Here is a 72,089-nt window from a genome sequence, read left to right on the forward strand (position 1 = left end):
TAATAGATTCTAGTCCTGTACCTTATAGGGTCGGATTTTATGGATATCTAGTAATATTTGGAAACTTGCATTTAAGCAATCAAAACAGGAAAATGTGATCAAGTTGGAGTTGCTGACCCCTCTATAATGAATAACTTTCATGATATATTTTGAATTGTGTTTAATTTATACTCTGTAAATTAACCTTAATCTTTCCGTTTTTATATACTCATTTTGGATTCAAATTGTTGTTCTCTTTAGATCTTAATATTCTTCATTAAGATACACTCTTGAGTTTTCTATATTTTTCTATATTAACTCATTATTATAAATTTTTCTCTTTCATCTGCCTGTGAATCTTCACAGTGGTATTAGTAACTTGTGAGTTTGCTTTGATTTGTTTCTAAAAATTCTTAAATATAGTCCCTGATGTCAGTAACTATCTACTAATAGCTCAGAAGTCTATTCTTCAATTAACATTTATTTCTATAATTTTTCCTTCTATTACATTTTTATTTTATTATGATTTGTACAGATTGTTGGGAAACTAGTTTTAATAAGTCACACTATAAAAGTCAAATTGCTACTCTAGTAAAATACACAAAATTAAATGTTGACTCAAATTAAGTTATGCTTGTGAGATCATGACCTTTAATTACATCTAGTAAAAGAAAGGTCAGTTGTGAAATTTATGAAAGTCTGAGAAAAAATCAAAGATGTTCTGTCTTTCTCCGAGTCTTTCTGTCTCTGTCTGTCTGTCTCTGTCTCTGTCTCTGTCTCAAATACACACACACACACACACACACACACACACACACAAACACACAATTTGTGGCCTTAGGATATGGCTCAAATGGTTGCATTCTTACTTGCCTAGTAAGAACCGAGGTTAAATTCCAAATACTTCAACAAAGAAAACTGGAAAATGTTAAAAACCTTTAACTTCTCCAACTTTTATGTTTTCTTCTCAGCTACGGGAAGCCAAATAACTAATATAATATTCCCATTTCTCTTTAACTGGCATCATACCAATAGCATCTGATTACACCATATGCAAAACTTTATTTTTTCCACTAAAATAATTTCTCACGCCCCTTCTAACCTTTGTATATTTGTCAAAATGCATACAAAAGTTTCTGGTTCTTTATCTATGTCAAGTTCCAAATGATCTCAGCTCTCATTTGCAGGTGCCTTGTTTTATTATTAATCTTTTTATTCTTAGTAAACCTCTCTTAAGTATCTACTTTCTGATAGTGAATGTTACTGATGAACTTTAAAATACTTATATAATCAAACATTACTCAAAATGTTTCTGCAAGAGTTTTTTTTTTTCTTTTAATGAGACCTAAACATTACATCAGTGAACTGTGAACACAGCTCACTGCCCTCCATAAAGTGAGTGCATTCCATCCTATCTGTAAAAGGTTTATATGAACAAAGATGGTTCTTCTTTTTTTTTTTTTTTTTTGGCCAGTCCTGGGCCTTGGACTCAGGGCCTAAGCACTGTCCCTGGCTTCTTTTTGCTCAAGGCTAGCACTCTGCCACTTGAGCCACAGCGCCGCTTCTGGCCGTTTTCTGTATATGTGGTGCTGGGGAATCGAACCTAGGGCCTCGGGTATACCGAGGCAGGCACTCTTGCCACTAGGCTATATCCCCAGCCCCAAGATGGTTCTTCTTAAACAAGGTGTTTTTTTTAATCAGTAAACATCATTGAGATGTGACTTATAATATTTTGTTTGGCCTTGGGCTCCTACCGTGCACACTTCACACATTTTTACTTGTCATTTTCCATAAATATGTGGGCCAATTCAGTTAAATTTTGTTCACTCTTGGCTACTCTTCCTCCCTCCCTCTCTGTCTTTCTGTCTCCATGTAAGTAGACATACACCTCTTACTAATGCAGAAACAATCATCCTGCAATGAAAACACTTTTTTTAATTGTAAGGCCCACATCTGCCCTGCATTGAAACATTATCTTTTTATTGATTGTCATATCATATGCAGGTTGATATTATATGATAGTGCAAACTGAATAGCGACTGACAGAATTTTATCTCTTGCAAATTTTGGATGCTAGAAAGTTCAGATTAAGGCACTGGCAGGATTGGTGTCCGGTGAGTATCTGCCTCCTGATAAATGGCTTGATTCTGCTTTGCTTTCAGATGGTTAAAGGGGCAAACATGTAATTTCTTTTCTCATTTAAAAAGATACATGGTAGGTTACATTAGCACAGATTTTAATAGTAGCATCTTGGGTGTTAGAATCTCAAAATATGGAATTTGAAGGAACATAATCATTTTTGTCATATCTCCACTGCACACTATTTTGGAAATATATTAGGTAAACCATGTATAATCGCTGAGTAAATTAATAACATCTATTCTGGAGTAGACAATTTGGTGTTTGAGGTTTTAGTTGAGGAATAATCAGAGGGAGATAATTAAATATATAATTTCTACTTTTCTCTTTTTTCAGAAGCTAGGTCTCATGAGTCCAAAAACAAACAAACAAACAAACAACAACAAAAAAAACCAGTGAAGGTCCTCCATTTTACCAATACCGTCTGTTAAATGAGAAACAAAATGCAAAGGGAACCAACACCGTGCCTCTTATGATGGGAACTTTGCGAGCATATTTTATCTCAATTTATTTTTCATGGCATCCTAGTGCTGAGTGCAGTTTCAAGCACTCTCTACCCTCCCACAAATTATATAGCAAATCATCACTTAGTAATGGGCACTCTAGTTTTCATGCTGATTTCCTTAAGTGCTCCACTCAGGTTTCTCATTCATTGCCTTATGCTTTTCCTACCCTTTGCATATTGAATACAGAGCCATGATGATAGTTCCAATATCTTTCTTTTTTTTTATTTTTAACCTTTTTGTGAATGTAGGCTTACTTAACATTTTTATTTCATATCAAGAACAGAGTAAATACAAGAAACCAACAAAAAACACCTTTTGGCTTTTTTTTAAATCACATTTGAAAGGATTCATTTAAAAAAAAATTTCACAGAAAAGGCAGAAATATCATCATTTTTGAATTTAAAAAATCTCACTTCACTTAGTATGAATTTTGCAAGTCTTTCTATTTCCTTCTGAATGGGGCAATGTCATTCTTTCTAATGGAAACATAGAATTGTATCTTGTATATGTACCATATTTTCTTGATTCGTTCATCTACTAAGTGAGCTAGACCCAAAGAAACAAAGACTTAACATTTTTCTCATTGGTAATAATTAGTACACATCTAGGATAGTCCCAGCAGAGGATCACAATAACTCCATAACTATGAACATATGATCAAATAAGATGATGCTAAGTGAAATGAAGTCCAAGATATAGAAATGATATGTTCTGCATTGTTGTTATTTTGAACATACAATGTGAAGTTATTTCTTTTTTCTTTTGTTGTTCTTCCTTATGGTTTAGGCTCTCTTGTCACTGTATTTTATTTGGGTACCCTGGGTATTGTATATATGTTTACATGAGTTAAGGAAGAGAAGTGAAACATCAAAATGGTGAGACAAAGGATAAATGGTGAACCAATGCAACAGCAATACTTGTAAGACAATATGATGGAACCTAACTGTACAATTGGGGGAGGGGGAATTGTGGAGGAGGGAAAGTGGGAGAAGAATTGAGGTAACAAGTTTGACAAGCAATGTACTCACTATCTTATGTATGTAACTGTAACCCCTCTGTACATCACATTGACAATAAGATTAAATTAAAAATGATTTTAAAAGAAGCAACATAGTGTGAGAAAATAGGCTTCAGAATCTAACATCTTTGACAAATTATAATATGTGTTATTATGTTTGGTTTATTTTGGTTTGGTTGTTGAATTATCTCTTATTTACATGGAAGTAAACTTAAAGACATTAAATATGGGATAGTTGTAAAAGTAGAGTCCAAAAACACACACCATTAGGGGATATACTGTTCTAGACTGAAAAAAGGATTTTCTCCCCTCATTTTCTTCAGAGATATTCACTAAAAATCAATTCATTTCCTTGTCACAAGCAAGCTCAAAGGCAAATTTTGGCTTCTGTCTGGCCAAATGCTTCTCTGTGTCACTGATTCCTTCTACAGTTCTAATCCCAGCAGGTCAGTTTTCCTTTTTTTTCAAATGTGTTTTAATTTTTTTTCAAGCAGTTTTCTTAAGAGAATATAATTTTTACATGATTTCATTGTCAATTAACCCATTTATTTATAAATTACACAAAGATAAAATGAAGATATTGTATCTCGTTATCTTTGATTCTCTATAAAAAGTGACTTCCACCTATATTTTTCTCCTTATAGTATTTTCAACAATAAGTGGAAAATTAAAATAGTTGTAATAATACTGAAATGGTAACCTCTCTTATAACACCTTAATAAAACAATAAATTTTCTTCAAATACTTGCTATGAGTGATTCCTTAAAATTAATAAGAAATGTTATTTTGTGCTCTTAGAAAACAATGATATCAAACGGATTCTTAAGCAAATGATTAAAAATAAAAGAGATTTTTACTTTGAAAGTTTATTTCTTCTATAGGAATATGTTAAATTATTCAAATAGCAGTTATTTCTTTTTCTGCTACTGGGGCTTGAACTCAGGACCTGGGTGCTGTTCCTATGCTTCTGCTCATGGATAGCACTCTAGCCCTTGAGCCATACCTGTACTTCAGGATATATCTTTCCTATTCCTGGGGCTTGAACTTGAGCAATGTCCCTGTCTTCTTTTTGCTCAGGGCTAGCACTCTACCCCTTGAGCCACAGCACCACTTTTTCTATACATGTGGTACTGTGGGAATGAACGCAAGGCTTCATGTACGCAAGGCAAATACTCTACCATGAGACCATGTTCCCAGCCCCTTCAGGATATATTCAAACAATTAATTTATATACTACTTTTGTGAGGCAAAATTGAAAAATGAATTGACATAGTAATTGCAATCAAGCTCAATGTGTATTTTCATCAAATCTAAAATTAAGTAATTAAACAATTGATTTTGAGCTCATACATATAGTTAGAATTTTATACAAATAAAATAATTCTGAATGTTAAATAAATGATAAAATATTAACAAATTATAAGAATAAATAAAAAACACTTTTGGATCACATTTTTGAATACTCTTTTTTAAGTTTTCAACTGAAGTTTCTCCAGGTTTACTATAATTCTAAAATATAAGATATAATATCTTACATTTCTATCCTGAATATTTTTATAACCATTATCACTGTTGAATTGAATTTTTAAACCATTTTCATAATATTTTTTAAATATGAAGAATTGATGCTACCAAGAAATAATTAGATGTTTTAAAATGCTATCTATAATTTGATATTCTTGATTAGATTTTGCATTCCACTTATTTCATGTAAGACATGAAATAGTTAATGTCTGCAAGACTGTTTCAATCAATCAGCACCTTTAAATGTCCCTAAATTAGTTAGATATGCCCTTTTTCTTCTGAGGCTTTTATTGTGTATCATATACTCTGTAGAATACTCTAATATAAACAATCATTGGCACTCTATGCTACACACAGCATATGTTTATTGTTTGAATATCAGACCTGTGAGTTAGATATGTCTTGGCTTAATTCACTTAGTGATCTAAAATGGACTCTTCAGGGAAGATTAAAATAGCTATGAGAAAAATAGTCCTATTAAAGTATCAAATCTCACTGTACAACCTGGAACAAAAATTATTTGGAAATACAGTACTCTTTGCAGATAACTAAATCTAGAATATTTTGATCAAAATATTCAGAATGCCTTACAAAATAGAAATTTGACCCAGTTTTTTTCCTAAGATGCTTAGCAGACAGTTTGAGAACAGTAAGAAATACTCCCATCTCCAAATAGCTAAACAATTACCTACTGTTGATAGTATGTGTCCACAACCCCCAATATACATACTTATCTATTATTCCTATTTGTGAGTATTTTATGTTATTTTCATTTTTAGCTTTTAAAATAACATTGGAATGCTGAATGGAAAAAAATGTTATTTTACTCTTTTCTCTAAGGTTTTATGTAAAGAAAGTGTGAGTATCCTAAGAGTGACATGGACTCAATAATAAGAAACAAATGATTAACATTATAAATAGAAAATTTAAGTAATGTTTACATATACTTATGCATGTACAAATAAGTATTCTCATCTATTTAGTTTAAACTATTTTATCTATCTTACTACATAGCACTTCTGTGTTAATAGTCATCATATTTTAATTGCAATGCTGACAAAAGTTTAATTCATTCTAATGATATCATTCCCTCTATATTCATTATTTATTTCTCATTTAGTAAGTATTTGTGAAAAAAGTCAAAGAGAAATAGTGGTTTATATTGGCTGGAAAAAATATTTGGGAAACCATCTTCCATCAGAACACCCAAACAGCTGTGCCTATTACACCTTTGTCCAAAACCACTTGTTAAGCTCTAGACCTTCTCAGTACAAAGACTGTCAATTCAAGGGGCCATTGCTGAATGGCTGAAAATTTACCTGATGGCAATTCAGATCCAGTTGTAATTGTTCCTCAAAACTCAAAATTTAGTACTCCTTTTGTTTTGCAAAGAAAGTCAAGCATTCCATTCTGATTTTTCAGTCTCATATTACATTTGATGGATTAAATAAGAATGACACAATGAATCTTCTGACTGACACTGTGCTTGCCATTATGTGGCTTTTAGCCCATAAAAATCTCATGATAGCTGAAAAATTGAATCTCATCCATTCCAATAAAATTATTCAACAAAATTTTCTTTCTGTTAAAAACCTGTACTACACAGTAGTTTCAATTTGCACACATGCCAGCAATACAAACATTGACAATATTGAAAAATTATTAGCAGAATGCAATCAGTGAATTCAGTTATAAATGGAAACATTAGTCGAGAGACAGCCTGTTCTATTTGAGCCAATGTGCATAGTAATGATTGTTAGATTTATTCTCCACTCAAATGTCAATGGTCCCTAGAAATATTTCTTAAATCATACATAACAATTGTCACCTGTACATATTAATCTTCTTAGAAAATTTGCAAATGATAGAATGAGCATTTCTCACAAAATATATTATGTGTGACCTGATCATACCAACCAAAAATGTGTGAAGGTTTGAAGCCAACCAGGACAGAAAAATAAATGCTAGAGAATTTTATATCCAATCATACAGGAGCAAAAACCCAGAGCTGTAGGCTTGGCTCAAATGTGTTGCAACTTTTCAGAGAGGAAAAAAAAAAATCTGAGTAAGAACTTGACTTCCTAAGTACACGTTCTAGTAATAGCATTGAGAAAGAGAGAGACAAAGAGACAGACAGGCAGACACAGAGACAGATAGACACAGAGATAGAGACACGAGGGGAGATGGAGAGAGAGGCAGAGAGAATTAAAATGTGCTCTCCTTATACACAGAATCATTTAAAATATTATTTATGAATTTTTGTATAACAATCATTACCTTCATAATGTAAGAGTATATTTTGATATTCAAAGTAATGTTTTAATAGTATTGCTTATTTAAAAAAAAATACTGTTGCAGCAGAGAATGTGCCTTAGTGGTAGAATGGCTGCCTAGCATTCATGAAGCCCTGGGTTCGATTCCTCAGCACCACATAAACAGAAAAGGCTGGAAGTGGCTCTGTGGCTCAAGTGGTAGAACGCTAGCCTTGAGCAAAAAGAAGCCAAGGACAGTGTTCAAGCCCTGAGTCCAAGCTCCAGGACTGGCAAAAAAAGAAAAGTGTGTGTGTGTGTGTGTGTGTGTGTGTGTGTGTGTGTGTGTGTGTTGTTCTTCAATGAAGTTTTTTTTTTTGTTTTTTTTTTTTTTTGCCAGTGCTGGGCCTTGGACTCAGGGCCTGAGCACTCTCCCTGGCTTCTTTTTTTTTTTTTTTTTTTTTTTTTTTTTTGCTCAAGGCTAGCACTCTACCTCTTGAGCCACAGCGCCACTTTCGGCTTTTTCTGTTTATGTGGTGCTGAGGAATCGAACCCAGGGCTTCATGCATGCTAGGCAAGCACTACCGCTAGGCCATATTCTCAGCCCAATGAAGAATATTTTTATGTGAACAAAATGTTTTAGGGGTATATTAACTTTGAAAGTGAAGCTGGGACCAATGGCTCATAGCAACTTATCATCACAGGAGACTGAAATCTTAGGGCTGCAGTTCACAGCCAAGAAAATTCTAACAGATTCCATCTCCAACTAACCAGCAAGAAATATGTGAGTATAGCGTTTGCATTGGTGAGTCCTTTGTCCTTTGTTTCACCATTTTGTTGTTCCCTTTCCCTTCCGTAACTCAGATAAACACATGTGAACTTTACAACTTGAGGAGAAGGGGCGGTGGGTGGCGGGAGGGGAGCGACTAGGGGTAAAGTGGTCGAAAAACTACAGAGCGGGTAACAATGTTTGACAAGAAATGTACCTACTACATCAACTTGACAATAAAATTAAAAATTAAAAAAAGCATCATAATTGAAGAAGTGGCTCCGTAGAGATTATTAGAATAAAACCAAGTACTTTGCCCATCTCATAATTAACAAATTGGGAACTTAAAAGTTTATATATTTATTGAAGAGTTACATGGCTATGCATACACACACGCACACACACACACACACACACACACACACTTGCACTCTTGGTTATTTCCTAGATAGGTCTATCATAAGCATGTGTTTCTTTTGGATATTTTCATTCAAAAGTGTTAGGATGAACCATGACATGAGTTTTTAATGTCTAAATCTACATCTGTGGATATGTAAAAGTATTTTGAGTCAGGTATAGTTAGGTATAAGTCTTGCTTATTTTTATATTTAATTTATGGATACTAACAATGAGAAAGATCTAGAGTAAGAGGCTTTAAAATTGGCCATTTTTAGGAAAATAATAAATAAATGGTAAAGCTGCAAATACAATGTGTGCATATTCACATATTCATCGCACAAAATAAAAATCTATAGTTTTTTTGCATTTGGAGATCCTTACACATTTGTTTAATTACATAAAAGTAAACATGTACATATTTTATGGTATGTTTTATTAGTGCTTCAAAAAATTGTTGAATGTTGTTTATTGAAATTCATTTGTAGGCAGGTTATGGAATTGAAATTGTAATTACAACTAAAGTCTCTGAGAAACTATTTAATGCTTTTAGGTTGTCCACTATGATAATATTTCCAAATGACACAGTTTCCTACAAACATATATACAAATTCACTGAAGTATCTGGTTGAAATTTCATGCTTATTGCATTTTACATCTTTCTCAGATATTTGTGAGATAGCCTTAGATACAACTACTGTTAAGAAGAAAGTAACAATTTTCACTGAATTTAGAACTAGCCAAGGGCAAATAAATTTGCAATTTTGTTTCATAATTATATACCCAAAATTAAATGCAAGCTAAAGGCAAATTATAGAATGTAAATAAATAATATTGAGAGTAAAAGAAGCATGCAGAGAAGCACTCTGAAATAATTTTATGATCTGTTTCTCCAGATAATCTTTAGATTCTCAGACTCTCTAAAGAAGAAGTTTTTTACACTTCTTTCTTTGGTTCTGCTTCAGCTTGAAATTCAAATGAATTAAAATAAGATACTTATGTCTGTGAATATCCCAAGTCAAAAGCCACAGAACAGAGAAAGAGGAAAAAAATGACCCTCTTAACTTTAGAAAAAAAGTAAAGAAATCGTTTCAGTATAATTGACAATCAAAAAAACTAAAAAAACAAAAACCAGAAACAAAATTAATAAAAACAAGTTACTTATTGAGAAAGGAAGTTATGTCATTTTATATGTGCTTTAAAAAGGAGAAGAGACAGAAAAAGTAACTATAAGGAATTTCTACTCAAGAGAATATCTGCTGTCATTCCTATAAATGCCAATGCTTGGGGACATGGAATGGTTTCATGCTTGTTCAAATGAATTAATGCAAAATATGTACATTTTTTTTAAAATCACAAGATTCATTATTGCAATCTGTAGAGATATAGAAACATTGTATGCATTTGACTTTTAAATGATCAAAAGTCACTTGCAATAAAATATAAAAATATGCTTAAATATTTCCATTTTTATATCATTTAATTTTGAGTCAGAAATGTGTTTGGGCTGGGAATATGGCCTCGTGGCAAGAGTGCTTGCCTTGTATACATGAGGCCCTGGGTTCGATTCCTCAGCACCACATATACAGAAAATGGCCAGAAGGGGCGCTGTGGCTCAAGTGGCAGAGTGCTAGCCTTGAGCAAAAAAGAAGCCAGGGACAGTGCTCAGGCCATGAGTTCACAGCCTAGGACTGGCCAAAAAAAAAAAAAAAAAAAGAAATGTGGTTCAGACTAGCCAACAATTGCTGATTGTCATGCCTCAGCCTTCCAAGTACTCATAATGCAGATGTGGCCGACCATGAATAGCTCCAAGAGTTCTTATAAGTATAATGACTAACAAAACAATACAGACAATAGATAAATCATGGCTAGTGAATAATTTATATAATATGTATGAAGTAATTTATACATCCAGCAGAACTACTTCTAAGTCAACATCAATTGATTTTTGCTCATGAAATCTTTAGAGAACAAATGACACTTGTATGATTTAATATTTCATTAAAATTAAGTCCTCAATCAACAGTATATAATATAGCCATATTTAAAAAGATGTTAAAATTTAGTTTTGGAAGTTGAATATTTTCAAAATTTAATATTCATGACTAAATAAAAGAGTGTCAAATACTGGTAATTTGATAGTGTTCAAATATGAAGTTTCCATAGTGTCCAGATACTAAGCACACATTGATTTGTATGTCAGTCTTCAAAGGCAGCTGGCCATCAACCATGTTAACACACATCTCTAACTATAGTAGTTAAAAGGCAGGGATGAGAAGGACTGATAGTTAAAGGAAGCATCATGGGGAAAATATTAGCAAGAATTTACCACAACATACAATTCGGTCACGGTGCTTAAAAGGTGAAACAGGATGTGTTGGGCTGAGGATGACTAAGAACAAGTTTTAAGCAAAAATTGTGAAAAACTGTCTGAAAAATAACAAATGTGTGGTAAAGTGCCTACTTATCTCAAGTTCTTGTATTCAAACCCATATATGGCCAAAAAAATAACCAAACAATGAATGTTACTGGCTGTAATGAACCAAACCATTTCATCAATATTACTAAACAATAACTGATATTACCTAACTAAAATAATAAGATGTATGAGCAGATATTTTGAAACCATTTTAATTTTTACTAACATTAGTCATACTTGATAACTCATTTTGGCATATTCACATATGCATATAATATACTTTATTTAGATTAATCATGTGTATCATGTCCCCTTCCTGACATACCCTCTCCTTCCTTCCCAAACCAATCACATCAAAATTTCCTGTTCCATTTTCTTATGGGTACAAAAATATTTTGCCCATGTCATCCTGTTTTACCTTCTCGATTGCCTTTTTTGACATATATTTTCAATGTGCTGTACTAAGGTGTAAGATCCATGGTCTTTCAACAATTTTCCTTACCTCACTTTACTGGGAGAGTAGTATACATATAAAAATATATAATACATACAGAAGCTCTTTGAAAAAGAATGCTTTTATTTCATGGTAAGATTAGTAAATATTCAATAAACCCTGACTTCTGCATTTTCAGCAGATTTGAGTCCAGAGGAAAAGACATATCCTTCAAATGAAGCTGAATATAAAGAGAGCAGAATTATTTAAGGAATGAACTTACTTGTCTGTACAATATTTTAAAAAATGGTAAACACTTCATTGCCAATGGGTTTGTAAAACAAATATATTGTCCAGAGAAATCAGACATGTCAGTTCTGGTATTCTCTCTCACATTAAAGCTTCCAGTCAATTTCCTTATCAGTTTTTTTTTTTTTTGTCATTTCTTTATTCTAAAAGTGATGTACACAGGGGTTACAGTTTCATATGTATGTCAGTGAATACATTTCTTATCCGACTTGTTACCTCCTCCCTTATTTTGTCCCTTCCTCTCCCCTCCCCATTTCCCTCCCTCCCATGGGTTGTTCAGTTGGTTTTCACCAACTGTAAGTATTGTAAGTATTGGTATTGCATCAGTTTGTCTTTTTATCCTTTGTCTCTCTATTTTGGTATTCCCTTTCCTTTCCCTAGTGTCAATAAACATATATACAATATCCAGAGTACTAAAATCAGTTACAGTGATATCAGGGGAAGAACCATGGGGAAGAACCATGGGAAAGAAAGACAAAAGAAAATGGGCATAATTTCACATGGTATTTTGAAAATAACAATGATAAACCAGCTGTTTCTATAACTTGGAGTTCATTTCAATTAGCATTATCTTTTCATTCTTTTTTATTTTATTTTTTTCTTATTTATTGTCAAAGTGATATATGGAGAAGTTACAGTTTCATACATTAGGTATTGGATACAGTTCTTGTACTGTTTGCTACCAGCTCCCTCATTCCCCCCACGAGTTGTTCAGTTGGTTTTTTTTTTTATATATATTTTTTCTTTAACATTTTTTTAATTTTTATTGTCAAACTGATGTACAGAGAGGTTACAGTATCATTTGTTAGGCATTGGATACATTTCTTGGTTGTTGTTTTTTTTTACTACTTCCCTCATTTCCCCCTCCCCCCTTCCCCCGAATGAGTTGTTCAGTTCATTGACACCAGTTTTGCAAATATTGCTTTTGTAGTCGTTTGCCTTTTTTACCCTGTGTCTCTCAATTTTGGTATTCCCTTTCAGTTTCCTAGTTCTAATACCAGTATGCAAGGTTTCCAACTGTACTCAGATAAGATACAGAGATAGTGCAGGTACACCACAGGAAGGAGATACAAGAAGATCATCATTAATAGAAGCTACAGTTACACATAGCATGTTCATTTCACTCAGCTTCATCTTATGTGTTCATAAGGGCATAGCTATTGGGCTCTTGAGATCCTCTTCTGTGACTTGCCTAAACCTGTGCTAATTATTTCCTATGAGGGAGACCATAGAGTCCATGTTTCTTTGGGTCTGGCTCACTTAGTATAATTTTTTCCAAGTCCTTCCATTTCCTTACGAATGGGCAATGTCATTCTTTCTGACGGAGGCATAAAATTCCATGTGTGTATGTACCACATTTTCCTGATCCATTGGTCTACTGAGGGGCATCTGGGTTGGTTCCATATTGTAGCTATGACAAATTGTGCTGTGATGAACATTGTTGTGCTGGTGGCTTTAGTGTGTGCTTGTTTGTTGTCTTTTGGGTAGATGCCCAAAAGTAGGGCTGCTGGATTATAGGGGAGCTCTATGTTTAGCCTTCTGAGGAATCTCCATACCTCTTGCCAGAGTGGCTGAACCAGTTTACATTCACACCAACAATGAAGTAGGGTTCTCTTTTGACCACATCCCCTCCAACATTTGTTATTGTTAATTTTCTTGATATAGGACATTCTTACTGGGGTGAGGTGGAATCTCAATGTTGTTTTGATTTGCATTTCTTTTATGGCCAGTGATGTAGAGCACTTTTTCCTATGTCTCTTGGCCATTCCCATTTCCTCATCAGAGAAGTCTATTTTTAATTCTTTAGCCCACTTGTTGAGGGAGCTATTGGTTCTTTGTGGTATTGTTTTGGAGGAATGTAATTTTTTAGTTCTGCATATATTTTAGATATGAGGCTTTTGTCCTTTGTATGTCCGGTAAAGATCTTTTCCCAATCTGTGGGCTTTCTGTTTGGAGGAATGTAATTTTTTAGTTCTGCATATATTTTAGATATGAGGCTTTTGTCCTTTGTATGTCCGGTAAAGATCTTTTCCCAATCTGTGGGCTTTCTGTTTATCTTGCGAGTTATGTCCTTTGCCCTGCAGAAACTCTGCAGTTTGATCCAGTCCCATTTGTCCATCCTTTCGTTGATTTGTAGCATTTCTGGGTCTTTGTTAAGGAAGTTCCATCCTGTGCCAAGGAGCCCCAAGTGTTTCTCCTACTTCTTCCTTTAGTGTTTTCAGGGTATCTGTTTTACTTTCAAGGTCTTTGATCCATTTGGAATTGATTTTGGTGCGGGGTGATACATAAGGATCTAGTTTTAGTTTGTTGCATGTGTTGAACCAATTTTGCCAACACCATTTGTTAAAGAGGCTCTATTTCTTCCATCCTATTTTTTAAGCTCCTTTATCAAAGACTATGTGGGCATAGTTCTGTGGTTTCATTTCTGGGTCTTCAATTCTGTTCCATTTGTTCTTCAGATCTGTTGTGGTTCCTCTTATGTGTACATCTGGACATAGCTATTGAGCTATTTGAATCTTCTGGTAGGACTATCCTAAACATGGACTAATTATCCCCAGTTTTTAATTTTTTGTAATTTTTAAATTTTTTGTTAAGTGATGTACAGAAGGGTTAGACTTACATGAGTAAGGTAGTAAATAAATTTCTTTTCAAATTTGTTACCTCCTCCTTCATTGTTCTCCCATCTTCTCTCCTCCCTAATACCCCCCTCAACTTGTACAGTTGGTCTGCAGCATATTGTCTTGCAAATATTGCAGTTTCATTGTTTAGCCTTTCATCCTTGTCTCACCATTTTGTTGTTCCCCTTTCCTTCCCTAATTCAGACAAACATATATGCAATACCCAGGTTACCAAAGCAAATAGAGTAACAAAAGAGGCTAAACCATAGATGAGATAAACAAAAGAACTAATTTCACAGTGTGTTATAATTTTTGTCATAGTTTATACAGTGTTGTTATAAACAATAGAGAAAATTGACTTAATATAATATGACTTCTGGAATGTAATAGGTGACCAAAGGCATTTGTGAAATGAAACAGATAAACTGCTCTATGATGTTTTTAAAAAGAGAGAAACATAAATTTCCTACATAGGTTCCTTAATAGAAATATTGCAAGGGCTCAGGACATGGCTTAGTAGTAGAGTGCTTGTCTAGCATGCATGATGCCCTGGTTTCAATTTTTGGTACCACATAAATAAAATAGATAAACAAAAATTTAAAAATAGCAATATTGCAATATGCATTCATATCAACCATTGTTATTATTTGTAAAAAAATGCACCCTATATGTTGCATTTCCTTGAGTTTAAATTCTAGGCCTTTGTAAGTCTACCCTACATATAAAATATCTTGTTCTAAATTCTTTCTGAAAACATACTTGCACTGACAGCTTCAATGGTTTGTAAAATGATTATATATTTTGAATTGATATCAGAATTATTTGGAAATTTACATAATCCTAATCTTCCAAATATTTCAGATGTTTTTGTTACTTGGAAAAGCAGCCATTGCACCATTGTTTAGCACGTTATGTGTTAATATTTAGCTAGCAAATAGTCTATAGTTTTATCTTCAAAAAGCATTTGTTTTCTCGTTTGTGTCAAAAAGTCTTTATTTACTTGCTTTTTTGCACTATGTTATGAAATATGAATTTTAGAGTTCCTGGAAGTAGTGACTCCCATCTTTAATTCTAGCTACTCAAGAGGCTGACATCTGGGAATTGCTATTGAAGGCCAGCCAGGGAAGAAAAGTCCTTATGAGAATCTCCAGTCAACCACTCAAAAACTGGGAGTGGCATTGTGGCTTAAGTGGGAGTGTGCTAGCTTTGAGCACAAAGAGGCACAGGATCTTAGTTCAATCCCCACACAGTGATATCATTAAGATGTATGAGAGAAATAGAGATAAAATATGAAGCATTTTTCTTAATCTTTGAGATTGTGAAATATTTCTAGTCAGAAGTTGGTTCTGTAGTTATAGGTATTAGTAAAGTATATTGAGCAAAATGAGTATAACCTAATTCAAGATGTGGGAAATATGAGCTCATTTGTTGAAATGAGTGTTATTTTTCTCATACCTAGAAAGTGAGAAAAGTAGCTGAAGAACAAGGAGTACTTGATAGAGTAGCATGGGAGCTTTATCTATAGTTCCTGAAATTCTTAATGATTTTAGTGGAAAAAAAGAAATGAGGACCATGTAAGAATCTAAAGGATCATTAAGTGGCATAATCCAACGTATAGCTGTGATACATTGACTACTTGAGGAGATCGTTAACTTCCAGAGTAACACCTTCACTCTCCTAGGAGTCATTTTTGTATTTCAGAAATGAGTGTGTGCTCTAAGTATTTTTTTTTATTCTTCCCCTCCTCTTTTTGTATGATGAAAACATAGATTTAACATTTTTAATCACATAAAACTCAACCCAACTTTTATAGTTTAAAAAAACAAGTATCAGTTATTTTAAAAGTTACTTGAGTCAGTTTGGTTACATTTTAACCCATTTCTCTACAGGAGGTCTTGCATAGCTATAATCTAGTGGCTGAGAAGAGCTGACTTCTTGTTGGAAGGGGGACCAGGGAGACATCTGCTCTCCAGTGCTCTTGGCTGGTGGTAACATTTAATTACTATAATGGTAGGTTCAGAGCAGCTGGCTCTTTACCAGGAAAAGAAGAGAGAATGACTGAAAAGAGTTTGTTATCAATATGGAGTATTATGTAAAGAACCTTTTTTAAAGAAGTGACATCCTGTCATGTTGGCAATTACATTAGTTAAAAGAAAATTAAAGACTGCTGAAACTCAAGGTTGGGGCAAGCCAGCATAATCTTGGTGGTTATAAAGAACATGCACATGAAAAGATAGAATCATATGTGTCATCTCAATTTCTATCTACTACATTCTTGCTTTTTATCTTTGTCTTAGATCTGGGTTTAGATTTCCTACTCTGGCTGCACAATACATGTACCAAGTACATTTTCATTGCCGCATAAAAATTTTAAATTCCCTTCCCTTGTGGTTTATAATATAAGCTAGTTTCATGATTCAAAGAAAGAATTCAGATATTCCTACCTATGTAGGGAATAAAAAATTAAATTTTCCTATTACATTGACAAAAATTCTTTTGAGATTTACATAATAATATAATTGTTCTATAATATAATAAAAAGAAAAAGAAAGAAGAAAAGAAAATACCTTGAGTATCAGTAGTATATATTTTTTTGTATTGTTCTGTTTATTATGTCAGGTCATGGACTTTACAATCAGGCCCTAGGGGATGTGCCTGAGTTTTATTGCTCAAGGCTAACACTCTACCACTCTGACTTTTCTACACAAGCTGGTTTCCAACTGTGATGATCAGATCTCAGCTTCTTGATTAGTTAGGATTATAGGCATGAGCCACTGGTGCCTGGCTCAGTATTATGCTTTATTTTGTTCATTAAATAATTATTTCTACAAAGTAAAAATAAATATTGCAAAACACCATATTTATGTAAAAAGAACAAAGAAAACCTAAAGCTCTAAATGCACTGTTCATAGATAGTCATTACTACACTTTTAATAAAAATGTATTATATGTATGCATATATATGTCCAACTTTACAATAACAGTTCATAGCATTACAAAAACAATTGTTGGAAAGATGGAAAGATCCTGGAATATATGAAAGTATTAGTTATGAAAGAATAAAGACATAAATCATTCTAGTTAATGTGCTTTCTAGTGAGAATGCATGATATCACTGTTGCTCAAAAGAGTGATCATGTAAGGTCCACAGGGTAAAGGCCATGTCATTTGAAGTTCACCACCTTTGAAAAATAATCAATGCTTACTCTGGAACATGTACATCACTTGGAAATGACTACATTAATTTTTTTTCAGAAATAAATGAAAAATGTTATGTATGTTCTGTCTCTCTTTTGTTCTTTCCAAACAATACTTCAAAATTAGAATTTGCCCCCCACACACACCTTTTTTTTTGAGAATGGGACAGAAAATCTGGACCTCATATTTGCTAAGCAGAATCCAACTATTTAACACACATTCTGGGGCTGGGAATATGGCCTAGTGGCAAGCGTGCTTGCCTCATATATATGAAGCTCTGGGTTCGATTCTCCAGCATCACATATATAGAAAACAGCCAGAAGTGGTGTTGTGGCTCAAGTGGCAGAGTGCTAGCCTTGAGCAAAAAGAAGCCAGGGACAGTGCTCAGGCCCTGAGTCCAAGCCCAGGCCTGGCAAAAATACAACAACAAAACAAAACAAAAAACAAAACAACAACAAAAAAACCCCACACATTCTGAGTCAGAAATTATTTCTTAGCATCAGATTGGAAATATTTAATCAAATTTGTGAGTAATCTATAAGAATGATTCTATCATACTTTCAAAAATTATTATTTTGACATGAAATGTACCCAGTAAGCTATCATTTTGTGACATTGAGGAAACGGTGAAAATTTTGAGAGGTAGATGCTGTGTGGAGGAAATAGTTCAGTGGAAAGTGACTTTCAAAGTTACACTGAGAGTATAATAAAAGGTTGAGGGTAAGTGGATTATAAGCAAATATATGAAAATTCAACAGGGAAATTCCAACCTGTAAAATATATAGATACTTGGACAGACATACAGACAACTGACAGACAGATAGACAGATAATAGACAGATATCTATTATCTACCTATCTACCCACCTAACCTATTTACATATCTATCTATCTATCTATCTATCTATCTATCTATCTATCTATCTATCTATCCAGCCATTGATCTATTTGTCTATTTGTTTTGTTCTCCCTGGGAATTTAACTTGTGTCCTAAGCCCTGTCCCTGATCTGATCTTCTTGTTTGTTGTTGTTACTTAATTGGATACTCACAAATTTTCTACTCAGGCTTCCTTGGAACTCTGATCTTTCGATCTCAGCTTTCTAAATAGCTAGGATTACAAGGCTTGAGTCATTAGTGCCCAACTACTATATTCTTTCCAAGAAATTGAAAGAGGATAAATGCAATGTTATTTTACTTTTTAATGTTTACATTATCTACCAACACTCTTCACCTTTATCATCATAATGACAAAGGGAAGATATGCAAATTAGAATGAAAAATAAAATTTCCTTGGTCATTTGTGTTTCTAGGAATCATTCCTTTCTTTCTGAATTTAATAAGTTCTACTGGAAACATGGCTCTCATGATATTAAAAAAAAAACAACATTTCTACTTAAATTTTCTAAGTAGCAAATTTACTTTTCAATTGCTCTGAGTCTTGTTGAAACCATAAAAAATAAAATTATAAAAAATTATAAATACTGATAGGGCATCAGTTGTTCTCTTTATAGTAATTAGGCAAGGAAATGGTGAATGTACAAGTTGCACATAGCTTGTATGGTCCCATTAGGTGAAAGAAAACTGAGCCCAGCTTGAGGCCTTTTCTGGTGTCATCATGCATCGGTATGATGGCATGCATTTGTCTGTGAAGTGGACTCTATTTCAGTGTAAATTGGATGGTGAACATTTAGGATGATAGAAACATTATCGTAGTTTTGTCACATTTAATATAAAATTAATCACACATCAGTTCTAACAAAGACTGAAGAAGCCACTTTATTAAGATAAGAAGAAATGTAATGGGAAGGAATGTATATGAATTTGTAGAAAAATCACTATAATGAATCGCCTTATGTTAATTTTAAAAATGGGAGATGCTGCAATTGAGATGGACTTTTATGGCAGACGGGGAAAATTAAAAATTGTTAACGAGAGCAACGTTATGTTTGTAGCTACAATTGAAGGTACTACTAAGATGATCTGATCTAGTGGTTTATTGATCCTCCATTTCCTAGGAATGGATTAGATGTGTACTTGACCTATATAGCTAAAATAGACCTAGACTGTGGAGAACCTGGATGGAAAAATTACAGAGATATTTCCTAATTATAGAGAAGAAGGCATTTAGTTTTATATAAAATAAAATGTTTTATATTCATGAACTGCTTTGTTGAATAACTCCTTTGTACTTAAAGATAATAGAATACATAAAAATGTTGGCCCATTATTATGCATTTTAGAAGAAAAACCCAAAGTAAAAATAAGTACTACCTGTACAGAAGGTTTAGTACAATGATGTATCACTAAAAACAGGTCCAGGATATGAAACTAGGGATAAGGTACATTAAATGCTTCCATAGAGGACGAGGTTCTCAGTAGTTAAATGTACAATGTGACCTTGAGTATGTATTAGGTACCCATTTCCATGGTGTATTGGTTTTCTACAATTGTCATAGTAAAGTATCAAAGAATGATGGATTCATTACATAATTATATTTTCCCATGGTTCTAGAGGCTTTAATTTCAAGATCCAGCTGTTAGTAGGGTTGTTTCTTTCTAAGTTCTCTCTGCTCATTTTGGAGGTAACAGCTGCTTTTTTTTTTTTATTTCTGCATTCAAATGGTCTTCTTTTTGTGCTTCTCTGTGTCTTTTTCTGTTTTTACAAGGAGTCCAATTATGACAGATTAAGGCCCATTTGTATAACTTCAGCTTATTGTAATGGTGTCCTAATAGACTCTGTTTCTAAATAAAGTTATATTCTGAAAAGCAAATACTAGAACTTCAAAATAAAATGTTTAGGAAGAAAACAATCCAGTACATAATGGCTTATAATGAGTTTAGGTAGATATAAGTCATGCTGGTAGACGTGTGGGTTCATTAGGACCTGGAGAATCTTATCTCTCTTGGGACAAATCCAATATTGCTATCAACATAGCTGTGTTTATCTCAACCACACTAGTAGTTGAATTCTAAAAAGTAACATATACTGGTATAGCAGGATTGCATCGAGTGCCAGCTGGAAGTGTTTGATCTAACAGAAGCTAGTAATTTGCCTTTTGGAGTAATTTAATAGTTTATTCAGTGCTTAATTATTATACTTATAATGAGTACAATGTTTTTTTAGATCCTAAATCTTAGTAGTTTTCTGCCACATTGTAGTGAAATAATTTACATGCATTTTCTCACATGAATTTGATACTTGTTCTAACATGAAGATAGTAAATGTGCAAATGCATGGCCCATAAATGCCTACTACATTCATCCAATCATTTTCTCCATAATGGCCACACTCCTGAAGAAATAGATTTGCTTTCATATCTATTTTCTGAAGGTCATAGGAGACTTTCTCCAAGTACCTTTTCAAGTTTTACCTACTGCTACATGTTTTTCTTTCCTCTAACAAACATTTGACTAAAAATAACATTTTCTAATTTAACATTCTATGATGATATAGAATCTTTTAAATTTTTTTGCTTGTCTAATGGAAGCACTGATTGGATCACAGAATCTATGTTCTGTGAATGCTTGAAAAAAATTAACGTTATCTGCTAGGAAAATGAGAGTTTTGAAAATATGTCATTTCTCATTGGTAATTTAAATTTATTAGAAGATGCCAAGCACCCACTCATGCCTGTAATCCTAGTTACTCAAGAGGCTGAGATATGAGGATCACAATTCAAAGCCAGACCAGGCAGAAAATTTCTGTCCATGATATTTTAATCTCCAATTAATCAACAGAAAACCAAAGTGGCTCTTTGGTTCAAGTGGTAGGGTGCTAGCCTTGAGATGAAGAGTTCAGAGATAGCGCACAGGTCCAGAATTCAAGCCCTATGACCAAATAAATAAATAAATAAACAAACAAACAAACACATACATAAAATTATTAAAAGAATGTGAATATCAAAATGGTGTGACAAAGAATAAAGGGTGAACCAATGCAACAGGGGAACTTAAAAGATAATTTGCTCAGAATGAACTGTACAACTGGCAGTGTGTGTGGGGGTTGTGGCAGAGGATAGATGGGAGAAAAATAAGGGAGGAGGTAACAAGTTTGACATATGTAACTCTGTCAGCACCTTGACAATACAATTAAACTAAAAAAAATTGCTCTCCATATTACCTTAGGTGATAAATTTCTGATTTGCTTTACCTCCTTTACTATGGTTGGCATCAAATCCTTGCCTTCTTCTCCTCTTTTATTCAGCACTTTGTGTCCACTTTTTACATATTTACTATTCATAACATCAAAATCTTTCCATTTTATATTATGGGAACTATTTATTGTAACCACTTTAAACTTAATCATTACAATACAGGATAGATTTGTTCAAGCAGGCCACCATGCTCTATTTACTATTTTTTTAAATAAAATTATTTTTAACTGAGAATATTTGACAGTGAAAATTCAACTCACAAACTAAGAAGTCAATGTATAATTTCATCAGAATGGTATATCTTATAAGGAAAATGTGTATGTATGCAATAAAATATTGAATTTATTAATTTGAACCAGGGATGAATAGATTACATTTAAATATAAGCATATCTCTAATTATCACATATTGCACTCTTAACTTTCTCAATAAATTATGGAATCATACTGAAAATAATCCCTTCATAATTATGAAGTGGAAATTAGTTAACAAGGTACCAATGACAGTGTATAAAAGTTTAGAAATTATTTGTTAAAGAAAGTAAGTGTGGAAATTACTTGTTAATGTTTTCACACATCAAAATAATATCTTGCTGAATAACCATTAAAAAACCACCTTCCAACCTATACTACTTTAAGTTTTAACTGGAAAGAATGCTTTAGAACATTTTTTATCACTACGTGTAGGTGGCAGAACATTACTGGGTCATATTTTGCTTTAAATGTGCATAATTGTAGTACTTGTCAAGATGGATTGAAAGTGTAACTATGTAATCATCTTCATTTAGAATTTAGAAGAATGAAGTTCCCAAATAAAATATTTTGTATATATGATCAGACAAAATTTTATTATATTTGTCTTTTTCTTTAAATATTATGTACTTTAATACTTTTCTGTTTTAGGAGAAGGTAAGTTAGATATCCATGTAAGCATACTATGTATACTGAACAGACATGCCCTATTTGTCTCTCCCTCTTTCTCTTTCACCGCCAACCCAAATCAATCCTACCTAGGTTTATTAGTTATAAGAAAAGTATTACGGGCATATATTTACCATCTCCACAACATATAATTTAGCACTTTATGCTAATTTTAATAGAAGACTAGGTAATAGTTCTCTACCTAGATAATTGAAATGATTTATCATCCATTTCCTAATATTATATTTTTATTCTTATGCTAAGATTAAATATTGTTCATAGGCTGGCATATTTTAACTATTTTGGAAACAATGTCCTGCTTTCAGGAAAAAAAAATCAATTCAATTATTAAATTTGAGGTTTTTATTATCAATGAACAATATTACTGTTTTCTACATTGTTTTTATTTTCAAAAGATTTTTTATGTGTTGGTATGGGCTCGTGAGTATAAAATGTGGTATTGATGCATTATTTTATTTTCCCCAGCACATCCTTATAAATGGAAAATCACTACAGAGTGTTTGCAATCTAATAAATTAATCAAGATGAGGCTACAGATGCACGACCTCAACAAAACTTCCAGATGCGCCTTCCTTGCCTGCCAGTAGATAATCTAAAAGCAGAGCCAGCCGAGGTGACACGAAGGAGTTAGCAACAGGCTCTGGTGCTTTGAATAGAACATACATTCAGACTTTGGCATCTGGTTCCTACTTTTGCCAAATGTGTCTTGTTTGCATTCACAGCTGTTAACTGTGTTTGTTGAATAGGATAGACTAGGGAGAAGAAAGAGATTGGTGAGAGAGATGCCAGCTTCAGTGGGAGGCAATGTCAAGCCAACATGCAATTTACTCACAGATAATTGTTTGCTTTAGAAATCTATTGTCATTTATTAGAATAATTGTGGTATAGGACGAGCATGAACTTTATGCTATCATAGTCATCTTTGTACTTTATTTTAAATATGAATTTAGAATTGCACCATCCAATTAATGCCTAAAAGTCAAATATCTCTTCAATGACTTCAAATAATATAATCTGACAGTTTAGGTTGAATTTTTAAAAGCAGGCTTTTTTACATTTCTCTAATATACTCTTTTCTTGCATTCAGTTAACAAATAAAACACATTTTTTACTCAATTAACTTTGTGAAATGATTTACCATTGGAAAATAGTTGAATAATATATGTAATGGTTAGTCTTTTATAAATGTTTTATTTTTAGTCCATGGTATATATCCTTAGCAGAAATGTATTTCAAAATATTTTGTGAGTGAAATAACAATACATTTATTCTTTACATAATAAGCATGATGATTTTTTTTTTAATTTCAGTATTTTCTTGTTCAAATAACTCAGAGAATTGAATAATTTGAGATGGAAAGTGGAATGTGCAAGCTTGACTATGTACTCAAACAACTATTACTCATGATTCTTTTTTTTTTTTCTAGTTTGAATCAAGTACTTATGCTCCATAGAGAAGAGAAAAATACAAAATTTAGGTGAAAGGAATGCTTGAGGAAAAGCTGACCTTTGTGTGCTAAATTATACATTTGTATAGGACTAAAAAGAGAAATTCTTGTGTGCTATTACATAGTAGGGTAACTGCAATTACAAATATTATATTGTAGAACTTATTTAAAAAGGATTTAAAATATTTTCATCCAAACAAAGTGAATGGATGTTTTACTCAGTACAAAGACATATGCATGTTCTAAAATGTCACATGATAACCCAATAACATCTCAATTTTAGATTTCATGGTTAAGCTAGCTATGAATTTTTATTTAAAATGCAACACAAAATTAGTCACAGGTGGATAGATGACAAAAAGCCCTATATGATGTGATGAGAGTTGTAGGGTTCATTTCTAGGAAGTAAATGTATCCTTAGTTTTACATCTTTATACTTTGAGGTCCTATATTGGTTTACATTGCACACATCTCATATACATGTTGTCACTGAGTATTCTGTTGAGCACCGTGGATCTGTAATTGTTATCATTTCTTAATTATTTTTAATAATTTGTCAAGTGAGGATTGGGATGTCACAAACCTTTTACTGGTAAAAGCACAGAGATATTTGGCCATTTTTTCAACTTAGAAAATATACCTTGAAAGTGTAAATATTCTCAGAACTGATCTTTCTTCTAAAACATTATGACCTTCATTCCCAATGTTGTTTGAGAAGGAAAGGTGGGAAAAGAGATTCTCTTTGCTCATGATGAAGGGAGAATGTCCTGCTGCTTTTATGATAAAAAGATTTTTTAAAAAAAAGATTTCTCTTGTCCTAACATCCCTTTTCTTTTGTGATGAAACAATATCTTAGGATCACAGGGAAAATTTCTCTACACTTATGGCATTAAAACATACTCCAAGAATCCTGATAATAAAAGTTACTCCTGTCTTTCCATGTTGTTTTAGAATATGAAACAAGTGAGAGGTCTGAAATGGAGTTTACATTTCTCTAGTCTGAACAAATGTTCAGTCCCATAACTAAATCCTATTTGTGGTAATAGGTTTGATATTGATCATTTCACAAAATTTAAAAAAACTGTCCTGGTTTTGATTTGATGCTTTGCATAGCTTTTAGTGAGATCGGTATGCTGTGCTGCTTGGAAGAAGATATAGAAGAATAAATTTGAGACCTCATATCCTAGATTTTTCTTTTGTAATATGTGAATTATTTGTGCCTGTATGTCTCTTACATATTATATATAATGTATTTACAAAGCTTATGAACTCTAGAAACACTAAAAATAAACAATTTCTTCAGGTTGTGTGTGTTTTTTTATAACAAAATAAAAATTTAAATTGTGTTGAAAAGAGAGAAAATTGTCCTGAACCTTTATTTTTTATGGTAAAATATGAAACTATTGTTATCTGGGTACTAACTAAATTATTTAGTTTGAATTATTTCAGTTGAGTTTTTTTGTTTCATTTTAGATCCCAATGGAATTTTGAATTACGATGACACTTTAATAATGTGCCAAATAGCATTAATGAGAGAATGACTAAAATTTATTGTTTAAAATGTTGTTATTAAGATCAAAATTGTATATTAATGAATAATCTCTTTCTAGCATTTACAAAAGCCAAACAAAAAAACAAAAACATGAGCTTTAATCTTTAACCTTTTGTGCCTCTAAACTTAACTACTAGCTTCAAAAAAAAATCTGGAAAATATATACTCTACATTTAAGTCTATATTAATTGATATTTTATTACACTTGATATATTATCCAAATCAATAATTACTGAATGATAGGTGAAAAACATGTAATAAAATGGGTTGGATAACATTACATTCTAGTATGTTTTTTCATCATTCTACTTCATAAATGATATGTTTTATGTTGGTGGCTGTGCTTATATGAAATGTATGTACATGGTTACTGTAAATGAACTCATAGATACATATTTATAGATATGTATCCATGTAATATACAATATGAATGTATATTCACAAGTGATAGAACATACCAAAAACTCCATTACTTTTGATGAGTGGTAGTCTCTCTTCTGAAAAACAAAATAATTATACTAGAAACAGTATAAATTTAGAAAACATATTTATAACAGAGCTCTACTACTGTTTGTTATGCAGGTCTGGTTGTCTAGACTATAAATCTTGGTATTTAATATTAAGGATAGGGCTGGAAGTATCTGATTTGAAGCACATAAAGTCTTAACTGTCATAGATAATGTCAACCCTAATTATTATTTCCATTTCAACACAGATTACAGGACAAGACATAAATGAAAATTAAAAAATAAATTCTGCACGTATTTCAGAAAGTACTTTTTCATGTGGAGAATAATAAATGCTTAGAAGAGCCTGCAGGCAAAGTTGTGGAGGTAAAAAGCAAGAATGTCATTCAAGAAACAATTAGTTGCCATCCTTAGGGAAATAGAGTACTAAAAAGGATATGCCTTGATGGACCAAATGACCTTTATTCTCAATCCAAAAATCGCTCATGTTCTTATCATTCTAATGGAGAAATATTTCAGCAATTTGGCCTCCAGCAATGTCAATTCTTACCTGAATTATTCACCTCCACAGCTCATGGCTGAGGAAGAATCTGTCTCCTAGTGCTACAAAGATTGCATATTGACCAGAAATAATTCAAATGCTTTTGTTCATAGGCATTTAAATCAAAAGCATGCCTCAGATGTGATACTATAAAATGCTTAGTTATAGAAGCATCTTTAAAACCCATTGTGATTGAAATATTGCCCACAAAAAAAGAAGGGACACTAGAGTAAGTTTGTTAATTATAGAGGACATAAAATTTACAAGGAAAAATACAGCAAATTCCAGTAGAATATAACCTATATTTTTTGGTTAATTTTAGTTATTCAGTAAATTATTTTTAACTATTCTATTTATATCAATAGACTCTTAAGGGAATAAAAATCAGTAAATGCTGTCTTAAAAATAAGTTAATTACTGACAGTTCATCTAAAATTACCACATGCAAGAATAATACACATTGAAAGCCAGCAATCAACAATGAATAAAAATATATTATTTTAAGTGGAAGAAAAATCGTGAAAATCCATGATCTTTGCTTTTCTGAATTTTGATTGACTTGCTTGAACATAGTATTTTTGAGCATGTGAGGGATATTGTGAACACTATGCCCTCTTATGTTCTTAAAGTGAAAAAAAGGGGGACAAATGTTGTTTGGTGTTTTTTTTTTTTTTCTTCATGTCAATGTACAAAGGACTTGCTACTAAAGCAGTCTATGGATACAGTGCATGTTAGTGTCACTCCTTTCAGCATTCTCCCCCACCCCTTTCAGCCCACCCCTTCCCTTACTTACCTTAATTTTAGGTTACATATTGAATTGTTAACATTTAACACAGCAGTTTTGTGTACAATGCATCTTGATCTCTGTCACCACTTCAACATCCTCACCACACTTCCACCCACCCCTTTGTTTATATTTCTCAATTCTGTGGTATATAATGGATTCTTGCCTGCACCCCCGCCCCCACTCCTCCTTAATTCTTCTACCTCTGTCCCCTTAGCCCCACTTTCCCCTCTTTCAGGTACCCATTTCCTGGTACTTATTTTGTTAATCTTTGTCTTAGTCTTTGTAAAGAATTATACAATTTGGGCTCTCCGTAGGGACTATTACATTTTGTGTATCTATTTGTAAACCCTTGCTAACCACCCAATATGTTTATTTGTGGATTTATAGACAGATTCTACATATCACAGATAAGGGAAACCATGCAACCTGTTTCTCTGTGTCTGGTTTACCTTGCCTAATATAATTTTTTCCAACTCTGATTCCTTATAAATGGTATGATATTTTTCTTTCTGATGAATCAGTAGAATTTTATTGTGTATATATGCCACATATTGTTGATCTATTAATTATTTGAAAGGCATTTAGTATGAGTCCAATCTCGGCTGTGGTATATTCCTTAAAGAGATACTTTTAAGAAAAATAAGTGAAAATGTAAAGAAACATGAAGAAATTCAATCAAAAAACATTGAGATTCCAGCACACCACAGTTAGAAAGGTTAATGGATGCGGCCATAAAGAAATTATATTACGTTGTTGGTGGGAGTGTAAACTTGTTCAGCCACTCTGGAAAGGAGTAGAGGAGCTCCTTAAAAAGATTGAAACAGAGAGAGAGAGAGAGAGAGAGAGACAGACAGACAGACAGACAGACAGACAGAGACAGAGAGACAGAGAGAGACAGACAGACAGAGACAGAGAGAGACAGACAGAGACAGAGAGAGAGACAGACAGAAAGAGACACAGAGAGAGAGAGACACAGAGACAGAGAGAGAGACAGAGAGAGATACTCTGTGATCTGGCAAATCCACTCCTGGATACAATTGTCCACAACTAATGCCACACTAAAGCTACCAGCACAACCATGTTTAAGAATATATTTTTATATGTCATGTAAATGGACTCCAGGAGTTCTCTGGGTCAAAAAAGGTATAACTCTGTGGTAAAGTGTGGATAGAAAGCATTTTTCCATAGGTAAGGGAGGGTCACCTAAATAGGAATGTTCAAAGGGAGAAAAAAAAAACTGGAAGCTTGAAAGTTATCAAGTATTGTAAAGTGATTTTGAAACAGCTGTATCTTTTATGAATTGTCACAAAAATGTAATTAATATCAATTGTTTTAAAATATATTACAGTATACTTTTATTGTATAAAATCAGCTAAAACTGAATGAATCTTTTTATATGCTTTTTTTTTTTTGCCAGTCCTGGGGCTTGGACTCAAGGCCTGAGCACTGTCCCTGGCTTCTATTTGCTCAAGGCTGCACTCTGCCACTTGAGCCACAGCCACTTCTGGCCATTTTCTATATATGTGGTCCTGGGGAATTGAACCCAGGGCAAGTCAAGCACTCTTGCCACTATATATACTATTTTAATAAAATGTAAAACACATTCAATGGTAAAATTTACAATTTATTCCTAGAAAGATAACAAGTGAAAAGCAACACATTAAATACAGTGATTTATATAGAAGATAGCATAAATTATCAAATTAGATGAACATAACTAAAACAAAACTTTAAATTGATGGGAAGGTTATTTCTCATATAGAAAACAAGTTGTGGCATGAGAAAGATCATACAAAATAAATGAAATTACAGTCCAATATATTAAAGTACACAATCGTCAATTAAACTAGGATTTATGTAACAAAAGCACTAAGCAGTAAAATACTCTTCTATATAAAGTAACTTGTATATAAATAAGCCTATCATTTTACCTGGTTATGAAATACAAGATGTATATATATATATATATATATATATATATATGTATGAACATTTGTCAAATACATATACTATTCTAATTGATTATTCAAATTACCTTCATCATGAACTTGATTTTATAAAATGAAGTATAATAATATTATGGACATTTTAATGATTGAAGATAGCTGGAAATCATTCTACTTTTGTGAGCATTGCATATTATTTTCTGGTTATTATTTATATTTTCAATCAATAATATACTATGAATGTAATGCAATAATAATAGCTCTGTATGATACTAACATCAAAGTACCTATTCATGTTTAAATTGGCATCTGTTGCTTATCACAGGATATTGTTTTTTGGTACAGACAGGTTATGGGACAAAATTACAGCCAAGAAATAGTCAATATTTACTTTGCTATTTACTAAATTTCGACAAATTAAATTATTGTCTTGATTTTTGTCTTTGTTTAGAGAGTAACAAAATCAAAATAGCTATTATTTTTGTGAGCTCAACAGACATTATGTAATTTTTTTTAAGAATTCTAAAATTGAGATTCAAATCATCAACTTATTCACTTTCCTTGAAAAGTCAGGCAAGCTGATAACTGAAATTTGATCATTCATTCTAGAAATAACAAGATTGAGATATGGATGTATGTTCAATTTTTATTCATGAAAATCTAGGTAAATGGCACTTTTAAAGACAATTAGAAAACTGTTAGACTATGAATAATTCTTTTTGGCAGCATTAGATAATTTCCAAAACCCTGGAGAATAGCAGAGGAAACAGAGATGAAAACATCATTGAGCCTTTGAGTCCCTCATCTTTCAGAACTTTTCCACATTTGAGTCAGTCCACTTCTGTGTCCCTACGTTGCTCATACCAGTGAATGATAAAATAAGGAAGACAATCTATTCTTGAATATTTGTATGTACATTCATACACATATGTACACAGATAGATATACACATATGTATAGTTAAAATACATTTCTATAATAGTATGCCAAACAAATACACCAAATTCCTCACTTAACTGAAAATAGTTAACCATCTCTTAAATTTATTTAAAAGCTAAACAAATTTTAAAGATTATTATGTTTTGTTTATTCATTTTAGTGAAATCATAACCCAGCTCAAAAAAATTGTGTGTTTTTCTAATAATACATGACTTGAGTTTTCATTTCTTATTGTTCAAGAATCTGATAAGTGGGGCTGGGGATATGGCCTAGTGGCAAGAGTGCTTGCCTCGTATACATGAGGCCCTGGGTTCGATTCCCCAGCACCACATATACAGAAAATGGCCAGAAGTGGAGCTGTGGCTCAAGTGGCAGAGTGCTAGCCTTGAGCAAGAAGAAGCCAGGGACAGTGCTCAGGCCCTGAATCCAAGCCCCAGGACTGTCCAAAAAAAAAAAGAGAATCTGATAAGTAAAAATAGTATGGTTTCATATTTGTAGTGTATGAAAGAATACTATACTCTCTAATTTAAATGTATTAACATATTAACAAAATGAGCCCTAGCAGAAATATGTTGCCTTCACATACAAAGTCTAACAGTTGGTGTAAGGTGTAATATTGTACATTCAATATTTTATTACTCAATTATTAATATAATATGAATAATGTTGGATTCAGAAAAAAAGGAAAAATAATGGCAAATTTGTCAGTCATTCCTAACAAGCACATTTTTCACTCACTGCCTGGAAAAAGAGACAAAATGTATATTTGTTTAATTCCATTTCCACAGTGCCTCCACCAGCTGATGTATCTTTCCTAGTTGCACATAGGTCATTGAGGATTCCAGAGATAAATCAATTACACATAAGTGGTAACCCAGTTGTCAAATATCACATACATCATTCTTCACCAGCACTCATTTTTCTAACACTTTAGATTATGATTTAACTAGCAATTTAATGATAGAGGGCCATATGAATGCTTAGGGAATCATATTTCATACTATAGGAATAAACACTGAAGATAACAAACCAATGTAGTTAATTTCTTTCAACAGTAGGAAAAGCATTAACCCACAGACATTGTACTGTGTGTATCACTTCTCCATTGCTTATTTCACTACCAATTACTTTCTGTCTCAAGAATTAGCCTAACTCATTAACAAATGGTGCTGACAAAACTGGTTCAACTCCTGCAACAAATTAAAACTATATTCTTACATATCACCTTGCACCAAAATCAATTCCAAATGGATCACAGACCTAGAAGTAAAATGAGATACACTGAAGACATTATAAGAAGGAATAGGATAAACACTCGGTCTCCTTAGCACAGGACGAAACTTCTTTAATAAAGGCCCAGAAATGCAACAAATCAAAGAAAGTGGGACAAATTGTACTGCATCAAACTGCAGAGCTTCTGCAGGGCAAATGACATAGCCTGAAAGATAAACAGAAAGCCCACAGATTGGGATAAGATCTTTACTGGCCATACAATGGACATAAGGAAATGGAAGGACTTGGAAAAAATTATACTAAATGAAATGAGCCTGATCCAAAGAAACATGGACTCTGGTTAAAACATAAGATGGTGCTAAGTGAAATGAACTCCATGTTATGGAAATGTGAGTTATAGCCCTGTTTTAATCATTTTCAACATGCCATGTAAAACCGTAGCTTTCTTTGTTGTTGTTCCCCTTGTATCTCCCTCCTGTGGTTGTGCCTGTGCTATCACTGTAGCTCATCTGAGTACCCTGGAAACTGTATATACGGGTATTAGAACGAGGGAAGGGAAAGGGAATATCAAATTTGAGAGAAAAAGGATAAAAAGACAAACGACTCCAAAAGCAATACTTACAAAAGCATTTGGTGTAAACCAACTGAACAACTTATGTAGGGAGAGGAATAGGGGGAGCCGGGAAGGTGCGATAAGGGAGGAGGTAACAAGTTATACAAGAAATGTACCCACTGCCTTACTGTGAAACTGTGACCCCTATCTACATCACATTGACAATAAATAAATAATTAAAAAATAATTAGCTTAAAAATCATATATAATAAAAATAAGATAATAAACATTCCAATTAATAAAAGGGGGTTTCTTTATAGTTAGCCATGCCTTTGTAATACAATATAGAGTTTCAAAATAGAGTTACATTACAACAAAATTTGTTATTTTTCATTGAAATTGGAGAAGATGTTCAATAATAGTAACATCTGATCTGAAGTCCAGTTCATCTGTTATTGGATGCAGAGGAATTTGTAGAACATAGGTAACTGTATTAATAATTCTCTGAAGCTTAACTGGCAGTCTTATAGTTCTCATTTTAAAGCTTTTCTTAAATCACATTTCATTTCCATATTAATTTTGTAAAGTCAGAAAGTCATGTGATATCAAAGTGTACTATTAAAATGAAATTTTAACCACGTTACACAGCACAATCTGATCATTAAAGTACTTTTCACGCTGGCTGTCTTTATTTATAAAAGCCAACTAAAAGTAGAAATAACAAAATTATACTCATAAATAACCCTGCAATATATTTTTGGTAAGCTACAGTACTTTGCTTTTAATTGGGAAAGTGGCAAAATCTTAAATATATTTAAATGATTTGCAAAGATTCTCTTAGTTCAACACAGAATATGCAAACTATAAACGCAGTATTTCAATGAATATTAAATAGATATATGTTTGCATATAAACAGGATCAACATAGGTGAGCCTAAAATACAGTTCTGTATGCAGAATGAATTTCCCAAGAGAAAAGTAAGATAACACTCCAATAGAGCTGTTATTCTATGTAAATAAGAAATTGTAATAAAAATCACTATAAGAAAAAAAAATCCAGAAGCAGAGTAATGCATCCTTTGTTTCATTTCACAGAAGTCTAACCAATAGTTAAGTTTTATGTGGTCAGGAGCTAAGGGAAATTGGTTAGTAAGATAAGTTGATGATAGATAGGTTTTCCTTGTTAGTAGAAAATGTCATCATCACTTCACAATTAAACTTGTATTAGAATTTGCAAGACCAGAATAACCCTTAGTAAATAGAAACAGCATGTGAGATTTGTTTTTAATTTATTGTAAAGGTGATGAACAGGGGGATTACAACTACATAAATAAGGTAATTAGTACGTTTCTTTTTAAACACTGTTACCCTCTCGCTCTCTCTTTTTCTTTCCCTATCCCTCACTAGTCTCTCACACACCACACCCGCCACCCCAGCTTGTAATTTTCATTTCCTACATAGTGTCTAGTGAGCATTGTTGTCACACTGGTTCATCCTTTGTCCTACGATTTCTTTCTTTTCCCTTTCCCTTGCACGAATCAGATAAGTTTATATACAAGACCAAGAGTACCCTGATTTGTAATACCTGCAATGTGTCTATGAAATTCTAAGCTGGGGACTACAATATCCCAATCGCTAATTGTGTAATACCATACATAATGAAGTGTATCAAAATGTAATCCAAGAATTGGAAACAAGATCTCGATATTAAGCCCTGTATGCAGTTATATCTATTTTTTCTTTCTGTTTTTGCACTTGAGAAATGTTAATGAAAATAATGGTTTAATAAAATGAGTGCTCAAACTACTATATTTCAAAATAGCTATTTATAAGTATTAATGTTCTAATACTTTCACCTCCTTAATAACAAAACTATGTATCTTATTTCAAACAATATTACTACTATACCATTTTTTTCAAATATACTCTTTAGTATTACTTAAAACCGAAGGTTAAAATAGAAGAGAGGAAAATATTTAAGTTCAAATAGTACTTCATATAAGGAAATACTTTCCATATCTACTAAGTAGGAGTGATCTCTTCTGAACTTACAAATCTCTTTATTGATGCCTTATGACATAAATGTATATAGTCTAATGGTGGTGCATCCAAAACACATAAAACTGAGTACAACAGAGTCTTTTAAAATATCAAATAAACAGTAGAGATGAATGATTACTTTCAGTGTGCAGAGTAGCACACTCAAAACATTCTTTTTTCTATTTCTCATAATACCATGAGATGAAAAAGTAGAACCATGTACACTGAAGAGAGATTTTACTGTTAACATCTCAGTTTGTACTAAATATTCCAAAAAATTTCTAATTGTTGATTAAACTTAACATTCAAGAAACTTGATATTGACTTGGCTGTGCTTTTCCCTTCAAAATATTTTAGATGTTAGTCCTGCAAACATGCAGGAAAATACATACAAGATCATACAGATTTGTAAATGACTGAGATTCTATGGTGTAGATACCTTTGAACAACTTAATAAAATCATATCAGAAAGCTGACATCAGTCTTTTTCCTATTTATTTATTTATTTAGTTAGTTAGTTAGTTATTGTCAAAGTAATGTATAGAGAGTTTGCAGTTTCATATGTAAGGCAGTGATTAGATTTCTTATCAAACTTGTTACCTCCTCCTTCATTTTCGTCCCATCTTTCCACTTCCCCTGTTCTTTCCCAATCCCTCCATGGTTGTATAGTTGGTTTACAGCATATTGTCTCATAACTACCAGTTTTGCCTAGGGAAGAGAGATAAAGGCTAAAGGCAGGGGTGGAAGAACAGAAATAATAATGGTGGCAAATATAAACATAAGGCTGAATATAGGTGTGTGAAATGGAACCCAAATACATAATGAGACTGGTGCAGAAAGAGTAGGTGTGAGGGAGGTAATGATGAAAAGGGTGACTTATGAAAATGTACTGTACATGTAGAAATGGGCATGCTAAGTTGAAATGAACTATATAATCAGTTGGACATGACAATGAATAAAACAATCAGAATAAATGAAAACAGTGGCCCTACACTCAACAAAAAACCATTTTTTGTTTTTAATTAGGACTAGGACATTTTATTTTTATTTTTTATTTTTATTTATTTATTTTTTTTTGGCCAGTCCTGGGCCTTGGACTCAGGGCCTGAGCACTGTCCCTGGCTTTCTTTTTGCTCAAGGCTAGCACTCTGCCACTTGAGCCACAGCGCCACTTCTGGCCGTTTTCTGTATATGTGGTGCTGGGGAATCGAACCTAGGGCCTCGTGTATCCGAGGCAGGCACTCTTGCCACTAGGCTATATCCCCAGCCCTAGACTAGGACATTTTAGAGGCAGGAAGTGCTTGTAGGCTAAATGACTCATTTTCTAAAAATTTACAATCTTCAATTTATAATCTATAATTATATAATAAATCTATGTGACAGCATTGATTTACTGAGAACTAAAGCACATGTATTCAAAAAGAAATAAGAGCTTCAAATGTAGAAGCATGTATGCTGGATAGTATGCAACTTAACTGTAATGTGGTAAATTCAAGGGAAAACCCAAGTAGTGTTAACTCATTATAAAGAAAAGTCAAAGTTCAAAAAAGTAAGGAGTGGTAAATATGTACTTGGAAGGGGTTGGGTGGAGTCAAGGGAGGAGAGATAGAAGAATGAAGGAGAGAAATCAGGGAAGACAACCATCAAGACTGCTATGTGTATCCTACAAAAATAAGAATAGTGAGGGAAGGTGTGGCTTATGAGGAATGGATGAGCCACAGACACACTTCCAGCTTTTTGAGGGAATTAATTCAAGATAAGACTCCCACAGACTTCCATGCCACAGTTGGCTTCAAAGCTCTTTCCTCAGATCTCAGCCTCTTTATTAGCTAGGATTACAGATGTGAGGTAGCAATGACAAGAATTTCAGCAATACTTTATTGAACTACCAGAAAAAAATGTTGTGAAGAGTTTAGTGTTTGTCTTAGAGACTTTAATCACAGCATTCAACAAATCATAATGTTAATCTCTTTAATCGCAAAGTATCTATCTGTTTTCGTCTCTGAGAATGTGCCCTCAACTTTGCAATTGGCACTTATGTCCTTTAAAGACTTCTGAATTGTTTCTTGAAACTTATTTGTTTCAATTTTCACTTGAGTATGTTTAAGATTGCATCTTGTTTATTTAAAGTGTGGTAATAATATTTTTACGTTTATAGCTTATTTGACATTTTATTTTTACTCAGTATTCACTCATACTGTTGTCTTTCAGGAAGTGGAGGGGAATAGCCATTTTTCCTACTGCTCACGAAGAGAATAACTTTAGTTTTTAAACAATTTTTAATAATGTATGTGTCATTAGTTAATTAACAAAACTTTGGTCCTGAGGCAGTTGTGATTGCCCTCATATCACACAGAGTCCTGACTATAGCCATGGTTTGGAAAACACATGAACCTGAAAAGGTTAGCTATTGGAATTCTCTTAGCTCATACAGCAAAGAAAACTGAAAGAAAATACACAGGTTGTAGTCAAGTTTTAATCTAGAGAAGAAGGCTTGATATGTTTATATTTTAATTGTTTAAAGAAATGGTATGATGACAGTAACTTAACCAAATGTTTTTGTTTACTAGCAAATTCTCAAAAAAAAAAGACACTTTATCCATCCTAACATAAAGTGTGCAAATTAAGATACATAAAAACAGTAATTATGTACTAAGTGTAAAGGTATGAACCTGTTCATTGTGATATAGTTTGTGTAGTCTTAGTATAAGGATATAAACAGAACAATTAAATGTTTAAAAGTTTTTTTCTGGACTCCATACAGATTTTGTTCTTTATCTTTTAATTCACTCTTTCCCTTTGAAGTGTTAGGGACTTATGAACCAAAGAACCACCTGTGGTTTTATTTTAGTCTGAACACATCCCTCACTTGTGATTTTAAATACCTCATCAGAGGGAGCCTCTTAAGGTGAATGTCCTCATTGTCATTCCAGAAAAATAATACGGTATTATATCCTAGTGATGTGGTTCACATCTATAATAAAGCCAAACCTAATGAATTCCTTTATTTTTCTCTAAGTCTTAAATTCTTAGCAGGGAGATATAAAAGAGCTTACTATCTGATTGGCATATATTCTATTTTCTCAAGGAATGCAATTTAATTAACCACTGGCGTTTCTCATGTATTCTTTACATTATAGCCAGCTATCGGGCAGAATATGTTTGAGTGTAATCATAATCTCTTAGATAATTTTAATAGGTACTTTTTAGAAAAATAATATAATCTTAAATATAGTTCTTTTAAAATTCCAAGATATAAAAAGTCCCTCATAGCAACAAAAAAAGAGAACTTTTCTGTATTTGGAAAAATTAAAAAAATAATAATAACTACCTTAATAGTTCACGTGTTGAAATTATAATCTCTAGTGCAATAGTGATGAGAAATGAGAACTCAGAGTTGATTAGATCACGAGGGCTCTGGCTTCCAGAATAGATTAACGTTACTATCATAGCAATGGGTTAGTTATGCCTGTTCAAGTATGGCTCCCTTCTCCTCTTTATCTCTATTTTTCTTTCTCATTTCTCTGTCACTCTTTGTATAGGTAATGCTTGCACTACTTTTCATTCAAACTTATCACTTTTTCCATGGCATGACACAGAATATATTTGGCAAATATGAATCCCTTGAACTGCAATAGTCCTAATTTAAGAATGAAAAGTCTGACCTGATATGAGCTCATAGTGACAGCCTGAAGTCCATGCACCTTTAGCAAGCAGGATATATTTTTTTCTGAATAATTACTTAGTTATTGTCAAAGTGATGTACAGAGGTGTTACACTTTCATACATAAGGCAGTGGGTACATTACTTGTACAATTTGTTACCTCTCCCTTATTCCCCCCATCCCCCTTTCCCTTTCCCACCCATGAGTTGTTCAGTTGGATGATCCTCTTGTATCCCCTTCCTGTGTTTGTCCCCGTGCTGTCACTGAATCTCTTCTGAGTACCCTGGATACTGTATATACTGGCATTCGAAGAAGGGAAGTGAAAGGGAATGTGAAAATTGAGAGACAAAGGATAAAAAGACTAACGACTCCAAAAGCAGTACATACAAAACCATTTGGAGCAAGCAGGATATTAATGAGAGGCCAACTAACAGCTAAGAACCAAGAAAGTTACTTTGTAAAGATACACAAATGTTGGAAGGAGAAGAGGCACATTACCAAAAAAAACCAATAAACTTTTAATGACAACAATCTAGAACGACTGTACTCATGACAGTACAGACAATAGGTAATCAAGGGAATGTCCTGTAGACTACATAAGTCAAATAATTTCCTTGATTAACCTGGAATTGTCTGAATTTTGCTTTTCACTATACTGAATGTATACTGAGGCTCATCTTAGATCTTGGACTGGTGAGTGAGTGTCTCACATTTAAGATCTAGTAATATTATTTTTGAACATTTTTTCATTTTCATGTTTTAAAGAATGCCAGCTGTAAATCACAGAAAAGAAAAATTATTCTACTTCCTTCTTTTCCATTCAATAATATTTAGCATTCTGAATAGAAAAAGTCTTAGAGTAGAACTTACTATTATAAAGTATTCAAATATGTCAGAAATATAAAATACTGCTGCAATGAGCATGGTTGTAAAAAATAAATTAATAAAATATTATATATATACAAAACAGATTTCTACCCCTGTATCAGAAATAATGATATTGTACCATTTGTAAGGAAGTGGAAAGACATGGACAAAATTAGATTAAGTAAAATAAGCCAGATATAGAGAAAGTAGGTTTATGGTTTCTCTTTCTTGTAGTAGCTAGAATGAGCTTATAAATCTACAAGTAAACATACTGAGTGTTAAGCAAGGGGTTACAAATGAGTTAACTGAAGTGTGATAATCTTTCTGGAGAGTGTAAGAAGTGTAATTCTTAAAAAGATTAGTCAAAGCTCAACACAGTAAGTACCATAAAGAGGTACTTGCAAGAGGGGATGGTGGGGCAAGAATACATTTATTATTATCACAGAATTGAGAAATGTAAGGGAAGAGGTGGATTGACATTCTCTTTAAGGAATTTCAAAGATGATTTTCAATTTCTCTTGAAGAAAAATTAGTCTAAAAATAACCATGAGCAATTAGAACTTATATCCTGTTATTAGATAGAATTTAACACTACAATCAAAGACATAACTTTGTAAAGATATAATTCCAAGTTCCGAATTCAGATAATAATTCCATTAGACGTTGATATTTAAGATAACTTGATCTTTATAAGTTAATTCTTATGCTTGGTTTATTAAATGCGAAAATAATAAATCCCACATGCAAAATAACATACAACATCAAATATTCAGGGATTACTAGATATGGAAAGAACTCTTGAGAAGTAGCTTCATAGAGTAAGCATTAAAGTATCCTTGAATATTGAATTAGACAAAAGTATATAGTCTGATAAAAGAAAGAAAAATATATCTATGATTTAAAAATGGAGATAGAATTCTATCTTTCAGGAAGTTTTGTTAATTCTTTAAGATTCTTCATAACTAATCAGGTAAGGAGAGTTAAACAGGATGGAAAAATATATAAAAGCAATTAATATAGGTAGCTAGATGAACACATACATTGTATTGTATAACCAAGTATCATCATTAGCATTGAACCAATAATCACTAACTTTAAACCTGTTATTTCCAGAATAGAAAACTCAGTTTTGCATTAATTTCCTTTTTCAGGTTTTTAAAGTTATCACCATAGAGGTCTTTCACTTCTTTGGTTAAGGTTGTTCCTAGGTATTTTATTTTATTTTATTTTATTTTATTTTATTTTATGAGACTATTACAAAGGAGTTGCTTTCTTCATTTCAGACTCCCTCATTGCATTGTTGGCATACAGAAAAGGCATTGATTTTTAAGGATTAATTTTATATCCTGCTACTTTGCCAAAGTTTTGAGTCAGCTCAAGTAATTTGAGAGTAGAGCCTATGGGGTTCTTTAAATAGAGGATAATTTCATCAGAAAATAGTTTTATTTCCTCTTTCCCTGTTGGGATCCACTTTATATTTGCATCTTGCCTTATTGCTCTGGTAGGAATTCTAGTATTATACTGAATAGAAGTGGAGAGAGTAGTCATCCTTGTCTTGCTCCTGATTTTAAAGGAGATAGCTTGAACTTTTTGCCATGAAGTATAATACTAGCTATAGGTTTGTTATAGACAGCTTTTATTATATTTGGGGATGTTCCATGGATTCCTAGTTTCTCCATAGTGGCCATCATAAATGGGTGCTAGATCTTGTCAAATGCTTTTTCTGTGTCGAAGGACATGATTGTGTGGTTCTTATCCTTTCTCCCATTGATGTGATGAATTATATGCTCCTCAAAAGATTAATGGGTCAAGAAATTGTGGTATATACACACAATGCAGTTCTATGTTTCAATCGGAAAGAATAACATTACCCCATTCCTAAGGAAATGCAAAGACTTGGGAAAAATCGTAAGTGAAGTAAGCCAGACCAAAAGAAACATTGGCAATATGATTTCCCTCATTGGTAATAATTAGTCTATGTCTAGTATAGTCAGAGCAGACAATCACAATAGCTCAAGAGCTATGTACTTATGATCACATAAGATGATGCTTAAAGTTAAATGAACTCCAAGTTATGGAAATAAGTGGGTTTTCATTTTTTTTGTTATTTTTTAATATACTATTAGAAATTACTTATTTTTTCTTCTGTTTTTTTTTTCCTTATAATTTAGCCCCTGTTGTCACTGTATTTGATTCTGGTACACTGGGTATTGTATATATGTTTTTCTGAATTAGGGAGGGGAATGGGAACATCAAAATGATGAGACAAAGGGTAAAAGTTAATCCAATGCAACAAACAATATTTATAAGACAACATGTTGTAAACTCACTGTAAAACTGGTATGGTGGATTGAGATGAGAAAGGTGGGAGAAAAATGAGGGAAGAGGTAACAAGTTTGACAAGAAATGTACTCAGTACCTTACATAAGTAACACTAATCCCTTTACATCAATTTTTTTTAATAAAAAGGAATAGAAAACTTGATTATTTCTGCATCAATCTGAATACTGGATCTTGATAGCCCCACAATGGAGCAACAACAATAGAAACAATACCAATGAAAATCTGAAAAGTTATCTCAAAATTGACTAAGATATCTTAGAAACTACTATGATAGAAGTTAAAAACATATTAAAATATTGTAAAGAAATAAATGGTCTGTACTTCACTTATAGAATCAAATACTCTCGATAAAGAGGCTTCTATTTGAGAGCAAGTTTTGAACAACTCCATTGAGCTATCAGCAGAATAATTATATGCTGTTTGCTGGCTGACAATCCCACTATTCTCTATTGAATGACACCTGAAACAAAAATTGAGACTCTGACAATATATTCAGCTCAAATGAATGTCACTGGTCCTTTGAAAATAAAGTATTATAGAAATTCACAATGTAGAAGAAATTGCCTTTGAGCATTAAATATTAGCATTTTAAGAAATTCTTACAGGAGTGTATAAAATAAATATCAGAAACAAAAAATAATGTTTCTTTGTAGATACATGTATATTTAATAAGAACTCATTATATTTTACACTTCTAATCTAGAACTATAAAAAAGGATTACCAAATTTATAAAGTAATATAAGCTCTCCAAGAAAATGCCCTTATGCTTCATCATTTTCATTACCTTAACTGTTTATAAGTGGTATTGTATTATCCACAAAACAATATAAACATTAGATGGATATTCAAAATCAAATTAAAATTCAAAGTACTAAGATTCAACTGAAATACTTCCGTTGTTTGGCTATTTTAGAAATTATTGCACCTTATTCTGAAATTCATTACTTCTACATAGCTTTAATATTATTTAAATTTGAATATTCTTTTCTTGTATTGTCAAATTTAGACATCACTAAGTTTTCTCCATTAACATTTTATATTGGATAGTTCTCATTATTAACAAAACCATTCATGTTTGTAAAAGAGAAATGCATTTAGCATTTTTTGGTCAATTGGTGATGGAGGAGTTTCACAGATTTTCTGTGGCCTGGATTGTAACCTAAATCCTCAGGTGTCAGCCTGAGCTGTAAGTAGGATGATAGGCATGGTCCACAGACACCTGGCTTCACTTCTTCTTGTGTAAGTGAACAAAAAACTGAGAAACCAAAACATGAATCAAAGCGAAAATAGGTGCTAGACTCATTTAACACCCCTTTACAATCTATACAAATATTAGAAGTAACTTTTTGTTAACACAGTTTAATTTTGTATGCATTTATTGTTTTTCTGTGATTCTTAACTCTTGTATATACCTTATTGTGTATATGTGTGTGACATGGATGCATACATTTTTCCCCAGTAATGAACATTGAATCTGAAGCCTCACACTTTCCAGAGAAAGCATTACATTATTTGAGTCATAACCCAAGCTCTTTTGCTTTTATTTGGTTTCCATAAACAGGCTCACACTTTTGTTTTGGCTCGCTTCCAATCCATATTTTCCTATTTCTACTTCAGAAATAGCCTGTGTATATATATATATATATATATATATATATATATATATATATATATATATATGCATTCTCACACCATTCCCATGCTTTGCTCATAAATTATATTCTTATATTCTAAATATTATTGCTGGACAGCCTCTTATTGTACTTAAAATAAATCATACTATTTTTCCTCAAAGTAAAACTTTTCATTTAAAACTCAAAGTTTCTGGAGTTTTCCTTCTCCCTATTTTTTTTCTTCAAGTTGTCATTATCAAGTCATGTAGACATATTTGCTTTTCATTGCTTTGGACACAATCTTCTCTGACTTAAGGTAATTCAAGGCTTTTTGTAAATCTCATCTTTTCTTACCTTGCTAGAGAATTAAGCACTGAAATAGTCTCCTCCTCATTTTATCAACATTTCTTCTATCTTCTCATTCTCTGTTTCCTAATATAAAATTGTTGGGTCTGAAATCTTCCAACTCTCACTCCCTGTTATATTGTTGCATGGTCTTTGGAAAGACATAAAAATATGCTTATTTTATCTGCAGGCAATAAGGAATACTATAAATTCACTAGTACTTTTCAGAGAGATAAATTTCAACTCTAACAATCATGTCACACTCAGCCACGGTTACTGCATTAACACAATATCCAGAATTCTATGTAACTGTACAGTTTTGCTGGCATTTTCTCCTCCCAAATTCTTACAGCCCATGCCAACATCCAGAATTGTTTTTGAATTTAATTCCATGTAGAAAGTCATTTCCTGATTCACAGTGGTTTTGCCAGGATATTTTCAGGACTGTCTCTATTAGTTCTTACAGGTCTCAAACTCTAGGGATTTCTTTATGCAGTTTTATTTCCTTTTCTTAAAAATTTAATTTTATTGTTATGGTGATGTTCAGAGAGATTACAGTCACATATGTAATATAGTGAGTACATTACTTGTCAAGCTTGTCACCAATCCCTCAATTTTCTCTCACCTTCCCTTTCCTCAACTCCCACTACACCCTCCCAAGTTGTACAGTTAATTTCTAACATATTTTCTAGTGAGTATTCCTGTTGCATTGGTTCACCCTTTATCCTCTGTCTCACCACTTTGATGTTCTCCTCCCTTCCCTAATTCAACATATACAATACCCAGGGTACCAAAGTCAAATACAGTGACAACAGAGAATAGACTGTAGGAAAGAAAAACAAGTTAAAAAATAAACAATAACACACAGTACATTAAAAATAACAATGACAATGAAAAGCCTCTTGTTTTCATATTTTGAAGTTCATTTCACTCAGCTTCATCTTATATGATCATAGATATTGAACTATTGTGGAAATTTGAAAATCTATTCTTAGAAAATGGAAGAGATTATTCTGAGCCACATATAGTATTACACATATACAGACATAAATAAAAAGAAATCTCCTTTTCACAAGTAGTTGTTACTAACAAAAATGTGAACTAAATCACTTTAAGTAAATAAATAAAATTAACCATCAGCAATTTTCAGGTATACAAAACAATGCTATTAATCATAAACACCCAGCTGTATCATATCAAAATTCATTATCCTTTATGGGTAACAATTCATGTGGTCTGACAGATATTTTTATATTCTCTCCCTCAACCCCTGCTATTGGCTTCCATGAGTGTGAGTTTTGTTTTAGAGTACCTATAAGTGATGTACAATGTTTATCATTGTGTGATTGATTGACTTCACCTAGTAGAATGTTCTCCATCTTCATTCAACAAGTCCCATCTGGCAGGATTTCTATCTTCCATTGCATAGAGGAAGCATCTTTATCCAGTCATTCTTACCTGTTTCTACATCTGATCTACTGAAAAGTAAGCATACATGTGCAGATGTCTCACTGATTTTATTTTATTAAATACCAGAGTTGTTCATGTATCCATATAATATTTTCCCCTCTAAATTTCTGAGAAATGTCGACATTATGTTTTCTTATGCCTGTACTAATTTATATTTCCAACAGTATTACAGGAATCCTTCCCCTATCACTTTGCTATTATCTGTTGTCTTTCTGATAATGAGTATTTCAGTAAGAATGATAAATTATTTTAGTGAGGATTTCATGTATTTCCCTGGTGTTTGGTGGTAATGAGCCCATTTCCATATACAAGGGACACCTGCTATCCATATGCAGTCTCTTCTTAGAACATACAGTGGATGACTCAATCAATGAGCCCTTTAAAAAGTCCTGTTTTTTTTCCATCTTTCAACTAAATACTTATAATGCTCACTGGCTACAAGTTACACAGCTTGATGTTTAACAGCAAAATTAACACTAATATTTTCTTCTTCAAAATTTTAAACATATAATATTCACTTTTATTGCTGTTCTTAGAGACTCCGATACAATTCATTTTTCTTTCCTTTGTAAATCCAGAATTTACCATTCCACAACTCTTAATTCCCGAACCACCTCTCCTCTCTTCTCCTTTTCTCTCCTTTCCTTTCCTATTTCTTTTTCTCCAGTTTCTCTTTACATAGGAGGTCAAGATAGTTGGAAGAACAAATGCAAAATAAAAATTAAATGTATTTCCTCATTTCTATCTTCTGACAAAAATGAAAGTCCACTTTCATAATTTCAATTTGTTTTGTATTAGGAAAACAGAGAATTGCTTTATAATTGATAGATTAAACCTAATGTTAAATGGGAAGGGTAATATTGGGTTCTGTTTTTGTAGATGGTTTACTGTTTTCCTTTTCTTTTATTACTGAAGAATTTCACAAAAACTTTACAATTCCATTAGTCAAGTTATAAATGAAATGTACCTTGATCTAGATTACTCCTTTCATCATTCTCTTCCATTTACCTCTCTTCACTATCCTAATGTTATTTTTAAATTAATTAGATTTATTTTTCTTTATTTGGTACCAGGGAATCAAACCCAGGGCCTTGTGCATACTAGGCAAGCATTCTGCCACTAAGCCACATCCCCTGCCTCTAAGGTAAACTTATATAGATCAATTTTCTTTTCTCTCAGATATTCTTTTCTCCTCCTCCTCATTCCTCCTCCTCATTCCTCCTCCTCCTCCTCTTCCTCCTCCTCCTCCTCCACCTCCCCTCCCCTCCCCCTCCCCCCTCCTCCTCCCCCCATCTTACATTTGCAGACTGAAAACTGAATCATGAATTAGATTTTGATTAACTTAAGTAGAGTATGTGTAATTCTTTATGTAGGCTTGTTATTAATATAAAAAAGGTATGTTTGCTTGCTAATATTATCTCCAGATTCACAGGTTTTCTCTTCACAATGTTGTTCATTTACTGTGTTAAGGAAAGACATCATAGCCTTAATTCAGTCACATCAATACTGAATTGTTAGTTGAATTTTGGTTGACCTTCATACACTCCAAGATGAGATCATGAAAATTATCTTGCAACACTTTAGAAAGAGAATTATTTACTTAGATTGGATAAGAACCTGGAATAAATTCAAAATAATTTTTAATTTACTCTATTTAATCATAAACATAAAAATCAATATCTATACATCAGCTGAAAATAATGTGAAATAGCAATTCTGTTTTAAAATTTAATTTAACATAATTGTACAAGGAAGTTGCCATTCAACAAAGTAGTTTTTGAGTACATTGCATGTTGGTCAACATCACCCTTTGATCATTCTCACCCCTCCCTCCCAACCCCCCCTTCCCTTTCTTTTCTTAATTTTGTAGGATATGCATTGATTTTTTACTATACCCCCATTTCTACTCTTCATATGTCTTCCTCCTCCCCTTGGTCACACTTTACTCTATCAAATACCCATTTGTTTATATTTATTTTGGTGACCATTGGTTTAGACTTTCTACAGAATTAAACCATTAAGTTCTTCCTGAATCTACTGCATTTGTGTACACCTGCACAGAAATATTTATTGACATGCTTATAAACTAATTCTAATTTCCACATATGAGAAAAGAATATGCAACCCTTATCTCTGTAGGCATAACTTACTTCACTTGAAATTATTTTTCCAAGTTTTTAATTTTGTTGCAAATGAAAAAATGCAAAATCATTGTTTTTAATGGACCTGCAAAAATTCCACTGTGTGTGTATATATAGATGTGTTTATATGTGCATATATGTGTATTTATATATAGTGTGTGTATGTGTGTACATCACATTTTATTGATTGATTCATCTATTGAGGGGCATATGGGCTGATTTCATACCTTGTCAATGGTGAATAATGCTTCAATAAACATGGACATTTCTGTAATTTTTAAACTGTGTGAAAGAAAGCAATGTGTTAGTTATAGGGACATAATTTTTTATTTCACACAGTTTGTTATGAATCATTTTAAAATAATGAACCTTCTAGGTAATTTATTATTTGTCCCTACTTTATTTCAATAGGATATCCTAAAAAAACTAACTCACAATTCAACAAAATGATTCAAAATTCAAAAAAAAATACTAAGAAACTGGTACTTTAAAGGACAGGGAAGAGTCAAGAACAGAAAGGTACGTAAATGCAGAGAGAAAAGGGCAAATAATTCAGTGGTAATATTCCACACATATCCTATGAAACAAGAAAAACTGAGGTGGGAATTTGGATTGGGAAGGATGGGGGAGAATGTTGAAAGAGGTGATATGTGATATCAATAAAGATGCATTGTACTTGTATACTGATTTGTTGAATGCTAAACCCTTTTTACAACTACTTAAAGATAATAAGACTATCATTTAAAAAGAATTATCCTATTATATAAATATTCATTTTGATAATACTACTAACAAGGCTAGTTTAGATCAAGTGACATATAATCATATGTCACTTTATGTGTGCCTCTACAACTCAGTAAACATATAGTTTATAATCTATAATTTAATGTTTTTTGAATAAATTTTTAAAGATCTTCCATGTGTATGACTGTTAAGTTCTAATGGATCTTCAAAAAGGTGAGAGTAGTCATGACTAGTTTTCAAAAAATATTTCACAGTCAAAAACATAAATTAGGTATTTGCAAAATTTTCTAAATTTCATGAAATATATCAAAAAGTATTCACTACTTACTTTTAAATTCTAGTATTTTAATTTACAATCATAAATCGTATCAAAACAATGATATATTCATATGTGTCTTTTAAAGTGTGTTTATGTCATGGTTTGGTTTAGCTTTAGCCATCTATTATGAAATGTATAAAGAGGCTGAGGTAGAAAGATTTCAGTTTGAGGCCAACCTCACCTATATCTATAGTGTGTCCCAGAATCAAAACAGAAAAGGAACTAAATAAAGAAGAGAATATGAAGGATAACAAGAGGAAAGACAGGGAGAGGTGAAGAAAGAAAGAGAGGAAAGTTGGAGAGAGGATAGGAAAGGGAGTGGGGATTAGGTAGGGAGGAGGCAGGAAGGAATGAAGGAAATGGAAGGAAACAAGGAAAGAAGGAAGGGTGAGAGGAAGGGAAGGAGGGGAAAAGGAAGAAAAGAAGGAAGGAAGGAAGGAGAAAAGAAGGAAGAAAAAAGAAGGAAAAACAAGGAGAATGGAGGAAGAGGAAAGAAAAAGGAAGGAAGAAAGGAAGAAAAATACACATATGGCATATAGAATTGTTGCACTCAGAATCATATGGTATAATAAGTAAAATGCAGGGCTAAGTTTACTTATCAGCAATCTCTGCTCATAGTGGCACTTCTTTGAAGACTTTTACCCTTGATCTTAGCCTTTCTTCCAGTCTCTTAACTATACATTCAGTAACAAGAACCTTGTAGCCATTAAGGTCATATGCTTTAGGAACTTTGGTCCCTCTCAGTGTCAATAGAAGATAAATAGGGAAAATTATCTCTGGATTTTATTTTAAGCTGCAAACTTTTTCTCTTCTTCCTTTGAATCAACTTGATATTTTGGCAACAATAGTAATAACAACCACAAACAATGATAGTAACAACTGATCCAGAATTACTGTGTATTGATAATAACCTCTTTCCTTTTATCTTCTATGACAAGTTGCTATATAAGGTGTATTTACTCCAAATTGTGATACTATAAAACAGCTCCTGAAACTTTATACTTATTATAGCTAAGTAAAAGCATTCAGAAATTGTTCACTGGATGTCGTTGAGTGTTAATCCAGGTAGGAGAAAAGTCACAAATGTCATGCTCTTTCATTTCCACATTTATGTGAAAAATGACTATTTAATTCTAGCACTGCTGTCTCATGTCTATCATTCTATCTCCGCAGGTGGCTCAAGATATCAAGACTTCAGTTTGAAGCTAGATGAGGAAGGAAAGTTTATGAGACTCTTATCTTCATTAACTATACCAAAAATCTAGAACTAAATATATAGTGGCCTTGAGGGGGGAAAAAAAGCCCACTTAGATTTCAGATTAATAAATGTTTGGATCAGGACAGGTCATGTCAGAAACTGAGAAGTGCCACAGGACAAAAGAGGACAGTCACATGAACATCTGAACACCCTAAAATGTGCAAAGAAGGCTTTAGCTATTCCACATGCAGGATTCTGTGGAATGGCAGTGTCATTTTTGACAACAGATGTTGCTGTACTGGCTTATCAGAAGTTACAAATCACACTAGAATTGTTAAAAGTGAGATACTAAGCCAAGCACAGGGGACTCATGCCTATAATCCTAGCTTCTCCTCGGGAGGCTGAAATTTGTTGATCACGATTTGAAGTCAGCCTGGGCACGAAAGTCCGTCAGACTCTTATCTCCAATAAAATCGTCAGAAAAAGCTGCAAATGGCACTGTGACTCAAGTGGTAAAGCGCTAGCTTTGAGGGAAAAGAGGCTGAAGGATACTGCCTATGCCCTGAATTCGAGCCTCAAGAGAGGCAAAAAAGAAAAAAAAACAATGAAAATAGAAAGGAAGGAAGGAAGGAAGGAAGGAAGGAAGGAAGGAAGGAAGGAAGGAAGGAAGGAAAGAAGGAAGGGAGGGAGGGAGGAAAGAAGGAAGGAAGGAAGGAAAGAAGGAAGGAAGGAAGGAAAGAAGGAAGGAAGGAAGAAAGGAAGGAAGGAAGGAAGGAAGGGAGGGAGGGAGGGAGGGAGGGAGGAAGGAAGGAGGAGGGAGGGAGAGAGGGAGGGAAGGGAGGGAAGGGAGGGAGGGAGGGAGGGAGGGAGGAAGGGAGGAAGGGAGGAAGGGAGGAACGAAGGAAGGAAGGAAGGAAGGAAGGAAGGAAGGAAAGAAGACAGGAAAGAAGTTAGGAAGGAAGGAGGGAAGGAAGAAAGAAAGAAAAGAAGGAAAGAGAAATATGGAAAGGAAAGAAGGAAAGAAGGAAAGAAAAGAGAAAAGAAAATGGTAACACTAAATCTTAATTTTGACCATTTTCAGGAAAAAATAGTAATTCAATGTGAAGGATTAACTAAGAAAAGAAATATATCACAAAATAATTAATCACATGTAGGCTATTTGGGTAACTTGCCATCTACATTTTGTCAAAAAAGTCAAAGGATATTTGATTTTTGACTGGAGAATTATCATTCATCGTATTTAGACTACAGACAGTTTAATCTTTGCTACTAAATACATGCAGCTATGTAAGGAATTCCTATGGGAATAAGTTATTTTAACCTATCATTAAAAGAAAAAATGTCAATTCTATTCAGGAGCTAGTGGCTCACATCTATAATCCTAGATACTCAGGAGGCTTGAGTTCTGAGGAATACAATTTGAACCCATGTATAAAATCCCCATTAGACTCTTATCTCCAATTAACCCCTCAAAAACTGGAAATGGGGCTGTGGCTCAAAGTGGTAGAGTTCTAGCCTTGACTAAAAGAGCTCAGGCCCTGAGTTCAATCCCCACAAATGACAAAAAAGAAAAAAAATCATATTTGATATGGAAGATTATCTAAAGTTATATTCATATGTGTGATTCAGTATATTTTTAATTCCCTCTAAATCTGAAGACTACCAAGAGATTCCTTTTGATTTCTGAGTAATGTCGTTTATCAGAGATTTATTAAGCATCCACACATCTTACCCTGCCCCACCCTCCCTTTTTCACTTCTTTGGGACAGGATCCTACTATATAGCTTAATTTCACCTTCATCTTTTTACAATCATGGCTCAGCATTCTGAGCTCTAGTATCATAGCATGGGCAACTGTGTCTGGCTCAGAGATGGGATTGTATTTTCATGGGAAGATAGTACTTACTACTTTGGGATCAGTCTGGAATGAAGTGGTCATAAAGGGAAAGCCTGTCTTTCCGAAAGGAAAAGCAATGACTTAAATTATTTAGAACCTATATGACTGGTTAAGTAGTATTAAGTAGTATTTTACGCAATATACATTTTTGTCTATAATTTATCTGTTCAACTAAGAAAATAGAAGGAAGTTGAAAAAGCTTTTCTATAGGTAAAAATTTTACTAGACTGTGGGAACACATATATTTAGAACATTCAAATGATTTTATTAAGGAAAAAGTTATAGAAACAAGTGGTTTATCATTGTTGCTGTTATTTTCAACATGCTGGGCTGGGAATGTGGCCCAGTGTTGAATGCTTGCCTTGCATACATGAAGCCCTGGGTTTGATTCCTCAGCACCATGTATATTAAAAAAGCCAAAAGTGGTGCTGTGGCTCAAGTGGTAGAGTGCTAGTCTTGAGTATAAAGAAGCCATGGACAGTGCTCAGGCCCTGAATTCAGGGCCCAGGACTGGGAAAATAAAACAAAACAAAGCATACCATGTCAAATTATGCCCTTTTTCTTTTGTCTTTCTTTCCCATGGTTTTACCCCTGATGTCACTCTAGCTGAACTTGGATATTGTATATACATGTATTGGAACTAGGGAAGGGAAAGGGAAAATTAAAACCAAGAGACAAAAAATAAAAAAGGCAAACCAATGCAACAGTAATACTTACAAAACCATATGGTATAAACCAACTTTACAACTCCTGGGGAGAGAAAAATGGGGAGGAGGAAGGCAAGGGAAAATGAGAGAGGAAGTTACAAGTTGGATAAGAAATGTAGGCACAGGGCAGGGATGTAGCTCAGTGGCAAAGGGCTTGCCTAGCAAGTGCAATGGCCTGGGTTCGATCTCCAGTTCCAAAAAAGAAAAGACAAAAAAAAAAAAAAAAAGAAATTTACGCACTGCCTTACATATGAAACTGTAATCCCTCTGTACAGCACTTTGACAATAAAGAAATTTTAAAAAGAGAAAAGCAAGAAGGCCAGTGGTCAAGATATGGGAAACATTTCATGGGATGAAAAAATAGTATGATCAGAAGTAGTAATTTGAAGAATAATGCTTGATATACTGCATATAAATATTATAGCATTAATGGGAGATTTAAGGTAAATATTAAAAATATTTCAGTTAGATAAGAATGCCTTAAAATGAAAAATATATCTGTACTATTTCAACAAAAAATTGTCAAACATAAATATGAAGATTGTTAGCACAAAAGTTAGAAAAATGATTTAGTTCCTTCTCAGCATACCTCATGGAAATACCTAAACAAAACTATATGCAGCTTTAGGAGCTATTGTAGAACATCATTGAATATACAAATCTGTATTTGAGCCATATTAGAAGTTGACTTTTATTTACCAGTACATAAATATAAACAATTGAGAGGAGTCTGAACACTGGAATGTTAGAAACTGATTTTTTTTTCCCTTGATTATCAAAGTGAGGTACAGAGAGCTTACAGTTTCATAAGTAAAGTGGTGAGTACATTTCTTGTTCAACTTGTTACCTCCTCCCTCATTTCCCCCCTCTCCCTTTTCATTTGCTCCATGAGTTGTACAGTTCGTTTACACTAAATGGTTTTATTAGTATTGCTTTTGGAATGGTTTTTCTTTTCCTTTGTCTCTCGATTTTGATATTCCCTTTCCGTTCCCTTGTTCTAATACATGTACATACAGTATCCAGGGTACTCAGATGAGATACAGTGATAGCGGTGGATACAACCACAGGAAGGGAATACAAGAGAAACAAAAAACAGTTACGTTTCACATGGTATGTTGAAAATAATTACAACAATGATATAACACTTGTTTCCATAACGTGGGGGTTAACGTCACTTAGCATCATCTAATGTGTTCATAAGAGAATAGCTATTGGGGTATTGTGATCCTCTGCTGTGACTAGCCTAAACATGTACTAAGTATTCCTTGTGAGGGAAACCATAGAGACCATGTTTCTTTGGGTCTGGCTAACTTCACTTAGTATAAATTTATTTTGATTTTTACTATAGAAAGAATAAATACTACTTCACAACAATAGGTAGTAAATGTATAAATGCAAATAGAGTTTATATAGAGAACTAACACATATAAAGTCAGAAATCTCAAATAATCTCATAAAAGACAAAAAGGGTTAAACTGATTATGAACATCATAAACTGAATGAGAGATCTGCATTAGTGCAGTCGATCAATCGGTTTTGTTGTTTGTTTGTTGTCAGACTTTGTAACTATTCATGTTTCTTGTAGAACATATTGCCAATGTTTTGATTCTCTGAAAAAAATCTCACCCTCCCACTCTCTTTACCAGATTCCCCCCTTCCCTTTCCTCCCTTCCTCCCTTCCTCCTTGCTTCTATTCTTCCTCTCTATCAATTATTTCTTCCCCTTTCATTATGGTTTTTCTGGTTCATAATCAATGTATAAGCCATTATAACCACTAGAAGATATGATGTTGAATATCCAATGACTTCCAGTTGGCCCAAAAGAGTGCAACACACTGTTCAGGGGCAGTGCCTTTTCACACACTTGGGCACATAACTAGATGGATGGATAGATAGGTGGATGGATGGATGAATGGATAGATATATACATATTTAAAACTTGAGTATGTTAGATTTCTCCATGGGAGACAGATATGATGCTGTGATAGATGCAGACAAGAGTTGCTTAAATGCCTAATAAATTAGGAAAGCTTCATATTCTTAGAAAATATATTGAAGTTTCAAGTTTTTCTGTTTTTGAAAGCTAAACTTGACTTGATTAAATTTTATACTGAATATCTTGATGCACAAATTATTTTTATTACATGAGATTTTATTTTTACATGTTGACTGCTTCTGCATTGTTTCAGTTATTCTTAATTTATGCATTTAATAAAAGCTTTCCTTTCATCAACCTTATATCGTATTATTCTTGTATATGTGATCTATTTAATTATAAATACGCTGAAGATTTTCACTTGATTTCTTATTATCATATTTTATTAGGAATATCACTAATTATAAGATCTGGGTAAAACATAATGAGTATATGAAATGCTTTGACAAAATATTTTTGTTTTTTGAAAGACTTATTAGCATACATTAATTGTACAAGGAGAGATTCTTTTTGTAAAATAGTTTCAACAGGATTTGTATGTGTGTATAAAATGTTTTAACCATATTCACACTTTCATTTTACCTTTGTCATTCTTCTTAATGTCCAGCTTCCAAAAATTGTTTTATTTCCTACCATTTATCTTCAGCAGATATTTATTATTCATTAATTATATTACACCATTAGTTTTATCAAGGCATTTTTCATATATTTTTATTAGACTTTATTCATATTAATCCCCTTTACTGCTTTCGCTTTCTCCACCTTTCTACTGTGTATAGCTCTATGATTTTCAATGATAATTTATTTTCATATACAGACATCTGTTTTGTTATTAGAACACTTTCATTATTTTCTTTCGCTCTGATATAAATTGGTCATTAACTTGTGGTATATAAATCAGCACTCTTTTTCTTAATTTAAAAATAAGAAGTTTAGGGGCTGGGGATATGGCCTAGTGGCAAGAGTGCCTGCCTCATATACATGAGGCCCTGGGTTCGATTCCCCAGCACCACATATACAGAAAATGGCCAGAAGTGGCGCTGTGGCTCAAGTGGCACAGTGCTAGCCTTGAGCAAAAAGAAGCCAGGGACAGTGCTCAGGCCCTGAGTCCAAGCCCCAGGACTGGCCAAAAATAAAAAATAAAAAAAATAAGAAGTTTAATAAAAAGTCTTACTTCATTTATCAGTTCTCTTAATATGCTGAATAATCACATGATTTGCCCTAATATTTATTGACATATGATTAACATAAAATGAAAATATACATTTTTATTCAATATGAAGGCACTAATATGCTAAAGCCAAAGAAAAATATAATATTCCTCTATGTTAAATTTCATGAAAATATGATAAAATTATAGAAGTTTATGTGATTGTATAAAGAGTAGATTATTTAGTCTTATCCTTGTGAATCTGAAATACTTTCTATATAACTGGTGATGCATGTTTTTACCTGTTAGATCAAGATTGTTTATCCAATTGTCAATTTATTCTTACATATGCTAAAATACCTCACATTACAAAAATATTTAAATTCTTTCTTTAAACATATTTATGAATCCAAAATAAATTCATATTTTCTAGTTTGCATGAATATATTTCTCAGAATTGGTAAATACTAAGATTGCACTATACATTTTCTGGCCTCTCATTCTTGTAGGCTTAGTATTAAGACTTGCACGGAAGCTGCAAATTGACTGTCTCAACACCAAATAATAATAATAATAATAATAATAATAATCACATACAAATAATAAAGACTGAGGAAGAATGTCATTTTTCTTCTAGCTTTGTTATGACTTTCTCATTACAAAGGAAAAAAATGCTCATTTGCTCAAATGTCAGAAATGCTAACTTTAGTTTAAGTACTGCTGGGAGTTCTACCCAATATTTGCTAACAAATCCCTTAACAACTAGTTGCATGAACAATCTTAGCCAATATTACTGGTTAACCAGTCACATTTGATACATGATTTATTGTCATATACCACACCAATTGTTAGAAAATTCTGTTGTCTTTTGATTTAGATTTGGAGCACCAATAAATAAATGTGATACCAAAATACACACAAACACATACACACAGCATTGTGTTAGTTTAACTTACATGAGTCTTTGTCCTTTCAGTGATTCTCTAACTTTTTAACTTTATATTATTAAATCCTGTAGACAACATTTTTCTATGGAAGTTGGAAATAATTAATTCAGGCAAGTTTAAACTTCATTAAAATATCTGAAAAGACTATACTAGCAGTTAGAGAACTCATAATGCAATTCTTCTGTTCTGATAGTGAACCAAACTTTGACCTCATCAACAGAGCTATTGATATACTAGATGAATTCTCTGAAGTATTTCCCTCTGGGTTTCTCTTCAGTGTGTTCTGTAAGAAGTTTCAGGAATTCATTAGCAGTGATTAGAGATAAATCAGACATTTTTCATTTGTGGTGACTGACTTTATCCTAGCAATTCAAGACCCTTTAAACCTGGAATTCATTGAGAAAAAAAAAGCACAAAAACATATTTGCTCTTCTTTTCCAAGGTTATGAAATGTCAGAAGACATTTTAGAGCAATATCTGAGATCTTGGTAATTTCTACTAATATATATGTATGTATGTATATGTGTATACATATACATGTATGTGTACTTGTAGTTTGAGTTTGTGATTGATACCACATTCTAAATTAAAGAAAGAAACAAGAAATGTATCCAATGCCTAACGTATGAAACTGTAACCTCTCTGTACATCAGAATAGTACAAGAAATGTATCCAGTGCTTAACGTATGAAACTGTAACCTCTCTGTAAATCAGTTTTATAATAAAAACTTAAAAAAAATTAAACAAATAAAATAAAACTCAAAAAAAAGAAACATGTACATGACTACTAAGTCAGTTTAAGTGAAATATAGAGTAAATTATAAATAAAATCTGAAATATTTGTTTTATATGAAAATATGAACTAATCAAAATTGATATATACTCATATGCATATATGTGTATATATGCACACACATATAGATGCATAAATAAACCAATGTACATATGTGTTTGTATACATATGGGTATGCATGCATATGAATATATATTCTATATTTTAGAGTACAAGTTTCACAGATCTACCTTTAGTGTTCTGAATTAAGTCTCTCAATTTTAACATTTCCATGTAATAGTCCATGAAGCCTATGAATATTATACGGAATGTAAAGTACTTTGCAAATATGATGTCAACATCTTGATAAGGGCAATTATCTAATGTCTTAATAGGCCTAATATAATAGCAACATTTTTTTAAGAAAAAGAGAAGGACAATGTTGGAAATATAGGCTATAATGATGCACTTCAAACACAGATCAATATTTACAAAAAAAAGCATATGACCTATAGACACCCAAAAATTCAGGGAAATATATTCTACCATCAAGGTTTCTAAAGAAACCAATACCTGAATTGTAGCTCCTTACTTCTAACTAACAGAATAATAAGACAGTAAATGTTTTAGTGTAAATCTTGAAATTTTCCTATATTTCATTGCATACATCACCAACAAAAACTGATACATGCAGTAATATAAAGGAAAGTATTTATTTATTTATCTATATCACAATCTATGTATCTATCATCTGTCTGTCTGTGTATCTATCTATCTATCTATCTATCTATCTATCTATCTATCTGTCTGTCTGTCTGTCTGTCTATCCTATGTAAACTAAAATTATTTCCAGATACTACTCCACATACTGTGTATCAATAATTATTTACATTGACATTTGAAACATTGCATTTCAATTGATATTCTGGATCTAATGAGAGATTAAACATTAATGTTTACATGCTACTAAAGTATAGGACACTGCTTTGAACAACATTACTAAGTGGGTAAACGTGGTAAATGAAAACATTCACTCACTACCTTCAAATTTCAATATTTTCCCATGGTGTCACTAGCCACTCAGTGGAAGCTGTTGGTGTAATGCTACTTCTCAGCAGTAGATCAAAACTACTGCTACAAAAATGCATAGAGTATACAGGAATCATTTGACTGCATTAAGCGATTTCAGAATCAAATGGAAAAGACCACATTCCTTCCAAATATATTGTGATATTTTCAGTTTTTCCCAAGCATATTAAAATTATATAGGAATGGTTATTGAAAGGTATGTATAGCCAAGTTTACACATGGCTATATGTATAGCCAAGTTTACACTTCAGATCACTTTTTGTATTCCTAGCATTAATGATGATATTTCCAAAGAATATTTCTTTCTCTTTAAGGTGCAGCTTTTGATCTCCACTTAATATAAATGTAAAGAAACTGCTTCTATCACTAATGACCCTGGCATTGCCAGCAGGTAACAATTCTTTACAGGCGATTAAGAAGTGATGCACACATGAACACACACACTCACACACATACACAGGGTCTTTATTGTGTTCACTGGAGGAAAGTATTAAGGTTATTATTGGGTGACATAATCTCACTTTATTATGAAAAAAAAGACATCAGATTCAGGGAAAGTGGTTTAAAAGCATTTGTATTTTTGTACTTTAGATTCTATAACAGGGATGTATTTAAATATTTTCTTTTCCCTCTGTTGGTATACAACAAAACAAGATAAAAGAGCAATATGACCTGGAGGAAGAAGCAGAACAGTTAGTGTTGGTTAAAGAAAAAGAATCTACTTTTGATGAAGATCCAATGAATATAATTTTAAAAAGTAATTTAAGAAAAAGATTGAGACAATACCAGGTCTCAAGTTTCCAGGCTTATTTTTCTATTCATACTTATTTTGTTAGATATTTTATGTGAATATATGTTTTTATACATCTTTAAAATGGTTATAATTAAGATAATCATTATTGACTCAGATCACTAAAGATGATTGATCTATATCTTCCTAACTCTATCTCTATTTACTTATACCTAAATCTGTGTCTATGTATATCCTGTCAACTCCTTATCCAGAAAGAGAAAGAGAGAAGTATATGATTTAAAATGTTAACAAAACAATTTTTTTAAATAAGAGAAACATACATTTGTACAAAATATTTGTGGACAATCCTGAACAGTTCAGGATCAAGATTTTCTACATGAGCACAACCAAGAACCTACTTAAAATAACATCACCTTGTAGTTCAAATATTTATAAACAGTACAATTACTTTGAACAATATTACTCTCAAGAACAACAGAAATGAAATCAGTTATGTTTACCACTTGTTAATATTTTCCCCTAATCTGGCATTAAACAAACCTATTTATCCAATAAGCGTTGTGTTATGTGATCACACAGGCTAATATAAGGACAGATTCCTTTGGATTCCCAGGATCCTAAATGGAACTAATTCTTTACCAAAGATCAGGAAGGTATTAATTATTTGGAATAAACTACTGAACTAGAGGATCTGGATCATCAAAGATACTGTGGAGGGCTGGGGATATAGCCTAGTGGCAAGAGTGCCTGCCTCGGATACACGAGGCCCTAGGTTCGATTCCCCAGCACCACATATACAGAAAACGGCCAGAAGCGGCGCTGTGGCTCAAGTGGCAGAGTGCTAGCCTTGAGCGGAAGAAGCCAGGGACAGTGCTCAGGCCCTGAGTCCAAGGCCCAGGACTGGCCAAAAAAAAAAAAAAAAAAAAAGATACTGTGGAAAATAAGTGTGTGAAAGCATTACAAGAGTTTCTACAATTTGATTTTCAATCAATTAATTGCCTTAGACCTTGCATAAATTGTTAGCAAATTATTAAATTAAATTAAATTATTGAATTAAATTATTATTAAATCAAACTTTGCTACTGTTACAATACTCCATTTTGTTTAGCGAAGATCAGGCTTAGAAAGTAATCTGTAATTTCAGTCTCTGACTTATGAGTGTTTATTTTGTTAAGGAAAAAATATGCGAACTCTTTATCTTATATATTAGATTGACACACCAGACATCTGAACTGGCAACATTACTAAATATTCAGAAGAATTATCATTATGCACTTCAAAGACACTTGCATTATTATAAACAGATTGTATTGCTCTTTTGGCATTTATTGTTGGTGACAAGGCCTATCTCAAAATACAGCTAATCGTAGCCTTAGGTATTTACAAATGTGAGATATGACAGGTAAAGCATTTCATATAAAATTAATTTACTAGTCTTACATTAATACCAACAAATTATACATGATTAATGAGGAATTATTATATGTAAAAATTCCATCATTATGGTAATAAAAACTATAATTCAGTTATCATAAATGTGTTTTACTACCTTAACTAACAATTACACATCTATCTATCCATCGATCAATCTATTTATCTATCATATATCTGTATGTGTTATATCTTATACTCATACAGATACATATATGATATATACTACTTAGTGAAAGGGAAATATTGTATTTTTTAAATTATCACACCATGTAGACTTAAATATTTTTCCACATAAATAATGGAGTTCTCGAAATATAGTCTAACTCAATCTGGAAAATGTTGAAAAATAATATATAGATATAATATTAAAATATATACATATATAATGAAGATATTTTAAAAACTAGTAATTCAAAATATCTCTGTGACAATTTGGCTTCTCTTTTTAAGGATTATTTGGCTTGCTTCATTACTTAAATATATTTATTTTCAATATATATATAGCAACATATTCATCTGTAAATGTTGCTTCTCCAAATCTTGCTTTAAATGTATTATGGGAGAAATTAAGATAATTAAAATGAAATATTCTTTTTTAAAATGAAATGTTCTTTATTTTTGGTCCAGATTTTCAACTGATACCTCAAAGAAGTCACTTAAGGTATATTTATTTGAAATATTTAGTAAAATGTCTTCTGTAACTGCTCAAAATTTAGATACAGCTACATATAAGAAAATATTTACATTTATTCATATACATGTGCATACATATACATAATTCTATAAAAATTTTAAGTATGTAGTCTTGCTAGTACAACTGTAGTAAGTTGTGAGCCCAGGGGAATAAAAGCCCAGCAGATGGCTACATAAACATCACACTCAGATAGTGGAGTGGTTTCTTTACATTGCCATCTGCCATATAATACTGTCAGAGACTGAAATCTTTCAACTATGAAATATTCTGCCAACATTTCACTATGCTTATCAGCTCAAATATCAGATAAGAAGAATTCTGGAATGGATGGCAGTTTTCTGAGATAGTACTTCCTGTATGGTTTGTAGAAAAATTATTAATATATTTAAAATTAATTAAATGTACCACTATTTTAAGCTTTAGTGGAATAAGTACACTTACATTTACATAGCCATCTGCTGGTATTTGCAAAGTCATACCTCCTGCTCTGCAAAGCCTATTCTATACACTTCACAGTGTTTGTCAGTGCACTTGCATAACTGTCAATCAGTTCTTGTATCTAAATATGGAGAAAGTAAATGTAGTGACAATAGTTATAAACTAAGTTGTCTCAATATACCAGAACTATTTAATAATTTTTGTGAACAATAGGTGGAACATTTTATATAACTTAATCACATTGGCTTTAATCACTTAATATTTTAAAGTCATCACTAATATTTACATATAGTATAACTAGGCTTGTAATAAGAATGGAAATATATATATATAAATATATGAAATATATATGCATATTTGAAATATATACATATGAATATATATGAATTTTTTTTTTATTTTTTTTTTTTGCCAGTCCTGGGGCTTGGACTCAGGGCCTGAGCACTGTCCCTGGCTTCTTTTTGCTCAAGGCTAGCACTCTGCCACTTGAGCCACAGCGCCACTTCTGGCCATTTTCTGTATATGTGGTGCTGGGGAATTGAACCCAGGGCCTCATGTATAAGAGGCAGGGACTCTTGCAACTAGGCCATATTCCCAGCCCCTGAAAATGTTTTTGTTGCACCATCAATTCAATGTACATATTAGTCTTTGATTCTATAATGAAAATGCTAATATAAACATGCACATTTATAAAGTTATCTCAAGATACATTTTTTACTGTCATACAACTGTTAACAGGCTAATATTTCAAATCCCATGTTCACAGTTGTTTTTGTCTTTTGAATAGATTCATCAATATTTCTTACCTCTCTATTTCCCACTTACTTAAATAAAGAAAGAAAAAAGGATTTCCCCTGTAAATTAGAAAATATTTGATAATAATAAATACGTGTTACCAAAAGTATGGTAAGTCATGCTAATTTATTCACTTAAAACTTTAGAAGTTAGAAGGTAATGCAGTTATGCATCTCATTAAAAATAATTCAGAGAATCTCTACCTACTATTCACTTCTCCTTTGTTCAGAATATTTCTGCAGCACTTTAAGTAAATATTCTGAAATTTTATACTCTTGAAAATACTGTACTCAATTTTTATGCTACATACAAAATTATAACCCTAATTAGTAATGTGGAATATTCAAAAGCATATTTACATGAAAAACAAATATTTAATAAACAAAATCAAGAAGAATTTGTTTTCACTTGATTTTGTATATTTTTATTGTACAGATATGAAAAGAGTTTTTTCCATGTGCAAACAACTAAATTGTTTGCTTTATACAAATCACTTACAAATAAAATGAAAGGAAAAAATGCTTATGAGACAAGATGATGTCATAATTTCATAAGAAAGTGTAAAATCTTGGGCTAAAAAGAATACTAAAGAAAATAATACTGGTTATCACTGGTTAAGAAGGAATTTTAAAGGGATAATCCCGCCAGCAACAATAGACCTGAGAAATGTTCATAAAGACTATCATTAAAGAAGAAAATAAAAGGCAAAACTTTTGAGAACATTGAAGAACAAAAGAGCAAAATAGTTTTATTAAGAGTGCTGTGGAAGTAAGTATTTATCAATCTTGAATGGCCTTATAGGACTAAGTACTGAGGCTGGTAACAGTCCACCTTTGATCACTGAGATAAATTCATTGAGAACCAAATGTAGCAAATGTACTTCACTGGAGAAAGCAAACACAAATAAAACAGGAAATACTAAGACCAAAAAATTGGAGACATAAGGAAAAGTTACTGGGAAAAGTAAGCAAAAGTATATCTTTATTCTGGTGAGATGATGCATAGTAAGATGAATTAGAGGTGTCAGAGAGGATAGAGAAAAATGTATTGATCACTTTTTCCTGTAAAGAAATTAGCAGTTTGAAAAATGCATGATTGCTGATAATGAGGGGAAAAGACAAGCAAGAAATATCATGTTCACTTTGAGCCTTACTGAATATTAGGTTAATGCAATACATTTTCTAAAGAAATCTAATTAGTTTGCTTCACAGTCGACATAGGTGAAACAATTATTATCCACTAAATTTAGTTATTTCAATTATTTCTGCAACAATTTCTGAACTTTATACTAGGGTTCATATAAAATAAATTATAAACAATATCATCTTCAATGTTTTATTAAGAAAAAATAAGCATTTAAATAACAAAGCAAAATAGATCTCTTTCCTTACTTAATCAAGTAAATATAGCCTACTCTGATAAAACATTTTATTGAATATGGTCAAGGATTCAATGTATAGCCTTCAAAATTACAATGAAATGGTTTAACACCTGTAACAAACTAAATCTAAACCCTTATATATCACCCTGCACCAGAATCAATTCCAAATAGATCAAACCCATCAAGGTAAAATCAGTTACCCTGAACATATTCGAGGAAGGCATAGGAGAAACACTTGGGATCCTTGGCACGGGAAGAAACTTTCTTATTAAAGACCCAGAAATACAACAAATCAAAGAAAGTTTGGACAGATGGCATTGCATCAAACTGCAGAGCTTCTGCATAGCAAAGGACGTAGCTTGCAAGATAAATAGAAAGCCAAAGATTGGGAGAAGATCTTCATTGGGCATACAACAGAAGGACTCATGTCTAAAATATATGTAGAACTCAAAAAGAAACCCTAAATTCCTCCAAAACAAATTCTCAAAGAACCAACCCCCCCCCCCTCAAAAAAATGGGCTAAACAACTAAAAAGAAACTTCTCTGAAGAGGAAATGAGAAGGGCAAAGAGACACATGAAAAAGTGCTTAACATCACTGGCCATGAAAGAAACGCAAGTCAAAACAACATTGAGATTCCACCTCACCCCAGTAAGACTGGCCATTATCAAGAAAACTAATAATAGCAGATGCTACAGGGGATGTGGTTAAAAGGGAACCTTACTACATACACTGTTGATGGGAATGTAAACTTTTCAACCAATCTGGAAAGCAGTATGGAAGCTCCTCAAAAGGATAAGCATTGATCTTTCCTATGAACCAGCAGCCCCACCTTTGGATATCTACCCAAAAGATTACAAGACCACACTAAAACCACCAGCATAATTTTGTTCATTGCAGCACAATTTGTCATCGCTAAAATATGGAACCAACCCAGAAGCCTCTTAGTAGATGAGTGGATTAACAAAATGTAGTACACAATGGAATTCTATGTCCCTATCAGAAAGAATGACATTGGCACATTTGTAAGGAAATTGAAGGACTTGGAAAAAAAAATAAGACTCAGGGAAGTGAGCCAGACCCAAAACGTAGACTCTATGGTTTCTCTCATTGGCAATAATTAATATACCTCTAGGATAATCCTAGCAGAAGATCACAATAGCTCAATAGCTATGTACATATGAACACATAAGATGATGCTAAGTGAAATGAACCCCAATTTATGGAAACAAGTGGTTTATCATTGTTATTTATTTTCAACATACCATGTGAACGCATACCTTTTTTTGTGTCTTTCTTCCCAATGGTTTTACTCCTGATGTACAGTAACGGGTTGTAGTACCCTGGATATTTTATATTGGAACTAGGGAAGGGGAGGGGAATATCAAAATTGAGAGACAAGGGATTAAAAGACAAGCCAATTCAATAGCAATACTTACAAAACCATATACTGTAAATCAACTGACAACTCATGGGTGATTGGAGAGTGGGGAGGGCAAAAGGTGGAGGAAAATGATGGAGGAGATAAAAAGTTGGATAAGAAATGTATGCACTTTCTTTCATATAACATTGTAACCCCTCTGCACATTACATTGACAATAAAGAAATTAAAAAAAAAGAGAAACATAAGTTAAAATGAGTGAAGGGGGTTTTAGGAAGGGGAGGCTGTGTATGTATGTTAAAACAAGCGACATTGATCAACATATATTGTATTCATGCTTTGTGAAATGACAGCTACTTTGTACTGCTACTTAAGATAATAATTAAAATAAAAGAAAGAGGTATATCAACTTGTGGTTAAGTATTGAAAGACAAGCACTTTTTTTTAATAATAAACAGTACAGCAAGAATACACACACACACAGAGAAACATATAGACACACTACAAATATAATGAACATTGTTCCAATGGTTGAAATTCAAAGTGAAGCAGACTAGAATTAGTAAAAATTATTTATATTAATTAGCATCTAAGACCCATCCCTAAAATCACTACCAATCTCTTCAATTACAATAAAAAAGAACACCATTGAAATTAATGGGATTAAATGATTCAGAGAAAACATTTTGTCATTTGCTGTATCATTTTCATTGTAACTGTACTGATTCTAATAATTGGGCACCTCTGTTTACTTGTAGCCCAGGACTTAGATTAATCACCTTAACCACAACCTTGCTCTGCTTTTAGTTAATCAAATTGCTGCTTCAATTATACTGTTTCCAACCTCAATCCTCTCCAAAATCAGAAATCACCAATAACCCTTTGCCAAAGGTGAGGCTGTACTTTGTGTTCCTTCTTTATCCATGCAAGATATAAATTTAGATTTAAATTTTTGGAAATGGTTAAATTCATAGGTTGACTATTTGGAGTTGCCAAGAGCCAAAGTCACACAAGTCCAAAAAGAAAATGGCTACAGTGATTCTACCTATTTTTTTTCAGATATGATTATCTACATCAACATTTATTCTTCAGGAAAAATCAATAAAATTAGCCATTTACATTTGTGTGTGCAATTTCCAAATTAATTCAAATCAAAGTTCGTATCTTATTCTTTCCTCTTTGGAAAATTAAATCTTATTGTTGAGAGAAAACACGTGTAAATATTATTACCAAGTAACAAAATTGAGTAAAATTACATGAGCATAAAATATTAGGATTTAAATTTTTGATATTAAGGTATACTATGCAAATGGTAATATTAATAAATACATATAATATTTAGTTGAAGACTCTAAATGTAAGATAAATTCTATAAAATATCAAGTACATTATGTAATCTGATTTTACCTAAAGTATTTCAATTTTAGCTAAAGTGCCGATTTTAGCTTGTTAGTAACTTACTCACAAATATTTTTTAGAGAAAAACAGATATTCTAGTACGTGTATATAAAGAACATCTTAAATTTAACATATATACAAACAAAATTTAGGAATTCATCTAGTCAATATGAAGTAATGGATAATATAGATTCTTCTAGTAGGTATTCAAATAGATAAAAGATAACAAGGGGGATGGAGTACTGCCACTTGTACTCCCAGGTACAGGTAATAAGAATTTTAAAAACTAGTTAATGCAACAAAGCCAGACTTGCTCAGGAAAACAAAATCCAAGAAAAACAAAGAAAAAGTGTAAGATACAATAATTTTATTATATTCTTTCATATCTTCAGATTCCATGTGAACACAAACTTCAAGTAGTAGTAATATCAGTACCTTTTGAAAACACTATGACCTCTCTATTTCGAATTTTTAATCACTTTGATTTTGTAGTTTTTTGTATATATCTCATGCATTGCTTTGACTGAATTAATTCTTACAAGTTTAATTTTTTATGCCTTTGTAGATCCAATGTATTTTGCAGTATTCAGTAAGATTTATGAAAAATATTTTAGAAGATGAAAATGTTGCATATATATGCATACTTTTAATTTTCTTTTTCTATTGTTTAATTATGTAGTCTTCTATGTAATTTAGGTACTCAATACAATGTTCTTCAGTTCAGAAAAGAAAATGATGTTAATGGTCATTGTATTAACTTCAATATTTGTGTTAAATATTCTGCTATATCAATCTGTGACTACAATGACTAATGTTCATTGTTCCCATGAAAAGTTTGTTCTGATAGCTTTTATGCATTTCCTATCCTTGAATTCCTCTTGAATTCTGATAAACAAAACTGTTATAACACTATTGATATTCAAAACAGCTTGGAAATTCTAGAAAGTCATTGAATAAAAAAGTACTTCACTTTAGGCAAAACAGTATAATATAAATAATTATCCAAATTTTAATTATCTCAATTATCTCTCAAATACTGTAAGTTTTTCTTAAATAAAAAATATGAAAATAAACCTGACATACTGAAATACATGTGGTTAATTAAACTGTTTGTTAATTAGTTGTTTCCATGGTTACAAACTATTCATTTTTAGAAGAGTAATCCACTTGTTTATGACAGAGAGTTATATAATAGTGGTCAACAAATGGAATTTATTTCTAGCTTTAAAAAAACAATCTTTGTAATTAGGAAATGCCGTAGTTCAATTCTTGGTAGAATTCAAATACCCTAAAGTTATAGGTGAAAAATGATCAGATATAAATCAAATTTCCTTTGAAACTAAATCAGAGATTCCCTGGTTTTCCTTCGTTATAATTCTGTATTTTATGAGAAGTTCATTCTTAACTTCTTTAGTATTATTGCCCACACTAACATGCATACTTCCCTTAAAGTAACATAATCACTTTCATAATTTTAAGGACAGATGCCTAGGGAGAGTTTACAACTAAAATTCATTTATGAACATTTCATTAGGTACAGTTAATGTTTAAGACAGTATAATACCAATATATTGGATTATAAACTTCACACCTAATTTTTTAAATCCTTTCTTCATAACAAAATTAGAAAACTGCATTGATTTGTTAGTTGACTTTGCTTATAGATTCATCATTTATTTAACAGAGAAAATCAGATGGCAAATTCAAATAAGGACGTAATACAATGGAGTAGTTCTCAGTTTTATCAATGAAAATATTACAGTGAAAGTTTACGATTGCATTTGGAGAAGATATGTTAGACCAAGCTTTGAGAGAAACTTTGAATGCATACATGAGCTCCTAAGATAATTGAGTATGAAAAGAAAACACTTTATAGCTCCAGGTAATAGTGAATTTTTCCAAGCTTCTTTAGGAAAAAAAGAATAAGTGTAACAAATATTTACATCAAATTATATATATATATATATATATATGCTTTTTTACAAAGCTGGAAGAATATAAGCAATTATAACAGCTATTTGGAACATTCCCTTGTGTTTCCTGGAACTATTCTTAAATGACATACAGTTGCAAGTTTTGATTTTTAAAAAGGCATATATGATACAAACCGTTGATTAATGTTTACATTGAGGGTTGGAGTGATGTAGAACTAGTTCTCTTAGGCAGCTAGAGAGTCAGAGTCAGCAAAGTAACATAGCACGTTATGCCTTTCAAAGTCACATCCACTGTGATCTACTTGCTCCAACCAGCCCCCACCTCCTATCAGTCCTTGTCAAAATAAGCTAATGTTCTAATCTTCTGTTCTTTACTTCTCAATGGCACCTCCACATTGCTTCACAGGATGTAGCATTGACTTTAAAAGAGCCAGCTTGGCTTGAACTTGCTATGAAAGAAAACAAAAAGGGTATTTGTTTTTGTTGTTGTTGTTCCTTTTTGTGTTTATTTTCCCCAGAACATTGATAAAAAGAAAATAGTAGATAGAATCAGGTTAGGGGTTTTGCTTTGGTTTTTGTTACTTTTTTTTTTCCATTTAAGTAGATCATTTGGGTGAAGGACTAAGAAAACTAAGTAGTTGTGATGGTTGTGAAAAAAAAAAAAGGAAAAAAAACAACAACAACTAAGCCAGATAAGAATAAGGAGAACAACAAATAAGTAGACTCTTGCAGAGCATAATGTGGTATAAAAGACTAGAGAGTATAAGTCAAGTAATGGTTAGATTTAGATTCTTAGTATTTTTGATAAGTTAAGGAGTAAAACAGACAATGGCATACAGAGGCTATGATCTTCACTCTTGCAACAGTGCCAAGCAGAAGATTCATTCCAACCTCAATGTGTTTTTCCCATGAAATTCATTATGAATATTTTATCGATTAATTAATACATAGCTCCTGTTCTGGTGGTTTCCTGGAATTAGTTATCTTCTGTTTCTTTCATTAAAGTGTTTTTATGGACACTAGAATAATGGCAAAAATATGACTTCCAGACAAATGACAACTTCAGAATGTACTAATGTTCAACACATTTTTATTTATGGTGTAACTGAATTTCAATGCATTGCTTCTTTCTCTCTATTTTCATTCAGGAATTGTTACTTTTCTCTTCAAAGAGTTCATAACTTAGGTCTTACCTAGAATTAAGATCTTTTAGCCAGAAGCTGGCTGCTCATGCCTGTAATCCTAGCTACTAAGGAGGCTGAGATCAGAGGATGGCTGGCTGAACTCAGCCTGGGCAGGAAGGCCTGTGAGATGCTTATCTCCAATAAACTACCCCAAAAGTCAGAAATGAAGCTGTAGCTCCAATTATAGAGCTTGACCCTTCATCAAAAAAGCTCAGGGAAAGTACACAGACCCTGAATTCAAGGTATTTCTACTTGCATGATACTTTCGTGGGAATAAATTGTATTGTTTATTTCAGAATACTTACTGTAATTGTCATTGTTATTAGCTTTCTGGTCCCTCTTGGGTCTTTATTGCCTGAATTTTGGAACATTATCTTTTCTGAGACTATCTTTAAGATGGACAAAAACCATGTAAGTATATGGCAATGTATAAGTAAAAGAACATGTTATTATTCAAAAAATATGTTTAATCTTGATTTTTCTTTAGGATATTAATGTAGATATTTTCAATCAATATTACTTAGTTGATTTACTGATGCATTATTTTTCAGATATTTTAAGATATTTTTCATTGCATATCTGAATTCATATATTTTATGTAGAATTGTAATTATGTCATTTACATCAACTAATTGCCTGAATTAGAAATTCAAACTATACTTCAGTTTATAAAGCTCCATCTGTATATCAAATTATTAGGCCAGAGACATTTCCCTAAAACAATCAAACTTTACATAACTGACAAGTAACAAAATTTCCATATCTTCTGAAAGTCACTTAATAAATTTCCGATGAGCTTAAATTTTTGCCTTATTTGCTTTTACTTTTAGTCTTTCCATTTTTCTTCCTATCTCTGAGATCCCTTCCTACACCCATCATCATGGCAATTAACTTTTCTATTTCTATTCTGTCTCAGTGTATTATTGAGTTCTATGTTCTTTTTAATCATAGTATAATTAATTTAAATTTAACATTTTACATAATCTCTAAATTGTAGGTGTAATTAAACTGAAAATGTTCTTTATGGGAGGCTTCATAATATATTACAAGGGAAAGGATACAATGTAAGTAAAAAGAAAGAGTAGAAAATAAGTTCTTACGTTTTAGAAAAATGTTGTCAAATGCTAAAAAGCGTGGAGGATATAACCCACAATATCCTAATGCCAACATACTAAACAAAAATACTTTATAAGAAATGGTATAGAGAAATTATGTATGAAATCATGTTTATGCATGCATATGTATGTCAATACAAACCACTGTATCAATCTTTACTGAACAGATTAATTGAAACATGTGACTAAATTTATGCTTCTAGCTTTTCTTAAATAAACTTCCCACCAGATAAAATTTATCTCCATTTCAGAGTATTTTATTGAAATATAGTTAACTTTTTCTTCTCGAAGTATTTTTCCTTCAGTCCAGCACCAGTGCCACATGTCTGTGATCCTAGATACTTAGAAGCCAACAATCTGAGAATTACAATTTGATGCCAGCTCAGGGAGGACAAATTCATGAGATTCCAACTAAAAAATTAGACCAGGTGGAACTAGGGTTGTTGCTCAAGTCATAAGCTTTGAGAAAGAGCAAGTCATGAAAAGTTATTCAGCTACTACAAAAAATTTTAAAAATCAAAATTTGTTTCCTAAAAAAGGCTTCAATTCATAGATGAAAATTATATATATGTATATGCATATATATACATATATATACAGTGTGTGTATGTGTGTGATGAAATTTTACTCAGGTATTAAGAAAAATAAAAATTACTATCTTTTATTTTTGATAATTGTATTATGAGTATGCATGATATATTCCACACATGTAGACAAAGAGAAACAGAGAATAAATGTGGTAATAAAATGTTACTGTTTTTAAATTCTGGGAAAGGATGTATGGGGCATTTTGCTGTTTTTCCTGAAACTCCTGTGTGTATGGAATAATCTAAATAAAAGCTTTGAAAAGTACATTGCAATATTATTTATTTACTTTTATGTGTTTCCATTTATTTTCTTGGTCCAATGATTTAGAGATGATGTTGAAGAACCAAGACATATAAAATAAATACAATACCAGTAAAACAAAAATGTGTTAAATCCCAAAAGTTTAATCAAATGAAAAAATGATTAATTGATTAAAAAAAAGAAAGCAATATAAGTGTAATAGAAAACCAATTGGAGGGTTATAAAAGATAAAACTTTCATTCACTTTATTGTAACTAATGTTAGCATGAAAGGTAAAGTTTACATGTAAGCAAAAATCCAATTCCAGGTATTTATTTTTACATTTTTTTCCCTTTTGGTCTTTATGACTATGCAACAAAAAAATATAAAAATTATTCATAAACCCACACCAGGAGCTTAAACTAAAACTGATGTCCATATTGCTGAAGAAATCGCACAGATTTGGGAGCCAGACTGATCTGCATGTGAATCTGCATCTTTCAATCCCTAGCTTTTCAACAAATGTTTCTTGTCTTTTTATAGAAAAGAAAACTGAATAATTTTGTTGCACACTGCAAATTTTAAGATGAGTTTCAAGAATGCAGAAGCCATTTAAATCTGCAGTTTTTAGGAGGCTAGATAGTTTCATTCAGCGAGCTAAGTTTTTTGCCAGATCATAATCCATATTTATCTATGTAAAATATTCTCCACAGAAATACTGCTTCAATGAGTGTGGAGGAGGATCCACAAATTTTCCTGCTTAACAAGCAACCCAAGATGATTCAGATGTACATTACATTTTATGAATCACTGCTTTAGATGGCGAAATAACACATTTCTGCATTGGTCTAAGCTTGCTCTGAATTATTAATGGTCTATAAATTCTTCCTAAAAAAGCACTTCAGATATATTTGACTACATGGAAGAAAAAAAACAAAAACAGGGAGAAAGTATTCTGAAAGCCTTTCTTCAAAACATCAAGGTCCGTGTTTAAGGTGGAAGAAGCACTTTTTGTTGCTATTGTTTTTTTTGCTACATGTTGATTTTAAATACAAAAGGATTTACCACAGTTATGACCACATGCATTTTAACTCAGAGAGTGAGACTGAAAATGTGTGCAGATTCATCTAAAAAGTAAAGTGAGACCTGGAATAAAAGCCTAGCTCTTCCCTTGCCAGGGTCCTGAGACCACCATGAAACTTGCAGCTCATTCCTCTGACCCTATCTCCTCACAACCATGCCAGAATGCCCTTGTCACTACCTCTGTGACCCTCCCACCCAATTAGGGGTGCTTTTCTTGTACTTCCCACAGCGAAGTCCTTGTCAGGTCTCATCTTAGTACCTACTCCTCCAAGTAGACCTTCTGATTACTCCAATGAACCAGATAGATGTCAC

The 72,089-nt window shown here is 32.4% G+C and overlaps 1 long non-coding RNA gene across 1 annotated transcript; it reads right to left on the reverse strand.

Moving 5' to 3' along the window:
- Positions 1-14,502: 14,502 nt before the first annotated feature.
- On the reverse strand, positions 14,503-43,883 carry LOC125351244. Its single transcript, XR_007210918.1, has 3 exons — positions 43,847-43,883; positions 21,972-21,974; positions 14,503-14,646 (listed from the first exon to the last, which is right to left on the reverse strand). It is a non-coding gene; the product is annotated as an uncharacterized LOC125351244 (long non-coding RNA).
- Positions 43,884-72,089: the final 28,206 nt, after the last annotated feature.

This window comes from Perognathus longimembris, chromosome 5 (assembly GCF_023159225.1).
Source record: "Perognathus longimembris pacificus isolate PPM17 chromosome 5, ASM2315922v1, whole genome shotgun sequence".
In the NCBI taxonomy this organism is placed as follows: domain Eukaryota; kingdom Metazoa; phylum Chordata; class Mammalia; order Rodentia; family Heteromyidae; genus Perognathus; species Perognathus longimembris.